Genomic DNA, 60,536 nt, shown 5'->3' on the forward strand with positions numbered 1-60,536 from the left:
GTCTCCCCTTGGACACCTTCATTTCCTCTCTAAAACCTATTCTACTTAGACTCAGAGTAACAGGTAACTTCCCTAATGATTCCTGCAACCCACCTCCAGGACACATGGTTCTGGACAGATTTCTCATGGGCCTATTCTTTTTTTTTTTTTTTTTTTTTTCTGTATCTTTGTGAAGAGTCCAAATAGCACCCAGGCCCACTAATTATGTATTAAGTAAGGGCTCCTTCTCTTGAAGACAGGAACAAGTGTTGAATATGGTACCCTGTGTCTCCACCCCACTCCTCCTACCCCAGGTATTTAACAGAACTTCAGGCTGCTGGGAATACTTATTGATTTATTTGGTCTATTAACACCAAGATCTGCAAAAAACAATCTCTAAACACAAGAAAACTCGAACATTAACATTCTTCTTCAATTTTGTGTAAGCTCTGCAGTACGGAAAATATACAAACTTCAAACAGCTGCAAAAATAGTGTCTTTGGGAGAAAATAGAGTTTCTACATCAATACAAGAAAAATAGGCATTTTTCTAATCCAGCCCGGCCCTGGGGCAGGTGGAGGGTGTAGAGTCACCACTTGCCACCTGGAGGAATGCCAGCCCTCCCTCTCCCCCACCACCCACCAGGGGCTGGGCTGCTGCTTAAGACAATCTTTAGTCAGGGTGAACGTGAGATGAAAATGCCACTTGGGAAACACTTGGTTCCTCCCTCTGCCAGCAGCTGAATTGGTCAAGTGTTGTGCCCTCTAGGGCCGCTTTGGTCAGCTCCTCCAAAGAGAGGGAGGCCCAGAGCTGGGCTGTCTGTCTTCTGGTCTGCTCTTCTGTGTTTCTGGAGGTGGAGAGGGAAGGGAATCTGGCCTTCCCCTCTCCTTCAAGCACAGCCAGCTTACTCCGCCATAACAATAGGAGCCTCCTATAAGTCATTTGGACTCGCACCCTGGGGTGGGGGCCTCAAGACCTTTTTGGGTGAGTTTCCACTGAGTGAGGGAAGCGCAGGTACACAGGTGTGAGTTGTAAGCTGCCCAGCTGCTAGTGGAGAAGGCAAGTCCCCTCACATTTGGAGGGGCTGGTGTCCATCAGAAAGAAGACCTGGGGCTTTGACACAATAAGTGAAAGTGCTCGAAGGCCGAGAGGGAAGGACTCCTCCATCCCCCTTGGGGAGCTAGAGAAGGGCCTGCCACCAAGGCACTGGTCTCCATGGTGAAGTTGAGGGGCTCCCTTCAAACCACCAGGGAACTCTGGAAAAGCACGGACTCTTCTGATGGTGGGGTGCGCTGCCATGGCTCAAATGGCAGTGGGGAGGCCTTGGAGGCCTCTGGATCCTTCCGAGACGGTGTCCTGGGGCTGGCAGGGGGAAGGGGAGACCCTGGGCTTGAGGGGCAGTTACGGAAGATGAAGCCCATGCCAGGGAAGAGTGGTTTCATCAAGCTGACAGGGCAGAAGGCTGAGCCGGTGGGGTTGAAATGGACTTTGTTCTTGTCAGGACAGGAAGTCAGGAAGGCCAGGTCAGGACCTGGGGACCTGGAGGATGGAGAGAAACAGACACATACACACAGAAAAATGGCCAATGAGAAAGGGTGAGAGATGTTGCCAACAGCTGGATAGCCAGAGAGTGGGGTCTCAGCTCAAACAGGATGGTAACTTTTTTATTTTAAATGGTACTGGGGATTGAACCCAGGGGTGCTTTACCACTGAGCTACATCCCCTCCCCTTTTTAATTTTGAGAGCTCTAAGTTGCCCAGGCTGGCCTTGAACTTGCAACCCTCTTGCCTCAGCCTCCCAAATTGCAAGGATGACAGACATATGTCACTGTACCCAGCTCAAACAGGATAGTAACTTGACCAAAAAATGAAAGACTATAGTCTTTAGGCTCCTCTTTAGTCTTTAGTCTTTAGGCTCTGTTTTTTTTAAATATGGCTAAACAGAGGAAACAATTTAGCTAGAAATAGGACGAACAGTTTCCTAACAGTGTGATTCTAGAAGGAGACCAAGGGATCTTTTCATTGGAAAATATTCTTCAGAGAACGGTGTTTGAGGGGCAGACCACATTCCAGAAGGCAGAGATCTAGGCACAGTGACATTCTAAGACTTTATAGCCTAAGGCAGGATTCTTGGCCTGAGTACTACTGACATTTTGAGCTGCCTAAGTTTTTTCGTAGGGGTGGAAGTGGGGAAGCAGTGTCTGGAGATTGCAGGATGTTTAACAGCATCCCTGGCCTCTACCCAGGAGAGTAGCACTACCCACAGTGCCATGTTCTTCCCCTTCCACATGCAGTTGTGACAACTAAAAATGTCTCTTGACATTGCCGAATGTCCACCTAGGGGCAAAAAATGCTCCTGTTGAAATCTATTGGCCTTAAGAATCTAATTCTTGAACACATTTGAAAGGTAGGATTATCAAAACTTTCACTGGGAGGACAGGACAGCAGCAACTAAGAGAGGGCCATTAGACTTTCTCTGAAGATCTAGAGTCTTAACGCCCCCACGTCTCACCTTTAATGTAGGAAGAATCATCCCTGCCCTTCTGACCACTGGGAGGAATGAAAGATGAAAAGAGGTGAGTTCAGTGAGCTCTTGAGTAAGGAATCCTCATGATAAAAAAAAGGAGAGTGTCTGGTGTGAGCAGCCCTGAGAAGCTGCTGGCTGTGAGGCTTCTGGTGAGAAGGCAAAGGCCTGGGAAGATGATGGAGCTCCATCACTGGCGGTTCCCATGGTTACCTTTTCCTTTACTTTTTATTGAAGTAAACTATGCATGGAAAACCACATTTAGGGTAAAGATTGATACATTAATTTCCATTTTAATCCTAGAATCCTAATAATTCCAAGGCCTGAGAAAAAGAGTGAGGTGGGAGAAGAGCAGAGCACTGGCAGAGTGGGAAGAGGGGGCAGAGTGGGAAGATGGGGCCATGTGCCAGGGGAAGGCCTGTGGGCCTGGGAACTTCTGTGGCAAGGTGTCCCCACCAGAGAAGTGTTTAAAAGAATCCTCTTGGGGCTGGGGTTGTGGCTTAGTGGTAGAGCGCTTGCCTAGCATGCGTGAGGCACTGGGTTCAATTCTTAGCATCACATATAAATAAATGAATAAAATAAAGGACTGTCAACATCTTAAAAAAAAAAATCCTTCTTTATGGAGGAGTGGGGAATGGGCAAAAGAGGGAATGTTTTTGGTGTGCCACCAAGAGGAGACCAAGCAACACTCCAAGAACATAAGTGCAACCAGCATGACCCTGAGCAGCCAGATTCCCTCCCTGAGAACTCCAGGCGATCTTAGAGGGGACAGCAGCTGGGAAAAATGTGGCAAAAGAATCGCTACATACAAGAATGTCCCAGTAGGAAAGGTAGTGAAATGAAGAGACCTCATAAGCTACAGAATTTAAAACCCAGGATGTCTTAGAAAATAACAAATTGGTCACCACTCTCTTACAAGGGTAATGCAGAGGCAGGAAGCTAGATGAGATGAGAAGACTGTTTCTGGCATTATAAGTCTGTGGAAGAATCACGACATGCAGTAGCCTAATTTCTACCAGCATTTCCAGGTTGTGACTGCTCGCCTATAACATGGAATGAGGGAGGACCCAAGAGCCTGGAATCTGCTTAAGCTACGAGTGCTGGCCTCTTGCTTCCACAACACCTCAGAGAACCCAGAGGTCTTAAAGGACATCAGGCAACAGCAATAGCAGGAACAAACTCCCACCCTCATAAGTTGTCCTCTCCCTCATTTAAGATACAAATGGTGCCCTCAATGCCCAGAACCTAGTCCTAGCTCAAGCTTCATTCACACACCATGACTCAACTCCCTGACTGCCCCTGAAACCACAGCTTCCAAGGTGAATCTGCGTGATGGATATGAAGCTGCAGAAGAAACCAAAGGACCTGTATGGGGCCTGCTAGGGGGTTCTGTATGTGCTTTGAAGATCAGCTCTCAATCTTCTAACAGGAAGGAACTGTGAAGAAATCAGCAAAAGAATGGCCTCTGAACTATCCAGTCTGGTTTGGAATATTCCACAGTCTTTATTTGCAAGGTCTGCAAATTTCTGTCTGGAAGTTCATGATACTTGAACCACTATAGCCACAGGGTGAAGTACTACTAGTATTTTCTCTCTCTCCCCCACTCTTTGATCATGGTCTAGAAAATTTTCACACTTTCTCCAGGGATAGGAGGAAAAAAAAAAAAGGAAGAAACAAAGGGCTTAGGTTTCCAATATCTTTCCTTTCCAGCTCCTGCTGCGCTTATGGCTGGCATGTGGGTAGAGAGCAGGTTTCTATGGAGATAATGATAAGCAAAGATTCAAGTGCTCAGAGTAGGTAATGTCAACAAGTTTGATCATGGGAAAACCACAATACTGAAAATCTGATGTTGCCAACACCTCTAGACAAGACAGAGCCCAAGAGTGAAAAAGGGCCTGTCAGGTGGGATAAAACAGGGCTTGCCCTCCATCTTTGTCCCTCCCTCCCAGGCCCTGTCCATAATGTACTCACGTGGCCTCTTCAAACACACGCACTCTCTCACAGCCTTCTGGGGGCTCCCGTTTGAAGACATAGCTGTGATTGGGCCGAGGGGAGGCGGCAAAGGCAAGGACTGGAGATGGACTGCCATCTTCAAGGAAGGCTGGGTGGCCTGGAGAATAGGCTGCAAACAGAGCAAGACCGAGTCCAGGAAGGCCTCTGCTTTCCTCAGCTCAGACGTTGGGTGTTAAGGGGTGAGGCTGGGAGGTATGTGATGGAGTGGGTGGTAGCAACTATGCTAACCAGGCTGCTGTGTTTCATGCTGTACCTTAAAAAGACTTATGTGTAGCTTACAGGCATACATAGCATATGACAGAATATGAGAACAGTGGAGTTGATGGGAAAAGAAGGTCTTATGCCAATTCTGCATTCCCAGGAGGTGGAAAAGGACTGGACCTTAGACTTAAAGGAATTCTATAGGATGTCCTTCTCTGCCTTCTCCTGAGACTGTGCTGCCCTGACTGACCCTGCCTGCCCGCATGGCAGGGCTTCTCCTTGCTGCAGTCTGGAACACATACTCCTCCTTGCAGGGAGCACTCTTGTACTAACTCTGAGGAACCACCTTTACGCAGCCCCACTCAGAGGATAAAATTCTTCTTATTTTCTAATCAGTGACTGTACTTTGCCTAGGTTATAAAATTCACTTTATCTGTATTTCTCTCACATTTATTCCTTCTTAACTGCAGGCTCTATTTACCTGTGTTTATTGTTAGATTGTTCTGTCCCTGAGAAATCCAGTCTACCTCATGTGCCCTTGACCAGCCTACCTCATGGGGTGGCTGTGAGAATCCAATCAGGTGATGCAGGCACAGTACTTTATAACATATGGGTCATTAGTAGGAGGTAGGAATCCTATCTCTCCTTCTCCATGAAGAGCCAGGACACAGGAGAAAGTCAGGCTTTGGAATCAGAAAGTTTGGGCATCTGTCTGGTCAAACTGGGCCCTGGGCAAGAGACCACCTTCTCTTATTTTGATCATTTCCAGTAACCTTGAAGGCTCATGTTGGTAATGAGTAGTATGCTGGCCTTCTACTATAGCACACTAAACCTCATCCAAAAGTGGGGACAGGAAGGATTGCTCTTCTGGACTCCACTGAAGATTCAGTAAAAGCATAGGTACAGAATTTATAAACTACAAATCAGGATGTGATGAAATGGACATTACTATTTGTATAGTGTGCAGAATGAGAGACTAACAAAGATATTCTAGTTGGCTCACAAATTGTGCTGGGCCTGAAACTGCTTGGTGGGAAGAAGGAGAGAAGCCCTTCCTGTAGTCCAGTGTCAGCCCTGCTGCCTCGGCTCCATGGCTTACCTTTGTCAGTGGGGACAGATGCCAGCTCACTGGCACCCCGGTGCTCCTCACGGCTGGCCTGGCCAGAAGGCTGGGGGGATGCCAGGAGCATGGAAGGAGAGCTGGCAAGGTTGCTGGGCTCCAGCAGGAGGAGGGAGTGATCACAGCTGCCACTCTGGGGAGGAGCAGGAGCACGGTGTCCATCAGGGACCTCAAGGATCTGACAGAGAAAGAGGGGGAGACTTTCACTCCAGGATCTTTTCAGGCCTATAGCACTGCAGTGACGCTGAGGGTACCCCCCCACATCCTTCCTTTCAGCACCCATTCATAACACACACACAACAGAACACCCTGTGCTCGAGATCTTTTCCCTGACCCAACTCCATATCCCAACCTCAAGAAACCCCATTTCTCCTACCATGGCACTTTGTTCTTTTCCCTTCTAGCCTGGCAGTCCAATGTATAATGACACATTCATTTGTGCAGTGTGATCAAAGTGTCACCCCGCTAGTGTACAAGCCTCATGAGGGCAGGGACCTTCATTTGGAGGCCTCTGGGAACACAACAGTGAGTGCTGTACGCAGGAGGACATAACAGGGACAAGGCACCAAGATACTGTGTGTGCTGTGAGCCATTGCAGGGTGAGCATGCAGACGATTATCATGTATTAAATACCTATTGCTCCCTCCTTTTTAAACTCGAACCCCCAGCTCACTAAACCGTATGCATGTTTTGGTGTATATGAAATCTTGCACGTATCCAAATTAAAAATCAACCAAGAGGTAAATCATAAACCGAGGAGTGGACCCACTAGAATTATATTAATACTGTCCAACTGGCATTCCCCAATTGTACTGCGTCAGTATAAAAATGTGCCTGAGACTGCAGAAAAGGTAGCATAGAATTCTGCCTGGGAGTGGGGCAGGGAGAAGGCTGCGCAGGGGCAACTGGGCACTAGGATGGATGCTTGTTAAGGTTAAGTTGGAGGGAGGGAAGTGGTGGCAGCAATGGGGTGGCATGCGCTGAGATACAGGTGGGTAAAGGTGCCAAAGATTCAAGGAACAGTGAGCTGGCAGTTTGGCCAAAGAATGATGCCTCGCCTGCTGCTCCCAGCTGGGGACCTTCTCCTCTACCAACCTCGTTCCTTTCCTCTATTCACCATCACAAAGCCTTCCCCAGGTCCAGCCTCCACCTCTGCCACCCCTATGCTTAAGTCCACTTGAGACTAATGAGCTCCTCTGTGTTGCTCGGGCAGGCAGGTGTTTGCACATTCTTGTTTACATATCTACAGCCTGAGAGACCCAGACAGGGCCCTCCCCTCTCCCCTGACACCGCCTGTCCTCCTGTTGGTGCATTCAAGGAGCAGCTGCTACTCACCCTCAGCAGTTCCTCTTCACCCTGCTCCTTCACAAACACCTCCTCCAGCTCTTGGTTGAGCCCTTCCAGGCTCCTGTGCAGGCAGGGGCTGAGTCGCAGGACAGGGGACCCTGAGGGGAAGCTGGGAGGTGATGCCTGAGGAGGAGGCAAATGAAACAATTAGGTGAAGCTCCACCAAGGCCTGTCCAGGAATCAGTTCTGACCACAGGGTAATGGTCATGTCCATATAGCAGGACCAAATGAATAAAGGACAATTTGGTGACAGTTAGATTGCCATTGGCCCATTTGGTGGGGTTTTCTCTGAAAGTTGGAACTTTAAGGTCTAGAGTGTGATTTTAGAGTCATTGCCTCAATTGCACAGAGATGGGGTTAGAGGACATAGACATTCAGAACAAGGAGGAGCCTTTCCAGTATCACTCAGACAAATCTGAGTTTGGACTAAAACTTCACCTGGTCCCCCACCTGGCCACAAAGCATGCAATGTGGTGGGGTTTAGTAGCTATAAGACCCAAGAGAACTCTGCCCACTAGGCGAGCCCACTATGGAGGAAGACAGAGGGGAGCAGATCTGGGGAGAAAACATACCCTCAGTGCTCCCCGCACGGCATGGTCCCCTTGGAGTGGGGAACCCCGCTCTTTCTCCTTTCCGTTACGGCTCAGCTTTGTCCTCTGCAATTGTTGCTTCAACTTGGTAATCTAGCAGGCGGAAAGAGGAAGAGCAGAGACATGTGAAGCAAAACAAAAATGTACTGGGTCCCTCCTCCCAGGTGTGGTCCCTGCCACGGGCCCACGAAGATGCATAAAAGGGACATGGAAGTTAATCTTCCATCTCAAAATGACTCAGTGGTGGTTAAAATCTGTGAAGATCAGTTCCTCAAACAAGCTGGATGTCTCACTAACCAGACTCTTGTATTTTTAAAACAATACTACATATTTTATAAATAGATCAGTCTTCCACAAATTGAAAATATGCAACACTGGAACCTTGTGTTTCTGACAGATTGCAAGGGCATGGCATGCTGCTCCACTAATAGCAGAGGAAGGTGTTTTGAAAGTCTATGGCCATACATTCTCAATGACCCCAGTGGCCCGGAAACCAGAAGGATAGAAATATTTCCCCCCATTTAAAAATATACCATGCAAGAATAGGTTCTCTAGAAGAACTACCCCATTTCATCTTGACTTCCATGCCCTGTCACAATTACAGAGTATCATCAAGTATGGATATTCTCCTTATCACATTTATAGTTCTGGACCTCCTTGCCCTCAGCTGGCAAATGCTTACAGGATGCAGAGCTATAGAAATGTAAGCCTAAAGAGAATTCAGAGAGTAGATCTGCTGTCCACAGCCAGAAAATTTATGAACAAAAATGCTTTTGGATTTGCCATTGTGGATCACTCATACCACAACTCCCCACACTTGGTGTGAGTAACTTGCTTACTCTGATCGTTGAAGACTTTAAATACTTTTTAATAACTTCTTAGCCTTAAACTTCCAGTGCATTCACTTCATACTCTCTCACTGTTCTCAGCAATGAGTAGGACAGGAGCAACTTCCTTTGTGAAGGGTCAAGAGTGAGTCCTGGCAAGTTGATCTTCATGCCATGTCAGAGGAGCCCTGGAATTCCAGCCTGTGCCTCCCGACTCAACCTAGTGCCCTGAGCCCTCCTGAAGCAGAGTGAGGGCCAGAACAAAGCATTTAGGAATTTTTCTCTTCTTTTCAAAAAATGAGTGAATAGTTAGGTGGTAAGTGAGGTTGGGGGTTCCTAATTCCCTGGAACTTGTTCCCTATCTTCCTTCAGTTTCTGAACCACTTATGTGGCACCAACCTCAAATGTAAAATGAGAACAGCAGTGTCTGTGGCCCTGTGCCTGGTTGCTAGAAGGCACCAGCAGCCCCTGGCCTGGTCCTTCCCTAGCAGGAGGATCTAGGTTGCTAAGTCAGTGCTGAAGGGCCATCTCCTCAGGAAAAGGCTGGGTGGAGGAAAGTGACACTGGTAAGTGAAGTGTGGTTGCCCTTTGAAGCATCCAGGGGTCCAAGAGGCAGTTACCCAGTTACCTCTTTTCGGTGGTCTGTGCTGCCCCAGGACGCTGAGCGCTTATGTGTGCAGGAGCTGGCCCGCTCGCCATCTGGCTCTTGCCAGGACAGGGGTGTCTGTAGGAGAGAAACACAATGAGACTGAGCAGTTTCAAAGGCAGGCCCAGGAAGCAGAGTTCCTGGGTAGGGGTGGTGGCTTGTGCTGCCTTCTGCAGCTGCTCATCGACCTCCTGTTGTGTTCTTCCAGGCAGGAGGACACCTCCTTCCTGGTGTATATCCTCCAGGAAACTCAATAGTGCCAGCCTTCTCTTGACTATTCTGGCTTTCAAACAGGTTTTATACCCCCAGTTACTCTAAGTGTTCCCAATGGTGAGGACAAGTGCTGTTCCTCCTCTCCTAACCAGCTCTGAAAGGGCACAGGCTCAGGGAACCTCTGCAGTCTTTATTCTCTCACCCTTGGTGTGCCTAGCGCAGGCTCAGGAGCCTGGGGAAAAGAGTAAACAGACAGATCCAGGAGGAGTCAGTACTTGGTAAAACAGAAAAAAGATCAATCACCACCCCGCTCACTGCCACTGAAGCAGGAGGCTTCTGTATAGCGCAGTGCCTCAAGTTTGCTCCTTGATCTGCTCCCACACACAAAATGGGGCCCCACAGTCCTCCTGAATGAATGAGCAAGGAGACCTTTTCAGAAAGGAATGAGACAGAATTCTTAGCCCAGCCGTGATTTCTTGCCCTTATCATTTCTTGTCCTAGGTCCCCTTGTCCCTCGTGAAGAAGGGCTCTCTGTCCCCTCTCTTGCCTACCCTGCTGCATGAAGACAGGGGTCCAAGATGGAGGAAGGGATGGCGGGAGTTGTAGAACTACTTCCTGGGCCCCCGCTAAGGGAGGAAGCTGAGAGGCCCAGATCCTTCCCCACCACCAACATCCCTACTACTTCCATTCCAAGGGAAGGGCCCAAGGGGAGCACTCCAGCGGGCCCAGCTCTCCTGATTTCTGTGCATGCACTGCCAAGAACACGACAGTCTGGGAACTGTCTCCTCCAAGAGATCTGCTGGCCTTCCCCGAGAGGTTGCTGCAAGCAGAGAGGGGGAGGATGGGGGAAAACACTAGTACTCACCACCCAACAGCTGCTAAGGGGGAAGCTCAGCGGGCAGCCTGAGCTGGATTGTGAGAGCAGACTGCCATGTGTGACAGCTGTGTGGAGGGGGCCACTGGGAACTGAGCCTCCTGACTCTTCCTGCCCCCAGCTACCCACTGACCAGGACCTCTGTTAGGCTGTGCAATACAACCAGGGTGAGACCATCCTAACTTCCTTGTCCTGACACTAGTGTCACCAGTGAGGACATCCAGAGATTCAGTCCCACCCTTCCTTCCTTAGGACAAGGGCAGACAGCATATCCTATAGGCCCACAGTGTAGGCTCTTGGGATGATGCTGGCTCTGACAGTTTCTGGAAACCAAGCAGCTGGTCTTATACCACATGCCCATGCCTCTCTAAATCAGCTCCTCTGAAATGGCTACCGCATGTTCTGAAGAGGGAGGAGGAAGCCCATGTCTCCCTCAGCCCCCTGGACCCAGCAGACACACATCCTTCCCAGGGTGTCAAAACCAAGCCTGCAAATGACTACTTCTGTCAAAGCTGAGTCCCATACAAACCTGTCATCCCTTGAAAAGTGGCAGGGATCACCGAAGAGGAATGAAAACAGCTAAGGAGATGGTGCCCATCCCTTCCTCCAGGAAGACACTGAGGTCACAGAAATATGGTGAGAGGGAGAGAAAACAGCTACGTGGAAGCTGCTGCTGGCTACTCACTAACATCCCCACAAATTCTATGTCTTCCTCCTTCTGGGATGTGTGAGGGGTGGAAGAAGACATATGGGCCAGCATAGGATTTAGAAAGGTGTGAAAATGTGGCCACTGGGATCAGTTCCTCCCCCCACCTATTTTATCCACCTCTCTGCTCAAGAATACCACTGTTACCTCTCCTGTGGAACATACTATGAAGGCCTCACTTGGTCTCAACACCACTCCATGGCCATAGGTATCACCATCTCACCCTGCATCCCAGGGGTTCTCTGTCTTGCCCAGGCAAACCCATCTCTAGCTTCTTCTTCATACTCAGCCCTTGGCCTCTAAGCCTGGTCTCCCCACTAAGATGGTCCACCTGACAGCTATTCCCAGTCTCGTCATCAGGGAGCCTGCCCCCACTCATCTGCCTCATACTGGGTGCTCCCCTGCTTTGTGTTTCCCTGGACACATGGGTGGGGTCTATCACTCCTGCATTCAAGAGTTACTGAATATATATATGATGTGCCAGGTACTGTTCTAGATGCTGGGGTCACAACAGTGTACAAAACAACAAAAATCCTGGCCCCCTGAGTTTACATTTTAATTGGAGACAGTTTAAATAGCGATTGTGCTAAAAAGGGAAATAAACAAAAGGGGTAGGGACACTGGGCAGAAGGGACAGTATTTGAAATGCTAGGGAAGTTCTCAGTGAACAGGTAACATCTAAATAAAAACAGGAAGGAGGTAAGGAGTGAACCGCGTGGATATGTGAGGTGATGGAGGGAGAGTAAGTGGAAAGACCCAGAGGCTGGGCAAGTCCAATGTTTCAGAATCATGAGGTGGCCAGGGTAGTAGGAGCAGAGTGAGGCAGAGGCAAGTGTCAGGAAAAGAGGTCAGTGTGACCGGTTGAAAAATATTCAGTGTCAAAGGGGATTTTTATTTTCTGTTTTAGGCTTTTCAAGATTTTACAAGGAGTCTCTAATGCTTCCTGGTCTCTACCGGCAACAGTATTGGTTCTTCTGATTATATAATGATATGTGTCCATTGTAAGATATCAAAAACTTGAAGCAAACCTAAGTGTATCTAGTGTTGTGGCTCAGTGGTAGAGCGCTTGCCTGGTACATGTGAAGTACTGGATTTGATCCTCAGCACCACATAAAAATAAATAAATAAAATAAAGATATTGTGTCCATCTACAACTAGAAATATTTTTTTTAAAAAGTAAGTATATCTGGTGTATTGTGGTGTCACCTTAGTGGGGCCTATAAGATCCTAAAATGGCTTTATTTTTTCTAGTGTTTCCTCCAACTGTAGTCTGTTGAATCCCCCAGAATAACTAAATGGAGGGAGAAAAAGAAAAGTAAAGTAAGATGCCCTCCCAAAGATGTTACAAACCTACAAATGTTATCTTATATGGCAAAGTTTTTGCAAATGTGATTAAGTTAAGGATCTTGAGATGGGAGGATTATTCTGGAATCATCTGGGTGGACCCTAAATGCCATCATAATTGTCCTTGTACAAGGAGCAGAGGAAGACTGTACACACAGAGGACAAGCACAGAGGAGAGACTGGCTACAAACTGAGGGATGCCAGCAGTCACTGGAAGCTGGATGAGGCAAAGAACAAACTCCCCAAGAGCCTCCTGAGGGTGTGTGGCCTTGTTGTCACCTGACTTTGGCCCACCAACACTGAAGTTGGACTCTGGCCTCCAGAACTGAGAAAATGAGTTTCTGCTGTCTTAAGCCATTAAATTTGAGGGGATTTGCTAAAGCAGTCCCAGAAACCTGGCATGGAAGCTCTCCTGCTTGAAGCTGCTGGCATGCTGGTATTGGATATTATTAAGCAGGTGTGTACTTAAGTGGGGCTGTAGCCCCTCCAACAGAACTGGGTGCATCAAGAGTTGGGACCAAAAAAAAAAAAAAAAAAAAGAGTTGGGACCAAGGCTGAGGTTGTGGCTCAGTGGTAGAAAATGCTTGCCTGGTGCATATGAGGCCCTGGGTTCGATCCTCAGCACCACATAAAAGTAAATAAATTAAATAAAGGTATAAAAAAAAAAAAAAAAAAGAGCAGGAACCAGGGGCTGTGAACATGGACCAGTGGCTATGAACATAGCTCAGAGCACTGGCCTAGTATGCATGAGGCCCTGGAGTCCATCCCCAGCACTGCATTTAAAAAAAAAAAAAAAAAAAAAAAAGAGTGCCCCTTATTTCCAGCACTCCTTGATGGATAGAACTCTCCTCTTCTGGATCTTGCCACAGAGGTCTGGATTAAAATCTCCTAGGGCACAGAAAAGTCACTGAGAAAGAAGGCCCCTCTTCAAAGAGGTAGCCAGGCTGCATGGCAGCACTCTGAGTACTCACTCTAGATGACCCTTTGTAAGTAAGCTCAAGCAAGCTTGAGCACAGGAGACCAAAAAGTCACGTTTGTCCAGGGGACTCATGCACTGGAACAGACTTATTTCACATTCTGCCTGGGGCGCAGTTGCGGGAGAAGCAAGGCTGCTCACTAACCATGAGTGGCAGCGACAAGGTCACAGCTGGTGCTCAGATTGCACAAAACTAGACCAAGGAAGACTTGCCTGGGATTCTGAGGCGCCACAGCAACATGTGGGAGGATAACTGGACCTGGGGGTGGAGGACAGCTTTCCAAAGAGCTGCCTAACGTAGCAAGGAGGGGCAGGATGGAGCAGGAAACCCTCCACCTGGAATGTCTTTCTTGGTCTCCAACCCCACTAAATTTCTACGGGGACTCCATGTCCAGGTGCGGGAGAATCCTGGCCTCACCATCTTCAATGAGCCTGGTACCTGAGTAAGTTTATGCAGATCTGGGTTGGGTCCTGGGAACAAAACCCACTACAGACCTGTTGGAAGTGCAGAGCACTTGCCTGGCCTGGAAGAGATGCTCAGGAACTATGCAGGGAACTGATACTAGGCAGGGACTCAGTCCCTTAGGGCTCTGGCCAAATGAAAAGGCAAGAAAAGGCTCTGAGGGTGGCCTGCTGACCAGCACTGAGAACCCTGGCTGTAGGTGGCCAAGGCCAGCATCTCTGGCCCTACCATTACTAGGCAGCCCTCAGATTTTCCATCATACCACCATGTTCAAATATTTGCTGCTATTGTCAAACCATATACTGAACAACTGGTCCTGGTCACCAATTTGGAAAACAGGCGCTGTGCCCAGGCCCCCACACCCACAAAGAAAAACATTTTTTAAAGGCCTGTGATGGTCACACTGAATTATGTGTCATCACTGAACACTGAAGCACTGGCCTGGGAAAAGGGGAGGATGGCACACAGGTAGAGAAAATGCACAAAAGGGAGTCCCCCTCAAACTAGCACGCTTGCCTCTGCCCTCAGGACACTCTATGAAGTTTGTGAAGGACTTAAGGCTACTTTTTTTCCCCACAAATGAAGTCGGGGTGATGAAAAAAGGAATATCATCAAGGCTTCCCCACCTCACCTGGAGAATGCAGAGGAAGTGGGGCTGCAGAGGAGTGGGATGGGGCAGGACCAGGCAGGGCAGGTACCCAGGGTCCCGGCTGTGGGCAGGATGAGACCAGCAGGGGAACTTGTCTCAAACAGTCATACCAGCTGTGGTGAGACCACTTCCTCCCTCCAGAAGAATGCAAGACTCAAATGCTTTGCACAGCAAGGAGGGAGAGGGGTGATCACAGCCACTGGCATGTGCTGCCATCACTGGCCTGGTCTGGGTGTAGTCACCAGGAGGGGCCAGTCCAAAGCACTTGGTGGCCACCTCTGGGTTACCAACTGAGCTGGGGGAAGGATGGGCCGGCCAGAGAGAAAAATGTATTCAGATAAAAAAGTACTCCCAGATACAAAGAAATTCCTGCAGACAACGATGACATCACACAGGAGGCTTCCTAGCCTTCCCTGGCCAAATGCTGTGCATCCAGCTCCTGCTGGGCCTAATCTTCCTTGCACTCACTAGGCTGATCTCTGGGACACCTGGTCACCCCCTCCCATTATTCTTCCTGGCTCAAAACATGCAGCTTCTCCAAAGCACTTTCTCCCAGTTGCCACATTCGCACCTCTTACTCCTTCCTAGAACAACTGATTTCCCAAATAAGATCCATCCATACTTCTTCTGGTCTGGTTGCCCCAAGTATGTGGGTAACCAGTTCTGCATGTCAGACTGAATTGCCTGAGGACAATCCTTTGAATCTGCCTAAGAGCTTAAAACACAGCCAGGAAGGGAACACTGAGGTTGTTGGCAACACTGGAATAGATTCAAGAACGAAGAGCTTTTAACTCCATCTTCTGCCCTCCGAAGAGGCCTTGAATACAGAGCAAGTCAGCTATCTAATGGCAGGAGTTCTGTCCTTGCTGCCTTGGTCTGAAACTAGCGTAGAAAGGGCAGGGACCTTGTTCCCTCTAGGGAATTCAGAGGAAGAGAAGCTGCTTACTTAGCCTTAACTATAACTGTGGTTCCTAACCTCACTGCAAGGCCTCGCTCCTCCCCCTGGGAATGCTGGGGCTGATGTGGTCTCTAAACATGCAATCTGGCACTGGGTTGCGGAAGTTAGGTAAGTAAGAGAGCAGTAATAAGTACTGCTAGTTATGGTAAATAAAGCAAATAATAAACCACTACACTACTAGCGCTAAGAGGAAAAGGGCAGGAGGTGAGGGTAGGGGTAGGTATAGCACCTCCTAGCTCAAAGCAATTGAGGGAAGTCTGGCATCCATCCATTTTTAACAGTTTGCAGGCTGTCAGTGGGCTGGGGATACTGAAGTTCAGTGGTAGGGTGCTTGCCCAGCATGCCTGGGGCCCTGGGTTTCATCTCCAGCACTGCAAAATAAATAAATAATAAAGCTATCGAGGACTTCAGTAGACCCTGCCTCCCTCCCGTCCCTCTTCTCTTCCCCACACTCCCTGTATCTACCAATAAAACTTCTCATCTCCATCGCTGGGCTTAGTAGGGAAGGAACATGCTATTGAAGGAGCTGTCATGAGAACCTTAGGCTTTCACAGTGCAATACCAGCATTGAAGAAGGTAGCTTGTGACAGGCCAGAAGCCTCTAGCAGGAATTTGAAGGAAGCCCAAAACATAGAAGCAGAAAATTCCCTGAAGACCAGAAACGAAAATGGGCAGAGAACATATTTTGGTTTGAATGCCTATGCTGATCAGAAATCTCCCATCTCTTGCCTGCAGCCACAATATTGACAGGTTGCTAAGAGTTCCTCGAGGGCTGGAGCCCATCCCAGGAAAAGAGGAAAGCTGTATGGCTGGGCCTTGCCAGACCCATGGAGGCGCATCGCTGACCTCTGTCTTGCTGTGGCAAGAAGCCCAGACTTGTTATATAAAAGATCTGGCCTACAGCTGGAGCCTGAGCAAAAACACACAGCCTGGAACTCACGCCTCTCCACCCCGCCAGGGAACATCTGAGGCCAACCCTTCTTGCATTGACAAAGAGAAAGTTATCTGAAGAGTAAGATGGTGACTTCCTAGAAGGCTGGCAGCAGGAAATGACAGAGGTAGAGATGGGTGGGCTACACGGAAGCCTGCCATCTGGCAAAGTGGGAGGCCATTGTGAAAGCCCTTGTACTCAAGTCCTGTTCCTCCAGGAAGCCCTCCCTGACAAGGCATATTATTTGACTTGAGCACATCCCTAAAAAGAGAAAGGGGCACATGCTCCCAGCCCTGAGAGCAGGGAGCATAACCTAGTTGGCTTGCCTTTTTCAAAGGGCAAAGGAGCTTGGGCTCCCAGGAAGTAGGCCCACTTTGTCTATACCTAGAGTGTACTCTCTTCATCTTCTATTTGTAGCTCTAAGGAGGGCCATCGATTTTAACTTCTTGTTGCTTTAAATTCTTGTTGGTTCAAGGTGGGGTATCCCCAGGAGAATTCTCCTCCTCTAAACTTTGCTAGACATTTGGCCCCATCTCAGCCCTTGGCTGGCTGCTCACTGGCCTTCATGGAACTGGAATCTAGGCTCAGAGAGGTCAAATCTTGTCTTCATTTCCTTATTCTTCATTCCAACATGCCAAGAACAGGAATTGGCATTCAAACATTCACTAATAACATTTGAAAATGAATCTCATAAAAAATTAGTAAAAGAAAGGAACTGATATGACGTGCTCAGGAGAGGAGGTAGAGTGAGCTACAGGGGCCGTTCCCTGGCCATCAGAATGCCTACAAATAGGCAGAGCAGGCGACTCCACCCAGCATACAAAGGAAGAGCTGACTTACCCAACAGCATCCAGAAGAGAGGGCTGACCTTGAGCCCAGTGTCCTTTCCTCCCTGCTTACGCCTATCTGGGAACATTCATTTATTCTAAAGTTGAACAGGAATTGGTTTAAACTGCATCCGAAGAGAGACTTGACTCCTACCAACTCAACTGCTAAGAATGTTGAAGTCCTGAATCAGATTAAGAAATAGCTTTGTATGAAATGATTTCTCGCTTGGGCTAATACTGTTTTACTCAAAAATTGACAAATGGACTGGATGGTCTATGAAACTTCTTCCAAGCTTAGGGATTATTTTTTTCTGCCAGAGCACCAGAGATTAACCCAGGGGTGCTTAACCACTGAGCCACATCTCCAGCCATTTTAATTTTTTTATTTTAAGATAGGATCTCACTAAGTTGCTTAGGCCCTCACTAAGTTGCTGAGGCTGGCCTCGAACTTGTGATCCTTCTACCTTAACCTCCCAGGTAGTCAAGTTTAGGGTTCATTTTTTTTTTGGTGGGGCGGATACCAGGGATTGAACTCAGAGGCACTTGACCAATGAGCCACATCCCCAGCCCTATTTTGTATTTTATTTAGAGACAGGGTCTCACTGAGTTGCTTAATGCCTCGCTTTTGCCGAGGCTGACTTTGAACTTGTGATCCTCCTGCCTCAGCCTCCTGAGCTACTAGGATTACAGGTGTGCACCACCATGCCCAGTTAAGCTTAGGATTCGTAATGAGAAGAGTAAACATACTGAAGGAGAGGACCCTGGGCTCCACAGAACTCAGATGGGTACACTGGAATCCTAGTCTAGGCTGCAGGAAGAAATAACTCCATTATCTCAGAACTTTCTACTCCTAATTCTTCAGTGGGATTGATCCTGGCTCAGCATATTTTTTGGCCACTTCCTCTGGCTATCTGGGGAATGCAAACTCAATTGAATGTTGGCCTTAGTTTAATTTTAGCAAGGTAAATCTCATTTTTTAAAACCTAGTCTAAATTCCAAAGTCAACTGTTGAATACCCACACAAGGACTAAAAGTCAAACTGAAAACTCAGATTGACGAATCCCTTCCACCAGTCAGAGGGAATGCAAACTAATTTTCATGTAAGTTTACAAAGAAAAACAAGCTGGTAAACAGTAGAAGATGAAAAGCTATTTACATGTATAACCAAAACCAAGGACGAACCATCTCAATGACTGAGAAGGGTAGGCGGACCAAAGGCCTCCTCAGCCAGCCCTCCCACCCCATCCTGATCCCATTAGGAGCAAGTTGCATTACCTGGGTGGCCTTGTCATTGGTACAGCAGGTGAAGGCCCCATCAGCATCTCGTGGCCACTGGCCCAGAAGGTAGGAGCTGAGGATGGTGTCCAGGGAGAAGGTACGTCGGACCTGGGGTGGCTGAGGCCTACACACTGACTTTTCTGGGGGCACCGAACATGGGACGCTGGCTGGAAGAGAGCACAGCCCGCACACCTTGTCATCAACATTGAGGAAGGAGACGTGGCAACCAGCCTTCTCTCTTCTAGGAAGCCTCGCCTGGTTGCCATGCCTTCACTTCCCTCCTAGAAGAATGTGAAGCAGCTACAGAGCACATACAGTCTGACAAGGGCTTTCCTGACTTAACCGCCTAGGTTTAATCATGGAAGCAATTTATACCATTTGGCTGTGGCCTTCAGTTACTTTATACATGTCCTCTTTTTTTCCTGTTCCTAATGGACATGAACTGTGAACAGTTTCCTGAAACTAGCTGTATTTTCCATCATTAAAGAGGGAATTCTAAGTGGACAAAAACCAAGTTTTCTCCCATCTTTTATGTCTGAACCCCCTTCCTCCCTCCAGCAGGCATCACAGGGCTCCTACACACTGCACAAATCCAGCTCAATTAACTAAAGGATTCTTCATACTTCCTTTAGAACTTGTAAGCTCCAGGGAATCTAGTGCCTGAGAAGAGAAAAATGATATAACTACTTTCAACTCTCTAGGACTGAGGAGTCCAATTTAGGAAAATAGCCAAGTCATTTGGTTCTCTCCTCTTGTCTCTTAACTTCTATCTAAATAGGACCAAAATATGCAATTATAAATCCATTCATTTTAATCTACCTTGGTTAAAGATTTCAGGGAGAGGGCAAAAGTTGAAACTGGTGATAAAATGGTTCTGGAATCATCTGGAAATTTCAATGGTCTGAACTGACCCTGTTTTCCATGGCCACGTTCAAAACATTCCACTATCTTAAGATCTATATAGGCTCTCTCCTTTAAACAGAATAGAATGCTTTCACATCTGTAGTAATCCCTTGGTAATTTATTTGTATATTAAGCACAGCAAAAAGAACTAGGAACTGCAAGTATAAATAGACTTGAAGAGCTTTATATTAAAAAGATGCCAGAAGGTCGGCAGTTCCTCAAAAAGTTAAACATAGAATTCTCTTATGATCCAGCAAGTCTGCCTGTAGGTACATACACCACACCCCCCCCCCCCCCGCCCCAGAAAACTAAAAGCAGGGGCTTGAAAAGGTATCTGTGCACCCATAATCACAGCAGCTCAAATTGTATGAGTCAAACAGTGGGGTGCAGCCCATGCTACCACACAGATGCCAGGGGAAATGAGCCAGACACGGAAGGGCAGGTATCCTTAGTCTGCTTATTCAAGGTGCCTAGAAGCAAATTCACCGGGACAGAAAGGAGAACAGAGGTTACCAGGGGCTTAGGAGGAGGGAGAATGGGAGCTGTTTAATGGACATGGAGTGTCTATGTGGGATGATAAAAAAAGCTCTGAAGTTGGCAGTGGTGGCACATGCCCACAGTCCTAGCTGCTCAGGAGACAGAGATGGGAGAATCGCTTGAACCCAGGATTTCAAGACCAGCCCCACTCAAAAAACAAAAACAAAACCCAAATAGTTCTTAAATGCACACACAGTAGTCACACAACATTGTGAATGTATGGTAAATTTGATATTATTTGTATTTTACCACAAGAAAAAGACATACCACCACATTCTCCAAATTCATTTATGTATTTATGTAAACCTTGACATATTTGTAATCAATATAAAATGTAATACATTATGTTCTCTTATTCTACCCTTTTTACAACTCCATTTCCAAGTATCAACAATCTACATATTTGTCATTATTAAAGACTGTATGATATTCCACCAGGTTGACATATAGTAATTTGCTTAGCTATTCCCAGGCATTGAACATTTGCAGAGTTCCCCTCCAATTTGGATATTATCAATGAGACTATGAAGCCAACTTTCACTCTCAATTTTTATCTAATCCTTGCCATATTTCTAGATCATCTCCCTCAGCCATCATATAATATGTGCTCACTTAAAATAACTTATAAATGACTTATAAATACAGACACAATACATGTGAATTGTGGAAGTGTCAGGAATACATAAACAAAAGGAAAAAAATCTCAACACCCAGCAATAACCACTATTACTACTGTGAGACACATATATCCTTGCAGTCCTACCTTCTGTGTGTGTGCATGTATGTATATGCTTTAGAATAAAAAAAGGTATCACACCGTATACACACATCATTTTAAATGATCTTAACATTTCTATGTTAAAATCTCCCACAGACTCTCAAAGATGGAGGTCAAAGGCTTCATTTCTGGTCCCACCTATCTCCACTTTACACCTCACTGCTCCTCTCAGTCCCAGATCAGGTATACTACACACCACTTTGCACTACCATCAGGGCCTCCTTCCCTCCTGAGGTTTTGCCTAGCGTTTAAATCCAAGCCACCTGCCAGGGCCTGCCTAACTGCCTCCATCTCCACCCGGCCTTTTGGATCATGGGAATCCCCCACAAGGAGAGTCTCAGGATATTCTGAGTTTCCTCAGAATACTTTGTACTCTTGAAACTTATCATTCTTTCTCTTGGGTTACAGGTATTTGTGACTCCTAGATAATAAACAACCTGTGGCCAGAATACTGGCTTTGATTCATGTTTGCATCCCCCACAGCTTCTACAGCATAGGGCCAGCAATTGGCAGGTACTCAAGAATCTGAATACAATTGAACAATGGATACTAGAAGGGATACTAATGTATACCACAGATTCTGAGTTTGTTTGCTGTATGTATCCAAACCCAGCCCACTCACCTTGAGCAAAGGCCCCATGAGCTGCTTGACTTTTCCTCAGGTTCTGGAAAGCCCAACCTCTTTTGTGCCTTCCCTGCAAACTCATCACCCCGTAAGTTAGTGATAGGCCTGCTCATACCTCCTACACTAGCATTTCAACTACTCATTTTCCTGGGCTGGGCTTAAAAAGGTGGAAATATTTCTAGGAGCTTCTGGCCCACATCAGCAGCTGGCTCAGAACTGAAACGCTGTCCTGTGGGCCTCCAAAAGCATCTACAAGAGCCCAGTGATGAGACAGGGCCTCTGGAAAGCAGATATGCAAAATTATATGACAGATAACCAAAGAGGCAGGTAGGAGGTGGTAAGCAAGTGACTGGGATAAAGGATAGAATGTTCTAATCCCAGAGGCCAAAAGGAAGGGGACTATGACTGCAGAGCTAAAGAGGAATGTGGGGGGAAAGCTCTTGAAGCCACCTGTTCCATCCTTTCAAATGAGTCCCTGCAAGAGTCTCCTTTAGGATTTTTCTTACTGAAACTATACAGTACTATCTCCTGTTCATATGATACTCTCAAGCTTTGCCCCTTCCACACAAAGTACTTTGTGTGATGTGATCTTTATTCTCCTGTTAGTTCTAGAAGGGGCGAGGGAGAGGCTGATAAGGAAGATAGGCACAGAGCAGCTCAGATGGCACTTCACCACCCAAGGAGTCAGCAGGAGCCTAGATCTAAATCTAAGCCTTCCTCCTCCAAAGTCAGTCTCTCCGCGGTTCCCAAGTCTCACATCCTGTAGCATCAGGAACACGGAGTTGCTGGGACACCTGCCTGGATAACTGGATGCTTTTTTAAGCTCCTGTTCAGGGATGGAAAGAAAAGGAAGAGATGGCAGGCCTGACCTAGGCATCTCTAGTGACCTGTTTTCATTTTATATTTTGTATTTTTGGTTGTTTCTTGAGGAAGTCTTTGAAACCTGGTATAAAGGAGTCTATCTCCGTTCAACAATTTTTATGACACTCATTTTATATCAGTTTTCATTGCCCTCACGCTCTACCCTATTCCATGAATTATTTTTGGAGTCCAATCTTAAGGACAATAATCATAGTGGTACTTTGCCCCAGTACTGGCGGGGCTAGGGTGCACCCAGAAAACTGGACTTTGGTGTGAGAACCCAACAACCCATTTTTGCTCCATTCCTCATTCTTTCCAACCACCTCCAACCAAAGTTATTTGCAACAATCCAGAAGACTTCAGGGGTCCTGACTTGCTTTTTCATACACAAAAACTAACACAAATAGTTAAAAAAAAAAAAAAACAAGGAAGGAAGGAAGGAAGGAAGGAAGACCGGAGAAAGAAATGAAAAAACAGGGAAACAAGTACTGTCTCCCTCTCCACTGCAGACCTGCAGACCTGCAAAGCTCTCACTGTAACTGGCCCAACTGAAAGTCTTGCCTTAGTTTCTCTTCCTTAAATCAGAGTGAGACCTCAGCAGCACCCTAGCACAGGATCCTGGCTCAGCTCCTAGCTAGCCACAAGGCAGAATTTCTTCTGTCTGAGCCCTCAGCAAGGCTCCACTGCCCCTCCCAAATCCCCAAATTCTTGGCATGTCCAGCCCCTTTGAGGAGGGTAAATGCCATGTTTCTTGCATGCCTAGGAAACAGAGGGGGCACTTTTTAAAAGATTAGATTTTGACAGGAAAAAGAAAAATCTACCCCTTTTATAAATCTCCAAATGGTTTGGGAAGCACCAGCTTCTTTGGGTAGCAAAACTAATTAAGGACTAAACCAAGATTTCCCCCAAATGGAATATAAGCCAAAGCCCAAATTGGGCACTGGTGTTCCCATGCTTTCCTTAAAGGGAGTGCATCCTGACGGGGCAGTGTGGCATCCTGAGAGCTGGCAGAGGCAGAGATGTGAGCAGCACAGGTCTGACTGCAGCTGTCCTCACGAGGATACTAGTGCCGCCGACACCACCCACTTTACCGGCCTGCTCTCCCTCTGCGAACAGGGCCCCCAGCTGTGTTACCTCTTAGGGATGCTGGAAAGAAAAGCGGAGATGGAAATACCATGAGGGAGTCAAGAAAAAGGAGACTACCCAGAAAAGATATGGCTAGGTTGTGGCTACCATGTCCATAGGTGGCTCTCCTGTTCCCTGGAAGGTATGTGCATGTCTTTAGTGTCAAAGTCCTTCCCTCTACTAGTGACAATCCAAGAGTCATGGATGCCACCTAAGATAAATGGTGACGGGGTGGTATATAACACAGTTTGCAGACTTGGGCATCTTCTGCTGCAGGTCAGCACTTAAGTTCTGCTGCCCAATGTGACTGGCCTCAGTTGCAAAAAGCCACCTAGGAATCTCACAAGTGTAGCTGCAATAGCAGTTCTTGGGCTAATCATTCATGGGCATACCGGAAAGATCTGGGCAGTGGGTCCTGCCCTGCGCTTATGTGATTGTGGCCAAAGGATAGGAAGCATTGAAAAGCTGCAACGGCTGCTTGTGGTTGGAAGATGAATTGGTTTCATTTCTGGAAAGCACCCCTCTCAGGTTTGGGAAATGGAGGGAAATGGCACAATTGGCTCTGGTATCAGAGAAGTCTATATCATGACAGGTCATGACAAAGCAGCAGGCGCTGGGGCACTGGCTAAGTGGCTGCGGGAGGGTGGAGTGTCCTGTTTACAGCACTGTGGGGTATTATCGGTCCATCGCATGCAGCAGCCTCCCCAGCCCAACCACCTGGTGAAGCACCCTGGCACCAGGCCAGGCCATTTCACCATGCAGCTGAGCAGTGGCAGATGCGTTGGTTCTTGGGCAATAGCAAATGGAAAAAACAAAACAAAATAGCACATGCAGGAGATAAGAAGCCTTAGGTGCTATCTTTCAGAACCACTTGGCCCTGCCTCCCAACTGCTATGGGTATATAGCTTTGGGGAGAGGGGCTATGTATGGCAGGGACTAAAGGTCAGGTGTCTGCCTGGCGGGGAATAGTCAACAGGGCAGATGGCACACAGAGCAGACAACATACTGAACCAAGAGCAGAAGAGGGCCCAGCACACCACAGCACACACCCATTCCTTCAGGAAGCAGGTTTTGAGTGCCTGCTACATCAGCTCTGGGACAGACCCTGGTGATGCTAAGGAGGAAGACAAGAAGCTGCAGTCAAAGTGGAAGTGGGGAAGTGATACAACTGATCCCTAAGTGCCAGCTACCACCAGGCATGACCCTAAGGGCTGCCCTTGGCAAATGCCTCTTGAGAAGAGCCACACCAATTTGTCTCTGCTGCTCCCAATACCTGCCGGTGGAAATCAGTTCTGGCCTGACCACACCAGCACATCCCCACCAGAGGAACCTGATGGAGAAGGGTAACAGCTCTTAGAAGAAGGGCAGGAATAGGGTCAGGGGCAGGGAGGAGGAAGGCAGCAGATGATACAGGCAGTGAGGTGCTTCTGGCTGTTCTCCTCAGTTTGGGCAGAGAGAGACTCTTGCAAGGAGAAACTGACCCCTGAACAATGGGATCTAGCTGGACATCTGCAGAGACCATCCTCTGTAGAAGGGGCGATCTGGAAGAGAGAAGCCTGGGGCATAAAGACAAGGCTACCATCTAACCCTCCATCAGCACAAGGTATAGTCATTCCAGAATACCCAAGAAGGAAGAAGAGACAGCCAATGAGATCTTGCACAAAGCAAAAACTCAACAACTAGCTGGTTCAACAAACAAGTTATGAGTCATTTTCTCATGTCTTCAGGCTTTAAAACAGTATTAGCATTAACCTTCTCACCCCCCTCCCATTTCTTTTTGTGGTACTGGGGATCAAACCCAGGGCCATGTACATGCTAGGCAAGCACTCTACCTCTGCACCTCATCCTCAGCCCTCACTTCCCCTCTTAAAGAAAAAACTTGTTATAACAGAAGTTGCACAAGTACAAGTCACAGGAAATAAGAAAATGTAGATGAGCAAGAAATAAAAAAAAAACAAAACTATCCATGCACATTTGTCCTGCCCTTTCTTTGTGCACATATGTGTGCATGTACATTTTCAGTAAAAAGAGGTCACATTATAAATATTTTTCTACCACACTTTTTTGTTTCTTTGTCAATGATCTTTACTTAGGGAGGAGAAGCAGGCAGGGCCAGGGTAGTATGGCTAGACATTGAGGGAACAGATTCTCCCCTGTCCTGTTTCCTGTGATGCAGCCTTTTCGTTGGACAGAAATGTTAATCTGAAAAGGAACAAAGTCAAATAGGGATTCAGAATTTCCAAACATTTCCCCCAAAAACAGATTTGTAGTAACAAGGGGAAGTTCCTCTAAGCAGCCTCACAGGGATTACTTTTCTATTTCAGTCCATACACTGGGATTAAACAGGGCAAGCAGCTCCTGAGCTCCCTGTGGTCCAATGCTGCTTAACTGCTTAATTCAGGGATGTGTGGTTTGGGAGGGAGGTTGTGGTGAAATGGAAACCCCCAATATGACCATAAAACAGTCAGAAGCCCTCCATGAAAAGCCTTCAGAGACCCCATTCATCCCAGCTGGGGAAATTAAACCTGGAGCTTTGAACACCTTTTTTAACACCAAGTCACGGCTAACTTCAGCCTCATCAGGGAGAAGAAACTAGATTCAAAAGAAAGGCGAAGCAGGAGTAACATCATGCTTCCCCTACCAAGAAGGCTTATTACCCAAAATAAGAGCGATGGTGTTTGTGTATATGTGAACTTCTCAGCCAGGCCCTCAATCAATCACAGACTCCTTATTTAAGTATACAGCTCAAGCAAGAGCCATGAAAGCATTTCTGGCTACAAGTCTGACTTCCCAAGATGCAGACCACATCTGGAGGCAGCTGGAGAGACAAGCCAAGAGAAACCCTTCTGGAGATGTTACTGTGGGAAAAAATAAGGAATACACTAACTGTATCAGCAAGGAGGCAAAGGGTAACCCCAGAGAGAGAGAGAGAGAGAGAGAGAGAGAGAGAATATGTATCAAGAGTAGACAGCAGTCACTGACATTTGTTCAATTCTCAAGAAACTACAGTTAGAAGAAAAGGAAGTGGTGTGAACTTTTCACCTTTTATCTGAATTCTCTGAAGAGGAGCTCTGTAGGATTTCAACATTCTCAAGACAGAACAGAACACCAGGAGTTACTGACTGGAGCAGTTCCTTTAGGATCTATAGGGCCTTTGCAAGAACAGCACACACAGTGGGGACCCTATCCCCCTCCCTCTAAACAAATCCTTATCCCACTGTTATTTGGGAGTGATGGATTTTGGGGTGGCCTATACTCTCAAAGGCTAGGTAGACACCCCTCATATCTTCACTTCTTATAGCAGTCTGATCCCTATCAAGTAGAAAAGGAATCACGATGCTCAGTCAGCTCTTGTCTTTTAAGATAAGTGAGGCACAGGAAGGACCAGAGATTGAGGAGGATCTTGCAAGAAGACGACTGTGATTGAAACTGCATCCTGATTTCTGTTCTGAATGTGTGTACCCCACATAGTCATGAATTCTCCTACAGGATGGAGTTTCCTAAGTGTTGTACCCCCATGTAGGGGTGGACTGATTTCTCCAAGGTCAATGAGCAAGTAAGGCCCTTTATTCCCCAAACAGAAGACTCTTCAACGTACAATCCCACTCTTGTATTTCACTGTCAGACTCAACTGGGCCATGACCTCCTGGCTGCCTTGGTTCAGGAACCACTCCACGGGCCATAAGGTTCTATTCCCTTCCTTTGCTAGGAGCCAGGATGATTGTTCCTGGGTCTGGAGAACATTGTTTTACCCACTAGGCATGTTGGGTCAGCAAAGGAAGGAAGAAGACAATTAAAAATTTTTAAAAATGAGGTATCCCTTTTCTAGTGAGAAAGGTAGAGAGTAAAATAAAGGAACTAATACAGATAACTTTCAAATAATCAAAATAATTTTTGACTTGTGAACAATGACTTACTTCTAAGCCCCATCCAGCCTGCTTTCTCCCTGACTTCCAGCAAACTGCCAGACAGCAATATGTTTAAGCAACTAGTAGTCAATTTAATGTTAGCCCCAAATACCTATAAATGTTGATAGAATTTTGATGACCCCATTTTGTTGCCTCCCCCAATAATTTCAAAAGCCAGAGGAAAAAAAATGTCGGCATACCTCTTTTGAATTGCTCACATCAATACTCAGGTTCATTAGTGTTAATTCAGAACTGGCTCTGTGCGACTCCCAAGGTAATATCTTAATCAGGAAGTCAACTGATGCCAAAATCACTGGGTGAAAGGTTGTGGGGAACAGAATATTTATATAATGTCGAAGTACCACCCCTAATCCACTTACTGGAGAATAATGTGCTTTTGCTATGGGAAATCTGTTGGTTGCCACCTCCGATGAACAAATTGAGCATAGCGAGGCTGGGGATGAAGCTCAGGGGCAGAGCCTGTGCTTGGCATGTACAAGACCCTGGGTTCAATCGCCAGCACCAAATAAATAAAAACATAAAACACACAAACACACATACATATACACAAACACAATTTCAGCATGACTACTTATGGACATTATGTCATTATGTACCTCCTGAAGTGATGTATTAAGTGCATAACTTTACCCATGAAATACTTTGTTAGGAATGTTTATCCTGAATCAGTCAGGCCTCAAACATAACTTCCCATTTACAGGAAACACAGGGGATAGAGGAACAAGATAAATGCCACCATAAAGAAATAGAAAAATTCAGAATGCAGAACAGCTAGAATACTACTTTTCAAAATGTCAGTCATAAGAAACAATAGTAGTCAGGGGGTATTTATAGACTGAGATACTTTTTTTTTTTTTGGTACTGCAGATTGAACTGATGGGTGCTTTACCACTAAGTACATCCCAGGTCCTTTTTATTTATTTTTATCTTGAGACAGGGTTTCACTAAGTTGTTGAGGGTCTTGTTAAGTTGCTGAGGCTAAACTCAAACTGTAATCTTCCTGCCTCAGCCTCCTGAGTCACTGGGATTATAGGCATGTGCCACTGTGTCCAGCTAGATTTAAAAATGTCTTCAAAGACAGAACTAAATGAGATCTTGTCTGGGTCCCAGATCACAAAGTTGCTAAAGAGGAAATGTGAAAACAGACTATATGTTATATGATATGGAATCATAGTTAATTTCCTCAGGCATAATAATATTGTGGTTATGTAGAGGAATGTCCTTATTCCCAGAAAATGCCACTGAAGAGTACAGTGTCATGATATCTGCAACTCACTTTCAAATACTTCATCCAAACAGTATAGATGGATGCACATACATGAGTATGTCTACATATAGGCACAGGAGAGAAAACAGGTAAGAATTGTGGCAAAAAGTAATCAATAATGAGTCTAGGTGAAGGATAAATATTATGCATAGTACTCTCAACTTTTCTGTAGGTTTGAAAATTTTCCAAAAATAAAGTTCTGAGGAAAACAAAACAAAAACTGGCTTAACTGAACAAAATAGAAATTCAAATCATTCTGTAGCAAGACCTAAAATCTTTAGCATTCCAACCTTAGCAGGTTGTAGCCAAATTCAATGGTCATTGGATTTTTAATTGGGGGAAAGAGAAGATGAGCAAGAAGTAATAAAATCATGAAGGAAAATCTGAGACAAGGAATGAAAACTCACAAAATGCATGTCAAATCAAGCTAGAATAAAAAGATATTAAATGAAGGGAGACATTAAGCTAAATTAAGAAGTGCCATGTCATTCCAGGGACAAGACCAAGACTATAAGCAGAATTAAGGGGTTCCTAGGAGTCCAGAAACATGAATAGAGTTGGATACAACCTCAGATATAGCCAGTTGAGTGACCAGTATGCATCCATTTGTCTTTACTGCCCTTCAAAAAGAAACCCTGTGAGACTCGAGATCACAAGGAAGAGAGGTAAAAATGGCTAGAGAGATGGTCGTTAGACCCCAGGAATAAGGCAAAATGAATTACTATTTATTAGCAGCCTTCTGTGTGGGTGAAAAATGAACAGTAAAAAGGTTTTAGCTGGAACAAGTGAGAGTCTGGCTAGACAAAAGGAAAAACCTCATCAGAACCGAATGAAGGAGACTGTAGAGTCTACTCCTGAAAAGCACCAGGAAGAGATAATTACAAGTCCCCAGCTGTCTCGACATTCACCCAATGAAGCCAGGAGGTCACACTAGATAAGCCTGAGTCTCCTCTAATGCTAGAATTCCCTAACTATTAAAGGATAAGAGACGGTTACTAACCAGTGTAGCTAAGGTGAAATCTCAGAGCTCATGCTATTATCTGGGGCAAGTTAAGAAATAAAAAAGAAAAAGCACAAAGTTAAAGGGAGGCTTGCCTTACCTAGGCTGCTCAAACAGCTGTGTTGTGGACTACCAGATGATCTCTCCCAGCTCCTCCGGAGGAGGAGAATATAAATAGTGCTCAATTTACCTGTGGCTAGCCACAAGCAGAAGGTCTGGTCATGTGACTAGACAAGCTGGGAGTTAACCACCAAGCAGGCCTCCGAGCTCAGAGGGCAGGTTGGCCAGCTTGCCACCCTGCACTGGGTTGGACTGTCGGGATCCTCTTCTCTTAACCTTGACTCTGATTCAATCTGCTATGGGATTGTGGGGGAGGGGATAACAGAGACACACATATGGTACAACTGCTTGTTTAGATTCCTCAGGGCCAAAAATGTCACAGAATCTGCTCTGCCTTTAGGGTCTAAGATCCTATTAGGGTTACTCTCCTCAACCATCACATCCTTAAAAACCTATGTGAACCATCTTGTTCACTTTCACTCCTCTGATCATCTCCATTCTCAAGTTCTGCTCTACTGTTCCAACTCAAGAGGAGACAACTAAGAGACCACCACATCCTGCCAGGTGATTCCCTACCTAGGTTCTGACCTTCGGAAACTGACCTTAAATCAATGGCAAATTCCCATGCTATGCCCTAGTTGTGGAAAAAACCCAAAGTGTGCTGGGCAACATTCCAGGGCATCCCCTGCTCTGAAGCCCTGGTTTTGCCAGTTGTTCAGATTTCCTAAGAGAGGCACAAAGGTTATGCGGTGCCTCCAGGGTAAACTAGTCTGGAAAACAAGATTAGGTGGCCCCTCCAGAAAGAATCTTGAAGGTATCACATTGGAAAGATTTTTTTTTCCTACCCTCAACAGATGGCTAAAACCTCCAATGACTTCCCAACAGAAGGTTGCTACCGGTGTTACCCCCTCAACATGTACGTGTAGAGGCAGAGAAGGTATGGCGCCCTTTATCACTGGAAGGTAGGTTCCGCCATCTTCCCTTGCATAAGATCTGAAATCAGGAGCTGCTTCGTGATAATGTCACCTATTATAAATCAGGTAAAGAAATAACTTTTTTCTCCTGAAGCAAAAGGGAGAATTGAATCTGGGGAAACACTACAGGATGTTAATTACCAATATGTCTGAAATGGAGATATAACTCAGAGGTAGAGCACTTGCCTAGCATGTGAAAGGTCCTGCATTCAATCCCCAGCACTGCAAAAACAAAACAAAACCAAAAACAAAAACAGAATGTCCTATCCAAGCCTCTTAAGACCTAGAACATAAAAGCTGAGTTGTTAGCTGGGTACAGTGGCACATGCCTATAATCTCAGCAACTTGGGAGGCTGAGGAAGGGGGATCACAAGTTCAAGGTCAGCCTGAGAAACTTAGTAAGACCCTGTCTCAAAATAATAAAAGGGTTAAGGGTGTGGCTCAGTAATAGAGCACCCCTGGGTTCAACACCTGTACCAAAAACAAAAACTAAACTAAACAAAACTCACTTGTCACAATCCTTTGTGAGCAGACAACCTTACCACTTGCACAGCAGCTCGAACAGACATCTAAGCTTCGGAAAACCCCACAGGAATTTGGGAGCAGGCTTTTCTCACGTTCCTCCATCTTGCCCTGATTCTGGTTGTCATCTACCTGGCACTTACTTTTGGGTAGGACAGAGCCAGAATAGTGGAGGATTAGAGAGAAGATGTCAAAGAATTGTAAGAGACAGTCCATATAACTTCACAACACCCTAAGGACAAACAACCTAAGTGTATGAGCTGGGGTGGTAACATAGCAAATGCTCACAGATCTACTTCATTTAACTGCCTGGGCCCTTAAAAATCATCCTGAGGACAACTTAACCACAGCTAGATTAATCAAGTCTAAGGCAGCAGCAGGTAAGCGTTTCACATAAAGGATGTGCACTAAAAGAAAAGATTTTCAGAAACCCCCCACCTTTTTTTTTCCTGTTAAGAAGGTAAGGCAAGGCCAGGTAGTGGTGCATAACTATAATCCCAGTTACTCAGGAGGCTGAGGCAGGAGGATCACAAATTGGGGGCCAAATAAGAGCTGAGGGTGTAGCTCAGTGGTAGAGCGGTTGCCTAGCATGTGTGAGGTCCTCGATCTCATCCCCAGCACAACCACAAAAAAAAAAAAAAAAAAAAAAATTGAGTAGGATTCATCCACTTACCCCAACTCTAGCAGCTGGAGAGAAAACACTAGTAAGCAAAAGTGAAGGAATGATTTAAGGGCTTCCAAGGAGCACAGACAGATGCCTAACATGTGGTTTGGCATGAAAGAAAAGGGGCTGGGACACATGGCAGGGTTTGATCCCCTAACTCTGCCTGCCTAGCAATGATTCTCTCCTTCGCATGGCGGTGGAGGAAGGTTCTTAATAAAAGTGAGCCCTTCCTTAAGTGTATGAAATCGTAGCTCCTCTCCCACTTGGTAAGATACGATGCACTGAACCACACAAACACCTTTCCTGAAGCCCACGATATTTATAAGGCAGTGGGTATACCAACCAACGGGAACACAGTGGGGGAACGCTGCCTGGCGTAGGCCCATAACCTGGCATGGCTTCCTAAACCAAACTCTCTGCTTTCCCCCTTAGACCTCTACTGTGTAAACGTCAAGTGGTATTACATTACTCTGTGGCTCTGGTGCAGAAGAGCCTTCTAATTTCATGTAATTTAAGAAATGAAGAGTTGAGCGAAGATCACGGTGAGGGCATGTAATCTTAGAGTAAGGAGGCGGTTCTCCCTAAAGGTACCTGGACATCCTGAACATGTTCCGTGTTTCAGCACACTGCTGCAACCCTGCTGACTCCGCTGCTGGGTCCACGTGTGGCAGGGGCTGGGCGCTCGCAGGCAGCAGGCACCCAATCAGCTGTCAGAATCTGATGCCAACCCTGTCCAGTGCGAGAGGTAAGGCCCAGCTGCAGTCTCCTGAGAGGTGGCCTACTAGAGGGTTCATACCTGGACCCAAACCCTGCCTCTACCCCAATGTGCTTCGTGAACTCAGACGAGTCACCTAACTTCTCTGGGTGTCAGTTGTTCCGTCTGTTAAATGGGGAAGAATAAGAGATGTTATAAGGATGTAGAAGAAAACTTCCATTCTAAAGAACTCCTGCGATTCAAATCAGCCTAGCACATAGTCATTTGTTAAACATTTTATTTGGAAATCATTTCAAATTTATAGATGCAAGGATAAGAATGGTACACAGAACACCCACACAGTCTTTACTAGATTTGCCTATCGACATTTGCCTCGTTTACTTTACTGTTGGCTTTCTTTCACGTGCACTTGCCTTTACACATGCTCTCACACACACATACTCGCCCCCATTCACGCCTGACACCCACTCATTCACACACAGAAACAAGCACTGTCCTTCCTGGGGTTTTGTGTGATGTTCTGTTTGAAAAGAACCAGGAGTTATCTGAGGTGGGAGGTTGGAGCTGAAGAGACAGCACTGGAGGCAAGGCTGCTTGGTGAGGGTTCCACAGCTTTCTCCCCTCCCTGCCTGCAATGCACACAGCAAGCACTCAAGCATTCTGCAGTAGAGGCAAACTAGTACATGGACAGGGACCACAAAAGGACAAAATAAATAAATAAATAAATGAGATTGTTGGTTACTCTTTTCTTTTTTTAAGCAACGAAACCCACAAAAAAACAACAACAAAGCATTTATATGAACCATGGAAACATCTTTATTATACAGAAATGGTTTTGTAATATTTATTGTAATGAGAGTTTATCTTATGAGGCTGGTAAGTAACTGGGAAAGAAAGGCTTCACACAGGCATATAGGTATTAGAACATCAAAGTCTATACAAAATCTGGTTTGGAGATTAGAGCTGCCCGTAACCCTCCAGGGACAGTTAAGATACCTCAGAGAAGCAGGACAGGCAAATCCCTGATACCAAGACCGCACCTAGAGCTTTCTCCCAGAGTTTGAGTCCCTGTTGTCCCCCTTACTGGACCCACTCCAAGCTAACCTAAAGTGAGGAGAGAAATACATGCTCAGGCAGTTCATGTTCCCCCGCTTCTTTCCCACCAGAAGGGAAGTGGGTGCACCAGGGATCCCCTTACATGGAGGACTAAGTTGTCATCAGGGCACGATGCCACCCTCTTGCATCTATAGCCCGCCATGGGAATGTGCCACCCACATTTTTTACCAGATGGTCTTTTGGTTTCACATAGTCACACATTAGAAAGTTAGCCTCTCCTGTAAGCTCCATCCCAGCATTTCTCCCTGACAAGGTCCCAGCTCTGTAACCATGGTTATGATCCCACAGAGGCAGGATACCCATCTGCCTCCAGTGCCCTATCTGTCTATGGTAGCTACACAATCCACATGGAAACTGCATCCTCAACCAACTAGAAACCCTCAAAAGCCACACGCATCACACATGTAATTATGAAGTCACTGTCATCTTCCAATTATCTACATCTAGCTATACCTCACAGGGAAAGTAGAAGTGTGAAAAGCCTATAGCGTGGATGGTCACTCTGGGGTGCTGAAGAAACACACTTCTTTGAAGTCTAATTTCCGATTCTTTTTTGGGTGGTCTAACAAACGAGTCTTTGTTCCTGAAATACAGGTAAACAACCAGCAGGGAAACAAAGGCCAGAGATGTGCTAGGCAGGCAGCGGGGATGCCCAACTGGGGTGAAATTTACAACAGATTCTCATACATATGTGGGAAGAGCTCTTTCCTTAATAAAGCAAAAGGGCTTTATCAGTCCCATGGTCTTGGGCAAATTACTTTTCTGGGTCTCAGTTTCCTTATCTGCAACAACAAGGGCATGTCACCAGCATCTGTAGGACAGTTGTGAGGATAAATGATATTTGAGTATAGACTTTAAGTACCAAGAATGAAACAAATGGAATACACTGTCCAAACTAAAGCTATCTACCCTGGGTTCAATCCCCAATACTGCAAGGGAAAATAAAAAAGACCTAAAGCTATCTATAGTTGCAACTGCTCTGAAGAATACAGGTGAATTTTAGGGCCTTCACAGACTCCTACAGAAGCAGCTGTTATAGTTTTCTGCTGTGAAAACAAAACTACCCAGGATCATGGTTCCACTGAGAAAGCGTCCAGGTGCTGCTTTCAGCACAACCCCCCCCCCCACCCCCCGAATGTGGCTCCCACAGCCCTCCCTTCTCTCCCCACCCTCAGTCCAGACTCTGCAATGTTTACTGTGAAAGCCCTTGGGTGGCATCCCCTCTATCATGCCACGTGCTAGCTATACTGGCCCCACCCCCAGCCTGTGCGTCATATCTGATGGGCACGAGTCACATAGACAATCCCCAAACAGGGGCTGTGCAGCAGGTTTCTGCCAGCCTGCAGCTGTGGGGCAGGGAACGCACGTGTTATCAGCAGTGGTTCTCTCAAAGCCGCGTGGGCGATCAAACAGGCATGGAGCACAAAAAACTCTTAAAAGGAAGGGAGTGTGGAGGAGGGTGGAGGAGGGAAGAGGAGCTGCCTATCCTCCTAATCACATTTTTACTCTGTTCAGAGTTACACTCAGCTAGGCAAGTTTATAAAATCATTTTGACTAAGTCACCAGAGTCACAGCTGGTAACCTCAAAGGCAAGGGAACACAGACTGTGGAGGACAGTTAAATGTCCAGGATTTGGAGTATGATAATGAGCACTTCTTTCCTGCTTTTGCCTATTTTGAGAAGCAGGGAAGAGAAACAGCAGTCCCTGGTATCACAGAATGACGCGTGGCTTGGGAGAAGGGGCTTATGGCCCGATCAACCTCGGAAACCACCCTAAGGCTCATGGGTAATTCTGCTTCCTGGCCTTGGAGGTCACGGATTTTGATTTTGTCGTCCTGATTTTCCTTGCTATCTGGTACAGCACTACTATTCTCAGTAGTGCTTGGTACAATCTACCTGGAGTGAAAGGATATCCAGCATTGTCACAGACTCTGCAGTCCATCACCCATCTCCACTTCAAAGCCTAAAGACAGGTGATCTGGCTTTTTAACAAAATCATAACCAAACCCTACAAATTGGCCATTTCCAAGAATCAATCTGGTAACTGCCCAAGCTCACCCTCTGGCTTTAAATGTGTTGGGAAGAGAACCTACAAGCCCAACAATGACATCCATGGAAATGCCACGTCTTTGCCACCAGCTGGGCTTCAAGCCCAATGACCGCGATGAATAGGAGACCAGTGATTTAAAGAAAGACGGAGCACTAATGCATCAGGGGGGTCGCTTTAAACAGAGGTATTACAGAGGGGGAGCGGTGTGTGGGGACCAGAAGTGGGAAAGACCATTACAAGTGAGCCCGGAGGAGGTGTGGCTCCCTCTCCTCACCCCAACCCCTTTCCAGCAACTCAATCCAACAAGTATTTATTGAGCATGACACTCCCCATCTGCCCTGGCCCTCCCTCTGCAAAAACACTCAAATCTGTTCAAGCTGCAGGGTGAGTTCCATTGCACTTGAACTTGAAACATAAGGTGCCTACCTCTTAAAAAGGCAGCACGTAATTTCCAAGATGGGGCAGAAGGGACTATAGAGGTTTAAAAAAAAGTTAGGAAACACAGCTAGATAATACTACTACAATGTTATGGTTTTTGTTTTTGTTTTTAGGGTTTTTTTTTGCAGGTGGGGCCTCAAACCCAGGGCCTGGCACATGCTCTACCACTGAACGATACCCAATCCCGTCCCAACAATGTCACTTACGAAAGGAAGAGGAGAGAGTAAGAACTTAATTTAATTTTAGAGAGAATAACAACATTGGCCAATCCAAAAAAGAAAAAAAGGTCTGCTCAACATTCCAGTAGTTCTCTAGCCTCACCACAGAGTGAACATTCCTTAATTCTATGCCTCCTCCAGCTTGAAATTTATATATATTTTTTATTTGTGGATGTACTGGATCTGTTTTTGGAGTTGTGTGTTGAATCCTACTTTTAGCCCTTGAGGACATAATACCTTAGAGTACTCTTCCGCAGGTCTTCATTTAGGATCAGATGATAAGGAGATCCAAGTGGCAGAGCTGGTGGGAGACTAGGCTGCTTCCTAACAAGCATGGCACCCCTGGAAGTTACCCGCCATGGGTTAGGATAGGCAGCTCAGGGTCAGAGAGGAGGCACCCCAAGGCACAACTCTACCTTGCCAAACCCTGCCCATCCTCTGAGAAGTCACACTCAGGTAGCCTCGAAGAGAACACAGTCCTTGATTCCTATCACAGGCCCATTGTGTCAGAGCAACAAAAGGCCTCCCCAGTTCTCCCCCTCTTTGATTAGGCAGCGAGAAGTCCAAACTTCTAAGACACAGGCAGGGCTGAGTTGAAGGTACTCCATCCACCCCAGGGCCAGCTATCTGGTGCTCCTGACCAAACCCAAAGACCTGGGCGCCTGAACAGGGCAGGGTGAATGTCTGTACATGGTCTGAACTTCAGTTCCAGGTCCCCCAGGGCTGGACTTGAAATTTTCCTATTATGAAATACTTTGATAGCATTCTTCTAAGTTTATTAAAGCTACTCTTGATTGGCTGTGGTGCTCCCACACAGAAAAGTCAATTGAGGCTTATTTGGGCCTGAGGATAAACATTTAAAAGATTCTAAAGCTAGGCATTCAGCTTTGTCGTGACCCTAGAGGGAGAAAAAAGTGACAGAAAACCAGGAGTTCTGGGGGGCACCAGGAGTTGGGGTCTGCTGTTTGCAGCCAGTTGTACCAGAGCCTCCCACCATGCAGCTGTGCCCAGGAACCATGGACCTTCATGAGCTCCACATGGCTGTGGAGGAAATGGAGCACAGATAATTTATGAACTTCAAACAGGATCCCAAACTTTCCTCTCTGACATCAGGATTTGTTTTTGACCTAACCATGTGAATAGATTTGGCTAATGTTTGGTTAATTCATACCCTGCAAACCAAATAATGGAATCCTCTCTATGAAGATGCAACTCGGCAGAGGAGAAAACTGACCAGATTTCCCACTCAGCCTTTCTTGGTTTCTACTTCTCTTCCCTGCTCCCACTTCAAGGACAAAGAAGGGCAACTTCTATCTTGGAAGAGAGCAAAACTTATTAACCCATGAAGAGACTGTCCACTCTCACTAAACTAACTCGCTGATGGGCATCCACCTGTGCTCTGAACTGGAAAGGAAACACCAGTTTTCCCCTCCAGCCCTTAAAAGAACTCTATTCTGCCCCTGGAATAAGAGTAAGCCCAGGTTAAGTCCAGTCAGAGCACATGAGCTAGTATCAAATAGCATTTTATATATGTGACAGTTTCTGTAGGAGCTCCAAAAAGCGGACCTGTCCCTAGAATATGAAGACTGTGAAGTCTGAATCCTTTGGCAGAGAGTCTGTTCATGAGACTTGTAAGGACCTGGAGGAGGACTCTCCACTTCTAAGGTCTTACCTAGAGGAGGATATTCCATTTCTAACAGTTCCACCAAGATCAAGGAATAGTGGGGTCTTGGGGCCCATCATGTCATTCAGTGTATACTGAATTTAGCAGAGAATGCAGGCAGTGTGCTCTTGGCCGTTAAAGCCCACCAACCACTCTGGCAACACTCCAGGTTAGCCCCATCACCATGAAAGATTTGCAATCCTGCCTCAAATTTCCTAGAGACCCATATCTGCATATTCTTTTACTACCGCGCCCCACTGAAGTTCTCACCCCTCTTCGATTCTTCTCAAAGAATTTAAGATCTCTTAGCTCTATGTTATATAAGTGAAGAACTTCCCATACCATCTAATCCCATGCTATTCAAAACACTGGACCCACACTCCTCCAGGTACCAAAGAGACAAAGACAGACAACATTTAAGATAACATTTAAGAGTCAGATGCTTTAGCAGTGCATTTTGCTGACCATGTGACTAGTTCTGGCAAAGCTATCAAAAGCAGCAGTTAGCAGTGTTGGCCAGGAAGAGCCTGGGGTTTTAATGATGCCCAAATAGAAGCTGCCTCAATCATAGGTTGTAGGGCAATTGTAACTCCTAAAGGACTTTAACTGCACCACTAAGCCTCATTATAGCAAGATGGCTCCTTACAGAGTTAGAAGGTCCAATTCTATTATAATCTATAGGTTGTTTCTGACACAGGCCAGAAAGACCATGGTTTGCTAAGGGTTTTCTCTCTGAATCTCTAATTTGCAACCTCCTTGATATGGTTCCATACCTAGCTAAACACCCATCCCCCCAAAGGACTAAGCTTTCAAAGCAATGCAAGAAAAAGGGCTTAATAATTACCAATAGCATTGCTAATAACAGTGCTGCCTTATATTCATGAAGTAGCCATACTAAACATTTGATAAGAACCACTACTCTTCCTATGTCCCTGTAGGGAAGTCAGTATTTTAGGGCAACCATGACTACTGCCAGCTCTCAATGATCTGTTTAGAAAACTGAAAGGTAATGAGAAAAATTCAAAACAGGAGATATGCCTTAAGTAATTTCCATCTGGTTTTGAAATGTGTTCATTGCAGTTTGAGTTGTTAGACTGAGGAGAGGGGGGACATAAGGGAGGAGGGGGAACAAATTTGCCTAACAGTTAAGCTTTTATGTAAATTCAAATTAGCTATGTCTACTGAACACATGTCACCTGACAGCAGTGGGGGTGGGGAGTCTGGATTCACATGTGCTGATCTTCCACAAAGACTAAGAACTGACTGAAAGCAGATAGTCCTCTTTCCCAGGATGGGGACGTAGCTCAGAGGTAGAGCGCTTGCCTGGCACATGCTAGGCCCTGGGTTCAAACCCAAGCACAAGCAGGATGTGGAAGAATGGTCCCCTTTCCCCTAAAATACTAGTGGGGATACAGGCTTATAGGTTTTATTTACCCTCAGGATTTTCTGAGGAGGTATATGTCACACACATTTAAAATCGCTCTTTACATAGGAATAATGGTCAGGTACAACATTTAGGACAAGGGTAGGCAAACTTTTCTGTAAACTGCCACACAGTGAATATTTTAGGCTTTGTGGGTAGTTTCTATTACAATTACTCAATGCTGCCACTGACAGCATGAAAACAGCCACAGATCATACCCAAAGGAAGAGTGTGGTTGCATTTCAATAAAACTTTATTTACAAAAACAGCAGAGATATGAAACATATAGCCTACAAGCTGTAACAAGCTACAGGCTGGTTTTAAGAAGTTCTGGTGGATAGAGGAGGTTTCAAGGCAGCATTTGGCTTTAGCCAGTTTGCCCCAGAAGAGAAATAATTGGCAAAGTTTGATTAAACATTATCTTCATGGGGCTAGGGGTGTGGCTCAGTGCTAGAGTGCTTGCCTAGCAGGCACATAGGCTCTTGTTTCCATCCCTGGCACTACAAAAACAAAACAGAAACCCCATTATCTTCATTACAGGGCTATAGAGACAGAGACACTAAACAGAATAGGTAAGACTGAAACCCCGAAAAATCCACCTCTCCACCCTGATTTGTCCATCATCAGTGGTCCTGGAAGAACACAAAAGTCAGCAGCCTCTAACTGACCTAAGACACAAAAGAGAATTTAATTTAAGGGACAAGTGCGGTAAGAAATTTATTCTGGGTTTCTATTACCCACTAGTGGCTCTTAGCTTTCTTAGGTTTGACCCTCATTTTTCTCTTCACTCTCACTCCTAACCCAGGTTCATAAAAATGAAGCCATTCCTGTCTTTATGAAGACATCCCTTGTGGATAAACGGTCGCAGAAGGTAAATCCCCCTCTTCACACCACAACCCTTTTTACAAGATCTAATATATCTTGCCAAGAACACAGTAGGGTGTGCGGCATGGAGATAACTGCACAGCCTGAATGTTACATCATTTTGGGATGAGAAACAGAAACAGTGACGACACTTGATTGTTCCTGAAACCCAGTCCCAGCTCACATGCCCTTTTAAACAGTTGGGTTTCGGAGCTCTGTTCAGAAAGTTCATTTTAAAAGATGAGGGAATAAAAATACACAAGGAGCCCTGAAATTCTGAAACCTGCAGTACTGGTTTCAGACCAACCTAGGTTTGCTCTTTGAAGCCTGAAAAGGCAGTGGGCTCTGGCCAACAGTGCTCTCATAAGCAAGCAGCAGCAAACATTTCTTATAGAACCTTCTGGGTTCCTGCCAATGTTCTAAGCGCTTTATGAACTCATTTGATTCTCAGGATGTAAATATTATTATCCACAGATGAGGAAACTGAGGCACAGAAGTTAACCAACTTTCTCAAACCCACAGCTAGTAAATAAATGGCAGAACCTGGATTCAAAACCCAGGCATTCTGGTTCTCAACACCATTCTCTTAAGGGTTTAGATAGCAAGAGATTTTCCTCCATCACGTATCTCTTACTGGCTTAGAGGAAACCACCCCTGCAACTTCCCAAAGCCCTGGAATGAAAATAACCTTCAACATGGAGGTTGAAGTTAACATACAGAAGATCTGATGTGCCTCCAAAGTAAAGGCCAGGTACATTCCTCTAATGCCTGGTCACAAAGAAGTGCACAGGCTCAGGCTAGTCTTCCCCTCTATTTTTTCTTTTTCTTTTACTGAAAATCTGCAGATAATCCCACCATCCACTAGGTAAACGTCTTACTAGTACCTCTGGGACATTGATATGTGGAGAAACCATCAGCTCAATACACAACAAGAAGTTATGCCCTAAGTTACCTGACAAGTTATGCTGAGTTCTAGCTTCCCATGTTTTATCAGTACCTTAGGGCCCCTGACACTACAAAAGGAGCAAGCCATGTAAAGCATTCAGGCATCTAAACCTATACTCTTCCTGTCTGCACTGTTTTCCTTTTAATGTTACCTCTAATTGGAGTCACAAAATAACTGCTCTCAAAATATGATTGCTAATAAATTTCTACAACACAGGCAACCTTTCTGTTGATTTCTATTAAAAGTGACTATGGTTCTGGTGCTTGTTGTTCCACTAACTTCCCTTGGTTTCAAGGAAGCCCAAACAAAACCAACAGGTTTGTAGTCTTGTGGTTTGCTTTATAGCTCATGATAGGCATGAGTTTGTCTGGGCATTGCCTTCTTTTACACCACCAGATTCTACACATACTTTTACTACTCGGTCACCATCTTGCTCCCAGATTTGACCAAGTTTCTATGTTCCAAGATGTGATGCTAACACAGTGAGGTCCAGATAGATTTGGGGGTTTTCTGCCTCACAGACCTGATTAATCTACCAAGTAGGGCACTGTAACAGCTATACTTTCTGGATGGGAATGTGCAGCAACCAATCTTTGTAATCACCCAAAGCTCAAGAGATTCTGGTTTAGAGAATGTCATTAACTGTTAAGATGGCAGGGACCATGACTTTTGTACATTTGGTACAGACTCAGGCTTTGGAAGTGTGCAATGATCTTTTCACATCTGGTGTGAATCAAATGCAAGCCTCACTTTCAACTTATTGCCAACCTCCTCATGCAAGTAGGTTCCTTTTCCGTTCCTAAGTGCCTGCATTTGTGGGTCCCGTCACAGCTTTGAGTGTGAAAGCAAGGTTAAACTTGTTCCTCTCTAGTTTCCCCACACCCACATCAAGCTGCTATTAAGAAACCCTTTCGGTGAGGTTCAGAAAGTGGGGTATTTGCCACAGCGTGCTTGAATGTAGCCCTCACCCCACTGCCACGTTGGCCGGCAATGCTCAGGACAAAACCACCTGGTGGGGGGGTGGGGAGGGGCAAACGGCCTGGGGTTCTACACACATGCACACACTACACAGGATGATTGGAATGAGACAGCCATATCAAGCAGGTCAATGATCTGGGAACAACTTCCAGGCCACACTGAGAGGATTGTAGGGAGAGCTGAGCGTCTGCACCCTAGTAAAAGCCGTTAAACTAACTTATTCCAACGGGTTGAAATTAAATCAGCTCCCGGAGATGGCAAAAAGGGAAGCGCACGTGAAGGGGTGGAGAAAAGAACTCCAGAGCTGTAGAGGGGGATGCTGGGGCCAAATTCAAGCTAGAGAAGTAACACATGGCTCCACGGGGCTCTCCTCCATGCCCCTCCCCCTCCCCGTGCAGGCGTCCAGCGCCCACCGGTTCCTTGCTCCCAGCGCAGCCCTTCGCTCAGGGCGCCCCCATCAAACGCCACTTCTCACACCTCGCTCCCACTCCTTGCATCTTCTACTCACCCCCATAGGACACCTCTGCCCACTTTTTGGTCACGCCCCCAAGCCAGCCTTGATCTGCCAGGTCCCTCCCCTCACTTCCCGGGCCAGATTCCCTGCACGCTCGGTCCCGGCGCTGCACCCAGGTTCACAGCTCCTCCTTCTCTCCCTCCTCCTCGCAGACTTTGTGCGCTCCCTTTTCTTTCCGTGGTCCTCATCTACTTCCCCCTCACACTTCTCCCTGTACCCCTCCCCCAACCGTGCGCCCCCTCCCCCAACGGCGCCTCCCCAGCACCCGCTCCAGGCCCGGCTCACCTGCGCGGCCACCCCCGTCCCGGCGCTGATGCGGCTGCTGCAGCTGGAAGGGGACTGTGGCCCTGAGCGGCTGCAGCCCAGCCCGGGGGGAGCCGGCGGGGACTGGTGGAGAGCAGCCCCGCCGGAGCCCCCCGGTCCCTCCGCGCCCGGGCCCCCAGGCACCTCCGCCTCTGCCGCCCGCTGCGGCCCCTGCCATCGCCCGCCCGGCCGCCCGCTTGCCTCGGCCCCAGAGCGAGCCCCGCACAGTCCCCCAACCCCCGCTGCCGCTGCTTATCTGCCCTACTGGGCGGGGACCGGCCCCCTGAACTCGGAGCTCTAATTGGCCTACAGAACCCCAGACCCCCCCGTCTCAACCAATCCACAGCGGGCTCTTCCTTTCACAAGGATGATTGGTCGATAGGCCTAGCGATCCAAATCAAGAACCCACCCTCACCCCACCCTTGCCGGCTTTCCTATGTTCGAAAAACCGCTGATTGGGCCATCTGGAAGAAGGCTGGTTCTCCAATGCCACCAATGAGAAGGCTTGGAAAGGGGGAGCGTCACACCCAGTCCCAGGTAGTATGCAAATACGGTGTCACGTGACGTCAGACTTGCTGGGGGTGGGGCCGGGCGTAGGTTGGAATCAAGCACTAGTGAAATCTTCATGGGGGGCGGAGTGTCAAACTTTAAGCAGTTGACTGCGTGTAGCACAGAGAAAATGATGACTTCAAAAGTTATTACATTTAGTTTAACCTAGAAACATTAGTTTTTAAATCCTCATAGGACCTCAGTGCAGCTTGCAAGGTCTACACTAAGAACCTATAAATTAATGCAAAGTTTGCATACATTTGCGTGCGATTTGCATTGAATTCGTGCACTTAGTAGCTACCTTGCTTCAAGTGACATCCATATTATTTGTCTTTCTCCATGTTTCCGAGTTCCTACTTGGATAAACTTTAAACACACACACACACACACACACACACACACACACACACACACACAAAAACCATAGCTGTTAGCCTGCAAATTAAATTGGGAGCTGGGAATTTCCCTTCTGTCGTCCATTACAAGTCTACCTTGGCACCGCAGAGTGGAAGGAGTAAAGCGACTGAGAAACGTGCTCAAGTTTGCGCAATGACTCCACTTTTCCCAGTTCAATGCTCTCTAACCTACAAGTCAAAATGAGATTGGATGGTCTCCAAAGAGAATGCATGCAGTTGTGAAAATCACATGCTATAAATATATAAATGAAGGTATTTGGTAAAGAAAACAGCATTTAAGTTACTACTAAAAATCATTACTCTTCAAAAGAAAAAAATAATACACACACACACATATTTATTACTCTTGGTATTGGTTAACCATTTTGTTCTACACATGGAAAAAAGAAAAGTCAATCAACCCTGGGTTGTCTGTGATGAGGGACCATCCAAATAATTGGATAATTCCCTCTAGATTTATATTTAGCTATGAATTCTATTTTTGATCTTGCTTCAGATTTCTCTTTCTATTTCTGTTTTTGCCTAGTTTAATGTTAAAAGGAAGGTATTCCCTGAAGCCACACGAACTAATCAGAGAAAAGGAGGTAAACTGGGAGCATGCTGTGAGCAAGGAGAGGTCATTCTGGGATTAAATATTGAAAGCAGATAATACTCAGAAATTAAAGAGTTGGTCAAATATGTATATATAGGCTGCTACATATACAGAACAAATCAAACTATAAAACATTCTGTAGAAAGGTTTTGTTTACAAAGACAGTACTCCTGCAGGTTTGAAGGATTTGTTTCAAGATCTGACATACAAATTCATTTTTCAGTGACTGAAGAAATTCTGTACTTTTTTATGAAGAGGACAGTCTTATCAAAGTTTCTACGAACAAAAACTGCTGAACTTATAAGAACCCTGTCTTTATAAACAGCTCAGCTTTAAAAATAGCCTGCATTTGTATTGTTTCTCAATTCATCTAGTTCAAAGTTTTTATACACTTTTAATAAAAAATCCTCATGATGATCTGGAAGAGAAAAAAAGATTCTTACTACAGTGTAAGTAGAGAAACAGGTCCTTTTGATTTCCATCTCAAATCTCTATCACTGGTCTTATCGAACCACCCTGCCTCATGTCTTCATTAATAAAATCAGTAATGGTAGTAACTAAGATTCATTGAATTCCTTTCTCCATGCTAGGTACATCTTAAGGCTGTGCATATATTATCTCATTTAATAATACCACACCTGTGAGATGGGTTATTATCTCCTCTTCACTGAGACTTCAGAGAGAAGTAGCACGCCCAAGGCTACCTAGGCAGCCTAACTGTAGAACTGAGTTCCTAACCTCTATGCTTGTAAAACTTTCTCATGAAACAGAAAGATTACTATTTATATTATGTAAACAGTCTCCAAAGATGCAAATCTGGCTATGTTAAAATTAACAGTTGTCTTGTGCTTTACAGTTTTCATGTACAATATCTCATTGAATTCTCACAATATGTAAAGTAAAAAATGTAAATATTACAAATATTATTGTCTTCATTCCATAGGTTAAATTACAGAGGCTAGATGACTTGCCCAAGATTGTTCAGTTAATCAAAGGTAGATTTAGGACTTCCTATCTAGGTCTTTTTACTCCAGATTCAAGTACTTTCCCAGTGAACACCCAATTTCCAGACATGGGAACTGCCTGAAAACAAAAGGGTGATTTTTTTGGTCTCCTGAATTCTTGCTTGACAGCTTTTACCATTTTAGGCTCCCTCAACTTGTAGATTTTTAGTTGGTCTTAGGAGATGAAAAGTGTTTTTTATTGGATGAGCCTTATGTGTGTCAGAGGGGAAAGCCCTGGGATGAGGCATCTTGAAACATTTGGGGCAGGTGGTTTTCTCCCTCTGTGCCAGAATCATTCCTGCTCTATCAACCTCACAGACTTGTTCTACAGATAAAATGGCACTTTAATGTACAGATGTATTCTTGCTTTTGGAGAGAGGAGAAATATGGGTGGTCCTGAGGACACAGGGTTTAAACTTTATTCCAAAGCCGCCATACCAGGAGTTGAGGACCTGGACAGTGGAAGAGTAATTTGTGGTGGCACAGCTGAAGAATTGAATCTTCTGAGTCCAGAAAGTCATGGTCTTTCCTGATAAGTTGCTGGCAAAAGACACTGAGGTTGACCCTAGCTGAAGTAGTTGAAGGCAGGCATGCAGAGAACTCTGTCCTTTCTTTACTAGGTATCATGCCCAACCAGCTGTCTCTTGTTCCCTTCTCTATCCCTGATAGCTTCTGGTGTGGGCACGATGGGAGGGGAAAGATAAGGACCTCATCTGAGATCAGCCCCCATCTCCTTTAATGAAAGAAGGCATAGCCGTGGCTTTCAGGAAACTGCGTGCTGCTGAGGGGAGATGCCTTGTGTTACAAAGCACCTTCTGACTTGCAAGAAAATCTTTCTTACCATCCCTGCTATAATTCTTATCAACATGATTGTCATTTATTAATTCACTCATCACGGATTTACTGAAATGACCACTATGTGCCAGACACTGAGCTAAGCACTAAGGAATGACAATAATGTTCCAGACATGCTCCTCAACTTGGAGTTAACAGCCTGGTAGGCCTGGAAGCTTGTATGTGGAAGTGGAACTGGGCTAGATGCTATCGAATTGAGAGACATGACCTGGTTTCTGCTTTCAGAGACTTTGGGTCAGAGGCAGATACTCAAAAACATCGAAAGTGGAGGATCATACACATCAAATATATCGATGGCTTTCCAGTTACAGAACACTTATTTATGGGGTTCAAGAGCAAATGCTTAGACCCTTGGTCCCAGACTGCTCCTGGGATGTCTAAAGCCATCACAAATAAATGAGGATTCAAGGAATGATTTTCCCTACGAGTGTGAGTCAGAGGTTTAGCCACTCCCCAAGCAGTCCCTATAAGGCCTGGTGTCTTAAAAATTGCAGGACCCTAAGGGACTACCAAGGACAAAAGTCGCTGAGGGAATTGTGGTAGTTTAGTCAGCAGGAAGGCCTTCTCCTGCTGGCCACTGAATCCAGAAAGGCCAGGGTTGTCATAGCTGAGAAAACTTTCCATTTTTGAAGGCACTCTCCAGCCCTTACACTGGGGCACCTTGAATTCTGCCCTGTGCTTCTGTTTATACCACCATAACCCACAAGAATGAAAGCTCCAATTTTTTACCTTTCAAAATATGACAACCAGCAGCAGTTACTCAATAGAGACTTGAGAAGTCTTGATATTCCTTGGTCCCCAGGGGATTCTTTCCAAACTTCCTGGCAAATGCCTACATGCTTATGTCTTTAGCCCCCTAGTTCCAAAATAATAAAACAGAAAATAAGATGACGCAGAAACAGTGTCTCTTTCCGACCTACCTCCTTTACTCAGCCTCTGTCTGAAATGTCAGGCCCAGCTCCTCAGGGAACAAAATCCTGAGGAAATGGGGTCAGAACTGAAGGAGCAGAGCAGTCAGAGAGGGATTGGGAAGGAGGGTTGAGGGAATGAATGAGGTTATGGGAACAGAGTAGGGAGGGGTCCTATCCCTTAGCACTTCTTCCCATTCTGGTAGCCTCCCTCTCCTGTACCCCTTCACTTTTACTCCCAGGGTGACCAGGTGGCCTGGATTTTGACCTTCCATACTTTCCGTGACACATTTTTGTCCCTTGCTGTAGCCTACAACATTCTTTTTTGTTAGTTCTCTCACTAATTCTTCTTCTTTTGGACTGGATGAGATTCACTCCTTAGCTCTCCTTTTTGCTGTCAGTGAGAATTTAATTTTCTTATTAAACTGCAGCCTTTTAAAACTGAACTCCTCATTCCTAAATGAGGAATGGAAATGATAGGATGGAAATTTTCAAACAGGCTAAGAGTAAATGTGGGGATCAAACACACTGAAATTTCAGAATATTGGGTCTAGTGGCATTCCATAAAAAATACAAAGTAGTTTTTTTAAAGAAACTAATTGGAAGAGACTCTATCTGATTCAGCCCCTCCCATTACAGCTGGAGGAAGGGATGCCCAGACAAGGGAGGACTTATGGGGTATTTAGCAAATCAGAGAGGCAGGACAAGGGACCAGAACTCTTGCATTCTGTTCAGTGTTGCCTCAAAACATAAATAACTTCTCAAAGAATTTAAATGGTATACTATTATCAATAAACAGGACAGACTACTGAAACATGCCACAACACGGATAGGACTTGAAAACATTCTGCTAAGTAAAAGAAGCTAGACACAAAAGATCACATATTGTACCATTCTGAATATATACAATGTCCAGAAAAGGTACATTTACAGAAACAAAAAGCAGATCAGTGATTGTCTGGGGTTGGGGATAGGAGCAGGAATTACCTGCAAATAGATCAAATGGAAGTTTCTGGGGTGGTGAAATGTTCCTAATATGCAAAGTGGTAACAGGCAATTCTACTAATTTGCAAACAAACTTATAGAATCATATATGTATAATGGGTGGATTTTGTGATATATGAATTATACTTCAAACTTTTTTTAAGAATTTTTTTCACAATGTGTTTATTTAAAATAATTTTTAGATGTCGATGGACCTTTATTTTATTCATTTATTTATATGTGGTATTGAGGATCAAACCCTGTACCTCACACATGCTAAGCAAGTGCTCTAGCACTGAGCCACAACCACAATCCCTTTATTTTTACATGGGGCTGAGGATTGAACCCAGTGCCTCACATGTGCTAGGCAAGTGCTCTACCACAATCAAACTGTTTTTAAAAAGGATTCAGATAAACTTGTGGATGAAAAGCTGTGTGCAGCGGGGCACAGCTATAACCCCCGCTACTTGGGAGGCTGAGACAGGAGGCTTTCAAGTTTGAGGCCATCTTGGGCAACATAGCAAAACCCTGTCTCAAAACAGAAATAAATAGGGCTAGGGGATATAGCTCAGTGGTAGAGCACTTCCCTGGCACTAGAAGAAAAAAATTATGGATGAGAGATCCATATGAGGAAGACCCTGCTAATCTTTTTAGGGAAATATTCCAGGAATTCCAGGAAACAAGTCTTGCTAAAAGGTCACTGTGAGAGATGGAAGATGTGGGTCTTTGAACTATGAAATACCTAGGGCAGCAGTTCTCATTTTTAAAAATAGATAAGCTTCCTAAGGAGAACAGGTGTGTCTTGGTCCTCACTCTACAAGCTAGCACTGTAACTAGCATGCAGATGGTGCTTCACAGAAAAATGAATTAAAATACACTCTAGTCCATTGTGCCATGTGGTTTGGATACCTTGGGGAGCCAGCTGGTTTCTATAGCAGTGCCTTGGGGGAAAGAGTTTTCACCTCTTACACCTGATTTTCGCAGACAACCTCCCCTACTTCAGAGATGCAAGTCTTTGGAGAGATATTGGTTTAGCACATTCCCAGCAGACTGCATTCAAACCAAAAGACCTGTTTGCTTCATTCCCCCTTTTGATTTCTCACTTCTCTACTATTATTCCCTCTTAACTCCTTTAAGTCTGCCTCAAAAATATAATTGCCCCTGGAAAAAATGAGCTACAATACCTTTGACATTCTCCATCTAATTTCACATCCCATCCCTCTCTCTTCCCCTCACACCATGTTCCAAGGCAGTCATCAAGTATCATGCAAATCTAATTCAAAGATATTATAACAGAAGGGATAAGTGACTTGGAAAGTTGGTCTGCCCTCTGGCTTTCTTTAGACACAGGACACAGGCTCCAGAGCTTATATTCAGAGCCCAAAATATTATCTATAAAGGACTTTTTAAAAACAGATACCTATAAAGTACCACTACAGATTTTTTATTCAATTGTGTGCATACATGCCTTGGTAAAGAGATTTCCCCCGCCCCCATGTAATTCCATCTTCTTCACCCTATTAGCTTCAACTTCCAGTATTTTGCTTTCTCTAAACGTTCCTCAACCACCCAGTAAGACACTATATGAATCTCTCAGGAATTAGGTGTTCTGCTCATAGCCCATTGTTTTATACTAGCTTGTAAGGAGCTTTATAATTTCTCCTAAACCATTTTATATGTTTGTCCTTTCTCTCCAGCTCAGGGCCTATAAGTTCTGGTATCTCTTGTCACCAACTAGTACAAGCTGCTGAATCTGGTAAGGTTGACTTGATGTCATTTGGTTAAGTGTTTGATGGTTTCTCCAATCGATATTTCTGATCACTCTTGGAACTTGAGGCTAAAAGCCTTGCAAACTGAAAGCAGGGAAGGCTCCAGGTTTTGTGAGGCCTGCTGCTGCCGCTTTTTCTTCTTCTTTTTTTCTTAAGAGTGTGCGTGTTGCTGAGGACTGAACTCAGAGTGTTGCTCATGCTATGCAAAAGCTCTGACTTTGGGCTACACCCCCAGCCCTTCTTTATAAAAACAAATCATCTTGGGGTTCCTCTTTAAGTAAAAGAGTAAGAAAATTATAAATACAGAATTAGGTACAGGGCCTTGGAAAGGGGTCTGTGAAGGTGAGGGGTTCTGACTCTGCATTTCATTAGCTTCTTTATAAATCTGCTTCTGGCTGAAAGACTGAAGCCTGGTTACATCCTGGCCAGCTCTTCAGCCCCTACTGAATTAGGAGTCTATTCCTGGTTTTTCCTGTGGATTTCCTGTACCCACCACGTCTATTCCACAAGATGGCTCTGGCTCAACAAAATGGCCTTGGCAACCATGTCTCTCTATCTAATGGAAAAGTCCCAAAGGGCTGGATTGACATTCCTCCCACTTAGCAACTTGGTGGCCCTTAGAATAGTGCTCCTTTCAGAGCAGGTGGATTCTCTTGCTGTGCATAGTGCAGGGTGAGGAACTTGTACACAATTCTGGAAACCCCTAATGGCTCAATGCCTAAAGGTTGTGTTGTGCCACAAAAGGGCTTGGAATGTTCCAGTACATTCCACCAATGACCTCTGTGACTCCCGTTTCCATTCAGTTTTGGCAAAAGCCTGGTAGTCTACAAAGCAGCTGGTATTCCACTGGGATGGGAAGCAGCTTAGCCTTGCTTCTTCTATGCTACTCTGATAATATCATGCAAGTTGGTACCCTCCCTGGAAGTACCACCCAAAAGCTCCATCCAGTTCTCTGGCCTCCTGAGGGTTGGTGAAGAATGTTGAGTCATGGCTTAGATACCAAATCTCAATTTCTTGACCCTCAATACCCAATTCAGAATTCTTTTCCAAATAGATGAGAAATTCTGGGATTCCTGAACCAGTGGTGTGTCTGCATTCCTCAGAAAGCTCAAGAATCCTCCATCACCTGTGCAGACAATGACACCAGGGTTCCAAAAAGATAGTAACCTAACTACAATATGATAGGCCATGTGCCCGTACTGCGTAGCTTAGAAGAAAGCTTCCACTTATTGGGCTCTTACTATAGGCTAAGCAACTTGCACACTATCTCATTTAACTACCCTCCAATCTTCATGACTCAGGCTCAAAGAAGTTAGGAAATGTGTTTAAAGTTATCTAGCTGGAAGTGATAGGTCCACCTATTTTCAAAGTCTATGTGCAGTGCTTGCTTCAGCAGTACATATACTAAAATTAGACTGATATAGAGAAGATTAGCATGGTCCCTGTGTGAGGATGACATGCCAATATGTGAAGAATTCCCTATTTTTAAAAAAAAGGATATGTGCATATATTGCTACTGGAGGGTTCAGTACTGGGTCAGAGGGACCCGGACCTAGATAGAGGTCCACTTCTGGACCCAGAGGTTGAAGGTCAGAGTTAGGAATACAGACCAGACCAGTCATGCCATAACCCTATTTCCCCTGCCTCCCTCCGCCTTAAACTTTCTACAACTCTGATTTTGTTTATATTGCTCAACTTACAGAAGTGAGCCTGGGGGCATAGGAGTTGAAATCTGTGGAAGCAATATTGTGTCTCTGCCTCCAGTGGCTAGCCTAGGACCAAATCCATTTTCTTTCTCTGAGCTTCCTACCTCATGGAAGGAGCAAAGGATTGGGGTAGGGGGTGCAGGGGAATGGGGGCTTCCATTAAGGAGAAATCAGAAAAAAGACAGAAGGAGGTGGCGCTGCCCTTTAAGAAAGCCTGCCAGAGCTAGGAAGCCAGAACTGTTAAGAAACGGCCAGTGGTAGCGTGCCAGTACAAATGAGAAAGCTCTTTGTGGGGTCAAAAGAAAAGCCAGTAGAGGAGGCCCTAGAGGAAACCTGGCAGAAAAGGGTGGAAGAGGAGGTCAGAATCTATGCAGGACTGGAAGTGTGCTTTACTTCTGAAGCTACACAAAATCAAAAAAGAAAAGGACTCATCCTGACTGCCTCCCCACCTCTGGAGTGGGCAGCTGAGCGAGGGGAGCTTGGACTGTGTTTCAGTGCCAGGATACTGGCAACATCACTTGCCCAGCCCCAGAATGCCGTTGGGAAGAGCGACTGGCTGCTGCGCTGGTAGATAAGTAATGGGCAATCCTGTCTGCTACCCTTTCTGCTTTCTCCCTGCTTAGTTTGCAGCCTCTGCCTGGCAGGGAGCCTCAGAATAGGGGTGGGGGAACAGAGTCTTCCAGATGGTATTTAATACTTAGTGATTTATGGGTGCTAGGAAGGGCCGGGTGGAAAGCCAAAGAGATGAAGGCCCAAGCCTCAGGTCCATGAAGCATCAGCATCTCACTGACAAGAATGGAGATACCTATTTTCTTGATGCCTGTGCCTTCAGGCCAGCTTTGAGAATAGCCTTCACCCTTCCTAGGGCCCAAGATTCTGGTATTATCTTATATGAGACCAGCGGAACTGGCAGGAATAAGGTTAATGGACATATGTCCAAATCCTTAACCTTTTCTTTAAGCTCCACACTGCTAGGAGAGGGAAGAAATAAGTGAGGTTGAGCAACACCATAGCTGCTATTTTTGGAGGATTTTTTTAATACGTTAAAAAATTCTTGTACACAAGAATTCTTTTGAACCCTCCATGGCTCCAAGAAACACTGTTTGAAATGTCCCTTCTTATGGGGCCAGGGGGTTAAGTGCCAAGGATGGGAGGCTAAATGCCAGGGATGCTGGTTGCAGCAATGCTTGGGACCGAGGCTAATGGCCTCCCTGCTGTGGGCTCAGGAATACCAGGCCCAGGCACTGGTTGCCCTGAGAGATGCAGCCATTTTTACTTCAGATTGAAGGGCACTACCTTCTGGGATTCTCCCTTCTGTTGTGGGAAACCGTAGAATATACCCGAGGGTCCAACAGATCTTGTGCCCAAAAGTGCAGAGGGCAGGGAAGGAGATAACACTAAGACACTGGGGTAGGGTGAGACCAGTTAGTGATTTATAATGTTTAGAATTTGGTCCCTGCTGGTGGAGAGAAGATGCATTTTGTGAGAGCTCCTGGTAATTGCCCTTCATAAGGATGATCTCAAAAGGTCAAGGGATGGGCCTTGAATAGCCCTAATGTCCCTGAAACAGTCCATTGTGTAGCTATTGTCTATACGTGTAAAGGAACTCTTCTTGACCCTATTCATACTTTCTTTTCTTTTTTCTCTTTCTTTTTTGCTTCTGAGGTTTCTCAAGTGAATAACTGCATACTACCTTATCCCTAGATCTAAGTCTATCTCCTTTAAGATTCAACAAAAAAATAATTCAACACATATTTCTTAAGTTCCTACTATGTGCCAGGCATCATGCTAGGTTTTGGGGATATGCAGATAAACAGCACATGGTCCCCTCTTTGGAGAAAATGCAGTTCAGTTTTCAAAAAACTTCCCTTAGAATGGCCTTTGTCATTTGGAAAACAAATCTGTACCTATCTCCTTTCTGAGTCATACACCTGGATCATAACCACAGTCTCCATCTTTCACAGTCCTTTAAATTTTGCTCATATGGTAATATGCACTTTGACTAATATGGAGTGACTTTCCCTGGACTCTGATGTGTCTTCCTTAGGTAGAATAATCAGAATTAGGCACTATATTTCAAATGCAAGTATCATATGGAATGTGCGTAACATTGTGTTAACTGACTTCCTTTATTTATCTGCTTGCCATTCATTCATACACCCAATAGTTATTGAATGCCTACTAAGTGTCATACTCTACTAAGTTCCAGGAATGGAATATAGGTAAAATGGACACTGCCCTCCTTGCCTACAGCCTGGGGTATATATGGGGAGAAACAGAAGGCAAAGAATCCATATGTCACAAATAAATATAAAACTATAAGCTGGGACAAGTGCTATGAAGGAAAGTATAGTGTGCTAGAAGAGTGTATAAAAGGGAACACTGATCTAGTCTGGAAGGCTCAGGGAAAGTCCTGAGGGACTGGCACTTGAGCTGAGATCTGAAAGAATAGTGGAAATAGGTGAAGATGAGTATGGGGGTGGAACATTTTAGGCAGAGTAAAGGGTATGTGTAAAGGTCCTGAGATAGAAGGAACCAGAGCATCCCTAAGAATTGCAGGCGGCCAAATGAGACTGTACCACAGAGAATGAGGCAGAGGGTTGTAATGAGAAGGGCCTGGAAGGTTAGCCAGAAGATTGACCAAGAAGGTCTTCAGTCTTTATCCCACTGTGAATAGACACACAGAAAGTCTGCACAGTAAGTGCACAGAAGAGCCCAAAGTGACTCTTTCCCCCAGATCACTAATGTAGTTTACACTTGTATTGAAGGAAAAAATAATGATGGTCTGAATTGCTAGGAACTCTCCCAGTGTCTTCATGGTGTGGCTACGTCTGGGTGGCACCAAGGAGGCCCCCAAACTGATGGATCAGCCCCAGCCAACAGGCAAGGGGTATGCTCTGCCAATGTGGACATAGAGGCAGGGTGGAGGATGGGTGGAGTTCTTTGCCTTAAGTATCAGCTCTACAGTGATGTTTGGAACAGCCCCAACACTATAGGCCTTGTTCCTAGATAACCCTATCATGTGCACTCCCCACTTAAATGGTCTGCTTGCCCTGTCTCCCCTCCTACAGCAGCTATGCTCTCCACCCAATCTGGAGAAGGTCTTTGGATAAGACAGGCTTGGATCTTGACCTGGTAAGTTTAGGCCTCAGAACTACTGGAAACCATGTATGTATACATATCCTTAATAGTTTTCCAGAGGTAAGACCATTAAGGGGGTCGGAATGGTCAGACCAGGCCTTTCTGAAGTCCTTCCTTTCATCTCAGATTATCTTTGGAGAATGTGGCTTGGTGTGGTGACATCTGCTGGTAAGAATGGGCAGCTGATAAAAATGATCAGATGCCCACTCATCCTCATGTAATTTTCAGGCCAGCAAGAAAATCTTCAACCACTGAGATTAAACTGGGGTCAGCAACCTCAGTTAGAGAAAGGCTAAGAAGTCCAAGATTGTGGATTTGAACCATGTTGAGCTAGTCTGGATTAAGTAGAGAAAATTTTTTTTCCAGTTGTAGCTTGCATCCCTCATGTTGGCCAGTTGATTCACATTTGGGTACAGTTAGTCACAAGAGAGTTTGGGTAAACATGTGTAAATGACTCAGGGAAACCCATTCCTAGTCTCCATTCCTGGGAAAGCATCTTTCAACAATTAAAAAAGATTCATATTTTACAAATGGCAGAATGCAGGGTCATTTTTCATCCTCCTAAAGTTGATTAGTTTGGGAAACTTTTTAGTTTCCTCCAAATCACCAGAAAAATTATGTCTAGAACCATCTTCATGGTTCTTATGGTGGTTAAGAGTAACTATGGCTTTTAAAGTGACCCCTCAATACTTTCTGGGGTAGAACATACACTGCCTCCTCAGTGCTTTCATCCATGTCACCTATACATTCTGTTCAAAATTTCACTCTTCCTAAATAGTATGTATTACCCACCCTGCCATACACACAGTACCAAGGCCTTGCACAGGTTAGGCAAATGCTCTGCCATTAAGCTATATCCCCAGTACTTTTCATTTACTCATTTTTTGGTACCATGGATTGAACCCCTGGGTGCTTTATCACTGAGTCATATCCCCTTCCCTTTATTTTTGATTTTCAGACAGGGTCTTACTAAGTTGCTTAGGGCCTTGCTAAGTTGCTGAAATTAGTTCAAACTTGCAATCCTCTTGCCTTACCCTTCCGAGTTATTTTTTATTTTGAGACAGGGTCTCTCTAAGTTGCTTGGGGCCTCACTAAGTTGCTGTGGATGGCCTCCAAATTGTGGTTCTCCTGCCTCAGCCCCCTGCGTCACTGGGATTACAGGCATGCATTACATTGCTAGGCTTGCTCTGACTTCTTAATAATTGACTCTCTAACTGAATATGGCTCAGACAAAGCATCTCTCTTTCTCATTCAAACTTCAAAGAAAATCATCAAAACTCCATTAGAAAACAAAAGCATAAATAAATGTGTTATCCCAAGACTTTTTTCTTTTCTTTCTTTCTTTTTTTTTTTTTTTGCGGTGCTGGGGATTGAACCCAGGGCCTTGTGCTTGCAAGGCAAGCACTCTACCAACTGAGCTATCTCCCCAGCCCCAAGACTTTTTCAAAAAAAAAAAAAAAGACTGCATTAGAGAAATTAGTAATAAGGAAATAAAATTAAACACACGGAAGACTGGAGTATATCCTCACTAGAAATAAAACCAAAAGTACATGTGAGGTGCAGTTTTCATTTTCACTAAAACTGCAGAAATTTCAAAAGTGGTTAATACTTAGTTCTGGAAACAATGTCTTAAGTTGGCGCTCTCGCACTAATGATGATGTAGATTTGCTCAAGTTTTTTGGGGAAAGAAATAAAGCAATGTATCAGAGGCAGAAATAAAAACAGGAGCTATAGATGCCTGCAGATGCTGACTGCAGCATTATCCGACATGAAAGACCCTCAAGCCCACAAAGGGAATGAGAGCACATTATATTATAGTACTGTGGCACAAACACAATTGTGAAGACTACAGTAGAAAATGTTAAGAGTATGCCAAAAATGTAAAATCTCATGTAAACAGTGAGTACATATATATAAAAATGTGCATAAATAATAATATGTATGCAGGTGGAGAAAAATTGGGAAGCTATGCTTTAAGGTAGCAGTAAGATTAAGGATGTCTTATTCTAAAAAATTTACTGAGCTGATAATTTTTGAAAAGCTGGAGGGGGCTGAGGGCAGGTGAAAGTCTTGCTCCTTCTATACACACTTGTCCCAACTTGACAGGGGAAGGACAGAGTTGGCTTATTCATGGTGCACACTTAGCTGCCAGCCTGATGCCTAGCACATATCAGATGCTCAGTAAATATCTGTTTAATAAATATATGGAAATAACTATACCAAAAAAGTCTCAACCTATGATTACTGGGTACATTACATCCTGGGGAATAATGAGGAATTTGGTTTTGGTGGAATCAAAAAATGAAGGCCCATCCATAATCACAATTCCCTGGTCTTTCTGGTAAGTGAATTTGGGCATGGAAAACCTAGAGAGAGACCTTCTGTTAAAGCAAACCCAATTATACCAAGGAACATATGTTGCCCTGAGGCCTCTGCTGCCATAACAACATCATGTAACTATAACTACAGCCCTGGAGGGTTTTGGCCCCGTCAAATATGGAAAAAGATGTCTTCATCATAAGACAGCTTTGTGCTCAGACTGACTTCCCTAGGGGGCTTGGATCAGGGAAGGGAGGTAGATAAGTGAAGGAAGCGGGGAGATGAAGGATAGGGGTGAGAGAAGAATTCCTACTGAAATAGAATAGAGTCGGATTTTTTAAGCAATTTTCAAAATGTGGTTATTTGAGTGTAGTGTTTAGCTTTGGTAGTTATTTATAACCCCAGCTGCAGAGGCGGGGAGCTGTGTCTGAGCCTGCTGGGATCTATCCAATAACTTCCCCCACGGTGGGCTCGGAGGAGTGCTAAGGGTGATACAAGAACCAAATTAACAAGTGGCCAGAAAATACAAGAAGCTCCAGGTCATCTCCAGTAAGAGAAAGAAAGAAAGGTGCATTAGAACTATGCTGACTCTATTTTTAAGGCAGCTGTAAATGAAAAGATTTTAATATGAGTTATGGTCATATCAGCAACCTCTGAGATTCTCCTAAAGGGATAGAGACTAGGCCAATACTTTTATTCAAAAGTTACAAGTTGAGGGGCTGGGGTTGTAGCTCAGTGGTAAAGCACTTGCCTAGCCTGTGTGAGGCACAGGGTTTGATCCTCAGCACCACATAATAAATAAACAAACAAATAAATAAATAAAATAAAGGTATTATGTCCATCTACAACTATAAAAAAATTACAAAAAAAAAGTTACAAGTTGAACCTGGTTCCCCTATCTAGGATCGTCTTACAAAGGCCCAGGCATGGTTCTCCCACCTTATGACAGTCATTTGTACACAGAGGAAATGCTGATACCTGACTCCACCTGGGCACAAAAATGGTCAGAAAGAGGCTTAAAGGAGAGAGGATAGCTGGTCCATGCAACTCTTCTCTGAGTTGACACCTGGCAGTGGCATCAAGACCATCCAATCTGGTGGTACTCTACTTACTGAGCCTTTTTAGGAGCCAGGAAGCAAGGTAGAAGCTGGAGACATTGTGGCCAGCCAGGCAAGGATTCCAACCTTTCAGAGCTCCCAGGCCTTTGAAGAAACAATAAACAACTTTACTTGAATTTGAAATATGGTAGCTATCATTTCACTGACAAGGGAGCATCTTAAAGGAAATTGAGGGATCTTTTAGGGAGTTTACAAATATAACTGAGGCGACCAGACACAGAAGTAAGAAAATATATAGGACACACAAAACATTGTTCCCAGAATCACTGCCCATTTCTTAACCTCTAGCTAAGGTTATTACAGAATTTTCACTGATTTCTGGCCTTGGGCCTCCCTGCCACTTTGCTCACTCTCCTAACAGCTGCCAGAATGAGATCTCTAAAATGCAAGTCGGATCATGGGGACTCCTTTGCTTAAAGTTCTTTAGAAACTGCCCACCACCTCTGTCCATCTCCTTAGCAGGACCCTGAAGGTCCTACATGAACTGGCTCTCAATACCACCTGCTTCTTTTGGCAACCACCTCATCTCTGCCATGCCAAGTCAGTCACCCCCAGACAAAGTGTTTCACTTCTTCTGTGTAAACCTCCAAATCAAACACTTCACTTTCACCTCTGTACCACTTCTGGACCTTCTTCATCCTTGTTTTGCCATGTAATACTCTACAGCATTTTGAAACTGAGCTTACTGGTCTGTCTTCCTTACGGGACTCAAATCTCCTTCAGTGGGAAGATGGTGTGTTTGCCCATCTTGGTGTGACTCAGTGTCTGCTGTATAATACCTGGGTAATCACTCTGTTTCTCCAGTTGAAGTGAGGTTGAACAGACTAAAGCAAACAATCATGGAGACTGTGTAAAGACACAGTCAAAAACATTAGAATGTTACAGCCATGACTAGGATAAATAACAACAGTCATTTATTGGGCACTCACTCTATTTCAGTAAATGTGATGTGATGAGTACTTTACAACGCTCGTTTCCTTCATTCCTTACAACAATCTTGTAAAGTGACCATTAGTATTCCTACTTCACAGAAGAGGAAACCAAGGCACAGATAAATTTTAAAACTTATCCAAGAGCAGATAGAAAGTGGCAGAGCTAGATATTACATCAAGGCCTCACACTGGACACTAATAGAGCAGGTGAATAAAACAAACAAGATTTGTGTTGCTATTGTCTGTTTGAGAAATGGAGTGGGGAATGTCATCAACCAATTATACAAGTATAAATACAGTGGTCAATAAAAATAATATATTACTATGCTCTAATACCTTACAAAGATAGATGAGGAAAAGCCTCTCTGAAGAAAGATTTAAAGCATAAAGACAGGGAGAATGTGGCAAGTGCCTGTTTGAAGTTTGGTGGATGAGGATGGCAGAGGCTTTGAAACCAATGACTCCTGCTTATAACTGTGTCATGATGAAAATGACTCGTAAAGATTATATGTAGTTAAGGAGAAAAAGAAAAGAAAGAAATGTAAATAAACAAAAGAAAGAAAACAGCTTTTAAGATTCCCCTCTCTGTTCTAAATACACATAGCTGGTCTACAGTTGTTTTCCTTATGATCATATTTCTATCCTGCTGGCATTAGTTTTTTCATCTTTCCAACAGAGCAAGTACTTTCTGAGGATAAAAACCATGTCCAAATGAAATTGTAAACTCTTCACTGTCAGCTGCAATGTTAGAGAATCTAGTAAAAGAGATTAGTGCCTAATGTTGAACATCTGTAATGCTAGAAACAGTAATGATATTCTGATTAACTAGCAAGCATATACTGCAGGTAAAAACAACTGGGAACTATTAGAAAGGATGGTACAAATTGAGATATGTTCTTAATATGAGGTCCTTACCACTAATCAGGGAGCCAGAACATCCAAGGGTGACCTCAGGAACACAGCAGTTGGTGTAAAATAACAGGTTAATAATGTGAAATAAAATGCACGAGTGCTAAAGGGACACAAAGAAGAAATACGAGACATTTTCAAATAATTTCTTATGTGCAGTTCAATCCAGGTAGTTATTCTAAGATATTTATACTAAGCACTAAAAGCTAAATACTAAATACTAAAAGCTGTCTGTGTCAACAATAGCCCAGTATATCCCCAAGGAGAGTGCTGGCTAAGTCTGGAACTTTAACTCTTCAGAATCCTCTGTTAAGCACTTCAGTCGAGTTGCTTTGTTTTAAGTTCTGCGCCTGGGGCAAATCATCTTAGTCCGCCTCAGGCTGAAAGTGAGGTCCA

General features: G+C 45.1%; 1 protein-coding gene across 2 annotated transcripts; it reads right to left on the reverse strand.

Annotated features, from left to right (window-relative positions):
• Positions 1 to 402: 402 nt before the first annotated feature.
• On the reverse strand, positions 403 to 43,174 carry FAM117A (family with sequence similarity 117 member A). 2 transcript variants are annotated; one of them, XM_079134286.1, is made up of 9 exons: positions 42,921 to 43,174; positions 18,463 to 18,632; positions 9,229 to 9,324; positions 7,756 to 7,866; positions 7,172 to 7,306; positions 5,816 to 6,014; positions 4,474 to 4,624; positions 2,491 to 2,670; positions 1,381 to 1,518 (listed from the first exon to the last, which is right to left on the reverse strand). In XM_079134286.1, exons 1-8 carry the CDS (start codon positions 43,114 to 43,116, stop codon positions 2,508 to 2,510), a joined length of 1,221 nt encoding a protein of 406 aa, XP_078990412.1. In that variant the 5' UTR covers positions 43,117 to 43,174; the 3' UTR covers positions 1,381 to 1,518; positions 2,491 to 2,507. The 2 variants fall into 2 exon arrangements, with proteins under 2 accessions (XP_078990411.1, XP_078990412.1); XM_079134285.1 differs by lacking the exon at positions 2,491 to 2,670 and having other exon boundaries at positions 403 to 1,518; positions 42,921 to 43,142.
• Between the last annotated feature and the right edge of the window lie 17,362 nt (positions 43,175 to 60,536).

Source organism: Sciurus vulgaris (assembly GCF_902686455.1).
Source record: "Sciurus vulgaris genome assembly, chromosome: 3".
NCBI classification, from domain to species: domain Eukaryota; kingdom Metazoa; phylum Chordata; class Mammalia; order Rodentia; family Sciuridae; genus Sciurus; species Sciurus vulgaris.

Excerpts from the sequence above, each read along its gene's own strand:
- FAM117A (XM_079134285.1), bottom strand. The coding sequence starts at position 43,116 with ATGGCAGGGGCCGCAGCGGGCGGCAGAGGCGGAGGTGCCTGGGGGCCC. Across the intron at positions 18,633-42,920 it reads GGACGGGGGTGGCCGCGCAG|CCAGCGTCCCATGTTCGGTG; the intron begins GTGAGCCGGGCC and ends GCTCTCTTCCAG. Across the intron at positions 4,625-5,815 it reads ATCTGTCCCCACTGACAAAG|CCTATTCTCCAGGCCACCCA; the intron begins GTAAGCCATGGA and ends CTCTGTTTGCAG.